Here is a 70,932-nt window from a genome sequence, read left to right on the forward strand (position 1 = left end):
AAATGCTGGGATCACAGACATGCACGCCACAGCTGGCTGGATTTTGAGTATTTTCTCTACTGGTGTTTCCCCGGGTTGATCTGGAACTCTCGAGGCTTGCTGTAAGTCAGCCCTAACCCTTTTTTTTGCCTTTTGAAGTCAAAAGATTATCATAAACTGCCCAGCTGGCCCCGGGTGGAGTGCTCTTGCTAAGGACAAATTGCTCCCCTTTTCGGAAGGAATCAAAAATCTTTGTTCTGATGACAGGGAGCGCTATCACCATGGTGCAGGACTAACTGAAAAGTGAAAGGTGGGGAATTGCACATTTTATGCAAATGAGTTTGATAGATGTGTGTATAGTTTGTACATCACATAAGCTGTTTTTATGATCCTACATAAGACAGTCTGTGTAAAGAGTCAGGAAACATCTCAAAGAAAATAGAGTTGTTAACAGGAACAAGGAGGTTGTTAGGTCTTAAACTCAGGACAAATGGCTAGCTGGGATGCCTCTTTAACATATCAAAGTCCTCAGGCGCCAGTCTCTCACCAATACCTGTTAGAGGCCCTGCTCTTCTAAGCACTTACCCCGCCCCCACCCTCAACCTCTCCAGCCCCGAGCTTCATTTCTTTCCCAGCTTCTCCTTCCTGTAAAACCCAGCCCTTTGGGCTCCTGGTTTCTCTCTCGGCCCCCTCCCTTCTCTCTCTACCCCCCAACTCCTCCTCTGATGCTCTGGTTCAGTCTGGAGTCTTCCAGATTCCTCTGGCTGTGTTCTCCCACATGTCAACAATAAACCTTCTCCTCAACCAAACCTGGAGCAGTCACGTGCTCAAATTTTTTTTTTTTTTTCCATTCAGAGATGCCTAAGGTGAGGAGGTGGCCTTTAAGAGAGTAACCTGAATGATCATAATGGGACACAGCTGTAACTCCAAAACTTGGGAGGCAGAGGCAGGAGGACCACAAGTTTGAGGTTAGCCTGGGTTATGCAGCGAGACTCTCCTTAAAAATGGGGCATGGCAAGATGGTTCAATGGGTAAAGACGCTTGCTGCACAAGCCTGCTTACCCGAGATCAACCCTGGAGCCCACATAAGTGAAAGGAGAGACCCAGCTCCACAGAGTTGCCCTCTAACCTGCAGGCACACACCCTGGCACACACGCCCTCACCAACACGTAGCAGCCATTTTTAAAAGGAAGAGCTGAGGAAGATCACTCAGTGGGTGAAATCATGTGCTGCACAAACACAGCTTCCCAGGACCTACATAAAACTACCATGGCTGGAATCTCAATGCTCCTCAGGTGACATGGCAGCCAGAGACAGGAGAAGCCTGGCATGGGCAGCAGATAAATAACAGAGACCCTGTGTCAGGGTGGGAAGCCAGGACCAACCTTTGAGGTTGCCTTCTGGTGATAGCATGTACACACACACACACACACACACACACACAAGAAGAGTAGAAGCTTGTTTTATTCTGCATGTTTCTCCAGCTGAACGGGCCCACACACAACTTACACTGTGTTTTTCATCCTTACATTTACTGTAGGGTCCCATGACTAGGACCAGTGCCTGCATGAAGCAGGACCTAAGGAACACTTATGAAAGAAATAAGTCACTTGTATTTTTGTGACCGTGACAGACAAAGGAGGGAAGGAATAACTTGATTGGTTTCTACAAGGCTGACTCAAACCTTCCTCTCGGTTTGAAAATCCATTTCGAGGAGAGCGTACAGATAGCGTAAGGAAGTGATACTTTCCAGCAATTTGAGAACTATTCTTGGAACACTCTGAATGGATCCTGGCTTTCAAGATGCAAGCTCCGAATCTGATTTTTGGCTGCAGAATTTGGCTATAAAAGGAGTTTCCACAGTCTATCTTCTAATCAGTATGTTATAAAGCGTGGACAGTGGCGCCTTTTTCTTATACGTGAAAATGAGGTATTGGAACTGACACCGTGTTCAGTAACAGCTCGGCTTATGTTTATCACCTGGTTTATGTTAAATTACCTGGCTGAAATTCTTCCTAGCCAGTGATGGAGGTCGGTGTATTGGCGGTTTGCAACCCTAGTTAAAAATCTGTGTTTGAACATCCCACTGCCCAGTACCTTTTGCCTGTTACTGTTGTGTGCCCATGAAGGTAAATATGTGTTGATCCATGTCTGAAGTGCTTATTAGTGTTGCTCATATTAATGGTTGAATCTGGTCACTAAACATGTGATTATTATTTATATCTGACATTTTATATATATGTGTGTGTGTGTGAGTGGAAATTATTTACTATTATTATTTAATACACTTATAAATTTATAAAGCATTTTTTTCAAAACTTTTATTTTATTTAGTGTTATTGTGTCTGTGTGTGATATGTGTGCCTGTGCCACATACATGGAGGTCAGAGGTCATGCCGTGGAATCCAGGGATCCAACTCACGTCTGCACAGCAAGTGCTTTCACAAGCTGAACCATCTTTACCAGCCCTAAAACATCTTGATGTTAATCTTGCCTTCCTTCTAAGGCAAGGGTTCACAAAAACCTTTGGGAGACCATGATGAGCCCTTGAATGATCTGATGTTGGCAGATGGTTCCAGCCCTAGGTTGGAAACTTCAAAGCCATGCAAACGAATGGAATACCAAAATACCTCTGAGTTCAAGTTTCCATACATGTATTTCACTTCAAGTATGTAATGAGGCCAAGGCTCTTTAGTTTGGGTATTGATGATGGTTTTCCCGCTTAGCCTGTGGTCGTCCAGCTGTCCATTCCTTTATTAGAATACCCTCCTCAACTCGTGTCTCAATGAAATACTCAAGAGCATTTAAGATGATTGGCAGGTGAGTTTTAAATTTGCTTTAACCAAGTCACTGTGGCTGAGGACACAGTTTACTCTGTTGTTGTTGTTGATCTTTGTGTTTATCTCAGTGAACTCAGCAACACAGCTTTCAGAACTATGCAGAGCAGGTCATTGCAAAATTATTTGAGACAATCGTCATACATAACTTCAGTTGTCAACTTGATACAAACCCTGAGTCTCCTGGGGAAGAGGAAACCTCAACTGAAGAATTGCCCAGAGCAGACTGGCCTATGGGCTTGACCTGTCTGTGCAGCGTTTTCTTGATAGCTAATTGATGGAGGAAGGCCCAGTCCACTATGGGCGGTGCCATCCACTTGGTAGGGGACCTGGGATAAGAAAGCTAGCTTGGGAGCAAGCCAGTCCTCATCGCCCCTCCACGGTCTGTGCTTAACTTCCTGTTTGAGCCCTGGTTCTCGGGTCAAATAAAGCCTGTCCTCCCACCTTCCTTGTGGTCACGGTGTTAATCAGAACAACAGAAAAGCAAAGGACACGAATGTAACCAATGGACTGACCTTCCGAGGTTTCCTTTTGGTCTCACCGTGCTAAGAAACCCAAATGTGGCTGCTCTGGTTTTTGTGGAGCAATCAGTGAAGGGTTGTCTCTCACACTTGGTGTCTCTGTGAGAACAGCGCAGTTTGGGCAATGGTCATGGTCTCGGAAAGGTCAGCACTGAGTCAGATTTTGAGGCTGCCTGCAAGATGGGGACACTGAGGAACTCAGTGTGAAACAAGCAAAGGAGAAATGGAAAGGATGAGTGAGAGGTGAGACTGTTGGCCGGGTGGCCGGGTCACTTCCCATGCTGAGTGGCTCAGTCTGGACATCAGAGGTCCAGCAGGCCCATGTCAGACCTATGCACCCTGTCATTCAGGTACAGTTAGTGGCCACTGTGGTGATTTCAGACCCCACTTCCTGGGCGGGTGAGGCATTTGCTGAGCCCTTCCTTGATTTGTGGGATTTGGGTGAGAATCCTCACACCCTCCTTGTTAATCAGCTTTCCGTTGCTACACCAAATGCCCAAAGCTGTTAACTTAATGGAGAGAAAAGGTTTCTTTGGTCCCAGGGTTCCACAGGTGCATAAGCAGCTGTTCCTTGCTGTCCGGCTAGTGACAAGGTAGGCCCCACCTCGCGTCAGGAGGAGCAGGTGGGACCACCAACGGAAGCATGTGGGCAGGAAGCAAGAGACAGGAGCTCAGCAGAATGCCACAGCCCCCTTCGAGGCGCGCGCGCGCGCACACACACACACACACATGACCTCACAGTCTCCATCTAGGCTCCCCCTCCGAATAACATCATCCCAGGGAGCAAGCTTATACTACATGGATGTTGGTGGGATGCTGAAGAACCAAACAATAGCATACTCCATAACTAGACGTCGGCAGAGTAAATGGCGACATTGTGGAGGGAAGCTAGCCAGGGCTCTCCAAACCCTCAGCAGCGCTCACTTCCTACAGTTCCACCCACTCTTCCCAGATTCCAGCAGGAACAAGAAAGGGTATGGGAGTCTGGGCCGGTGAGACGGCTCAGCAGACAGAGACACTTTCTGTACAAGCCTGGCAACCCGAGTTCAATACCTGCAGCTTGTGTAAAGGCGGAGGGAGAGAACCGACCCCCAAAGTTGTCCTCTGACCCCCGTATTGCCCCATGGTACAAGCTCACACACACACACACACACACACACACACACACACACACACACACACACGATAGATAGATAGATAGATAGATAGATAGATAGATAGACAGACAGACAGATATGTTTAAGCGACTATGTGGGGGTTGGAAAGACAGCCCAGTAGTTAAGTCCCTGTACTGCTCCTGCAGAAGACCTAAATTCAGTTCCCCACACCCACCTTGGGTGTCTCACAACCAATCACCTGTAACTCCAGCCCCAGGGGATCCACCACCCTTGTCTGGACTCCAAGGATACCCACGCTGACAAACACATATACACATAATTAAAAAGAAATCCTTTTTTTTTTTTTTCAAGACAGGCTTTCTTGGGAGGCTGTCCTGGACTAGCTCTGTAGACCAGGCTGGTCTCGAACTCACAGAGATCCGCCTGCCTCTGCCTCCCAGTGCTGCCTTTTTTTTTTTTTTTTTTTTTTTTTTAAAGCACCTAAGGACAACTTGTAAAGACTATCAGATTTGCCCAACAAAATCCCAAATTGGCCTTACAAGAATATATATTGGCTTTTTTTTTTTTTCATTTTAATGAAAATAAAGACCCTGACATGTGGTACCTGCCCATAATCTAAGCACTTCAAAGGCTGAGGCAGGGGGATAGCACGTTTGAGGTTACCTGGGGCTACCTAGCAAGACCCTGTCTCAAAAGAGGGTGCTGAGCAGATGGTTCAGCCGAAGCACTGTGCTGGATCTGGGCCACAGGGTGTTTACATACATGTGTTCTCTGGATGTGTGGTCTCTGGCCACTGCCAAGACTTTCTGCTTGTAATCGCCAGCTAAGTGCCCCCAGGTGTCAGAGGTAGAGGTAACAGTGCGGGGAGGTGGTCCAGTGTCACACTCTGAGTCCCTGATGCTAAGCCTGGTACTTCTTTAGAATTAGAGCCTTCAGGGAGCAGCTGATAGGAAAGCCTGAGGGGAGGCATGGTGTGTGTGGCAAGACCCTCCTGGCAGGAGTGAGAGGCACTGAACCGCAGGTGGCACACCACTGAAGAACATAGCTGTTTAGCTTCCGGCCTTCTTGGAACACTCCTTCAGGTGCCCGATGGTGGCATAAGAATTTAAAGAGTGAAGTAGATGTCAGAGTTAACTTCCAGGTCAGCGCGAGTGTGCTTTGAAGCTAGGGAGGCCTATCAGGCAGTTGTAGAGCAACTGAGCCAAGAGGCAGCAGGTCCCTCGTGCCTTGAGATGGGAGGATGGCCAGTGGCACCTATCTACTCGAGGGACACCAGATGAGAAGGTGTGAAGGTCACCCTCAGGAATGTAGTGGGCTGCCTGTCACATGCGTGAGGGGAGTGTTTGTATTTGCTCCAGAGACCAGACCCCAGACCAGTGGGGGCAAATGACCAGCAGCCATCTAAGATGAGGAACATCCCACTCAGAGTAGCATGGGAGAAGGACCAGAGCACGAAGCGGCATTTGAAGCTTGCTCCTATGTTAGGTTGAAACTGTACACAGAGGTCTTTGCACCCTGGGCAGGGTGGAGGGGGAGCAGATTGTCGCTTTGGGGAAAGGATGCCGACAGTATACTAGAAGGTATCTGAGAGAAAACCACGCCAGCCAGTTAATATCGTCCACAGAAATGATCCAGGCGTGGGCGGGATGGAGTTCAGAGCCTAGCGCACATGTGGCCCTGGGTTTTAATCTTCACGACTATAGGAGCAACAAAAAATCCAGGCAAGAGGAAATGGGGACCCGAACCTGGGTCTTGGGGTGGGGTGGAGGTGTTCAGTTATAGAGTGCTCCCCTGGATGCACATACCCCTGTGTTAGAGCCCCACTGCCACAGTAAACTGAGTGTGACGGCATACACCTGTGATACCAGCACCAGGCAGGTGAAGACGGGAGATCAGGAGTTCAAGGTCATCCTTGGCTACATAGCAAGTAGAAGACTAGCCTGGGCTAGGGAACTTGCCTCAAAAAGAGAGGCCAGCTTGGTCTACAAAATGAGTTCCAGGACAGCCAGGGCTGTTATATAGAGAAACCCTGTCTCGAACCTCCTGCCCCATCCCCCACCCCACCCTCAAAAAAAAAGAGAGAGAGAAGGAGGAGAAGAGGAGAAAAGTAGGGAAGGGCTGAACCAGGCTAGAATCAAAACAAGGAATTAGCCAGCATAAGTTAATGATCATCCATAGGTATATAAATGGGTATATTTAGCTAATTTTCTCATTTCTGTGTCAAATACCTAACATTTAAAGAAGAAGTAAGCACCAGAGTCCAGTGTGGCAGGAATCCGCAGCAGGCACGGGATACCTGACCACAGTCAGGACACCCCCCCGTAATGAAGCCGCTGCTCAGCACACTTGCGATAGTCAGCCCAGGACCCGAGCCCATGGAATGGTGCCGCTCAGGGTAAGGCTTCCCACCTCAGGTAACCTCATCCAGGGAGCCCCTCACACCTGCCGTAGGTTCGTTCCCATGGTGATTCTATGTCCTGTCATGTCAACGTTGACCAGCACAGTGGGTAAACAGAACTTGTACTTAAAGAGGAAGTATTCAGCCATAAAAGCATAAAAGGAATGTGATTCTGAGGGGTGATACAACAGGGGTGAACACTGCAGACTGCTTATTACAATCGGACAAGGACTGTGCAGTTTCTTTTATGAGAAATCTGTGTGAAATGCAATCTTTACTTTTTTTGTTTGTTTGTTTGTCTTTTCTATCTTTTCTGAGACAGGGTTTTTCTGTGTAGCTCAGCTTTCCTGGAACTCACCTTGTAGACCAGGCTTGAACTCAGAGATCCTCTTGCCTCTGTCTCCCCAGTGCTGAGATTAAAGGTGTGCGCCATCACCGGCGCCCAGTCCAGAGAGAGGTGTGCTCCTTCACTCAAGCCTACTCACCGCCGTCAAGTTTGGACACCAGATCTTTCTGGGAAAATGTGTGGGGAGGTGGGGGGGGGATAGTGTGTGTGAAATGTATATGTGTGAGAGATGTATGTATGTGTGTGATAGGTGTGTGTAAAGGGTATGTGGTGTGTGTGTGTGTGTGATATGGATGTATGTGTGAGTGTGGTATATGTGCATGTGTGATGGGTATGTGTGTGACAGATGTGTGTGTGTGTGTGTGTGTGTGTGTGTGATGGGTGTGTATATCTGTGTTATGCCCACATGTTCATGTGGGTTGTACCTGTGTATACTTGCTTATGGGGGCCAGAGGTTGTTATCAAATGCCTTCCTCCATCAATCCACCTATGTTTTTTGTTTGTTTCTTTCTTTGTTTGTTTTTCGAGACAGGGTTTCTCTGTGTAGCCCTGGCTGTCCTGGAACTCACTCAGTAGCCCAGGCTGGCCTCAAACTCAAAGAGATCCACCTGCCTCTGCCTCCCGAGTGCTGGGATTACAGGAGTGCGCCACCACCGCCCGGCCCCACCTATGTTTTGAGACAGGTTCTCTCACTATACCTGGCTCAGTGATCCAGGCAGCCTGTGAACAGCAAGCTCAGAGAGCTTCCTGTATCCACCTCTCCAGCGCTGATTGCAGACATTTGCCGCATGCCCAGGTCTTCCATGCATGCTGGGGATCTGAACTCAGTTGGTGAAGTACTGAGCCATCTCCCTGGACCCTCTGTTTTGGGGCTAATTAGTGAGACTCTGTGTAGGGACCCTCCCAAAAAGGGAAGAGAGAAGCAAATGACTTTTTCCTTCCACACCCCCCTTTCCTTTCAAAAAGCTGCTCTGTTGACTGTATTGATAAAGAGGTTTTGTGGCATTTGGTACTCACCAAAGCGGAAATAGAAACAATTATTTAAAAATAAAGGAAAAGTGTTTTTTGCTCAGAAAATGAGACAAACAAACTCTTAAGAATGGGAAAACGCTAGCTACCGTGGCGAGGGGGAGGTATTTTGCCAAATTTAGAACCCACTTGAAAATCACGGGTTCTAAGTTTAGAGATGATCTGAAAAACTTGAGCTCACATTGCATTTGGCATTGGCTTTTTTTTTTTTTTTTTAAATCCAAGCTACTAATTAAAGGGGAAAAAAATTATACTCTCTGGAGTTCTAGAAGCCATGAATTATTTTCAAACAAATTCATTATTGACTCAATGGAGGGGCCTCACTTAGAAAAGAAACACTTTTTTTCCCCTAATCAAATTTGCCTACAAAACAATAATTTAAAATCAAACAAAGAATGTTTTTTGCCAAAGTCTTGCTTCATAACCTTCTTTGGACCCAACCACAGATACTGTTTGTCTCCATGAATGTATAAACCAGGTTTACATACCAAATGATGTGCAAGATGGACACTATTCATTATATCTGACTGATAAAATATCAAAGCAATAAAATATAAAACACTTAAAAAGGTTTATTAGCATTATTTTCTACTTTCTATGGATATTATTTATTCCAGCATCAACACGTAGACCAGAATTGCCATGGTGATAACAAAACAGCAGCAAAAATGAGGACCAAATGATCCAAAACAGTGAACAGTAAACACCAGCACTGCTAGTGAGCTGGGGTACGAGGACAGACTGTAGTCCACACTCGGGAGGCCAGCCTGGGCTACAGAGCTGCATAGTGAGATTCTGTCTCTTTAAAAAAGGAAGAAGGGTTGGGGATTTAGCACAGTGGTAGAGCGCTTGCCTAGCAAGTGCAAGGCCCTGGGTTGGATTCCCAGCTCAAAAAAATAAAATAAAAAAAGGAAGGAAATAGGGAGGGAGGGAGGGAAGAAATGGAGAGATGCCTAGAGGTTAAGAGCACTGACTGTTCTTTCAGGGAGATGACCCAGGTTTGATTCCCACATGGTACACAGATATACATGCAGGTAAAAATACCCACAGATATTTTTTAAAAGAACCATTAATGTATAACAATGTTTGAAATGCACCCACTTTTCTAATGATGAAAAAGTTACCGATTCCCCCCCACTACCCCCCACATTCCCCATGTGCACAGCTGCACACATATGCACATGAGCCTAAGTTAATAGCTTAAGGAATCTGAATAGCCTGAAGGAGCCACACAAAAGATTGAACCTTCTTTGAAAACATTGTCTTCAGCAAGTGTCTACCAATAAATGATAGCAGAAAAACATAAAAAACATAATCTTTCTTTCCTGTTGACTGCCTTGTAGTTTAAGACTGTTACATAGAGAAACCTTGTCTCCAGCCGAGAGGTGATGATCCACGCCTTTAATCCCAGAACTCGGGAAGCAGAGCCAGGCGGATCTTTGTGAGTTCGAGGCCAGCCTGGTCTACAGAGCAAGATCCAAGCAAGGCGCAAAGCTACACAGAGAAACCCAAAAAACCTTGTCTTGAGACACACACACACACACACACACCAGAGCGCAGGCTCAGCATTTGACAATTCAGCATTATTCCTCCAGAAAGATCTTCAGCACAGCAGATAAAACCTCTCCAACTAAAGACAAGTGTGGTGACACACAACTGAAACCCCAGAACTAAGGTGTGGGGCGGGCTGAGGCAGGAGGATGAGGAAATTTGAGATCAGGTCAGGGAAATTTGAGACCAGGTCAGGGCCCTCTCACAGAAACAAACAGCAAAGAGTGAATGGCCCATAATTTCCTGACATTAACAACTCCACCAAGGGATATAATCGCTTCAGTTATACAGTAAAAAGAGGTGGACAATTAAAGTTGTTAAAGTAACAAACATTGACACTCAGAGAGCTGAGGCAGGGGGATGGCAAAATCCTGTTTAAAAACCCAAAAGTACAAAACACTCGCATGAAGAACAGGGTGAGCAGAGGTTACCTTCTTCAGAAAACACTAGTATCCCCTTCCTCAGCAAAGGCACTAAAGAAACTTCCTTTTCTTCTAGTAACTGTGTTCGTTTGCTTGCTTGGAGACAGGGCCTCCCTGTGTAGCCCTTGCTAGCCTCAAACTCTCTACCTAGACCAGGCTGGCCTCGAACTCACAGAGATCTGCCTGCGTCTGCCTCCAGCGTTCTGGGATCAAAAGTGTGTGCCACCACTGCCAGTATAACTGTGCTCTTTAAAGCTTACAGTGCATCCCCTCCCCCTCCCTTACCTCCAGCTGCATTCCAAGAACACCAAAGCTCAAGTTTGCCCTCACTGCTGGAAGTCCTGTCCGATAAGCATCCTGTCTTGACTGTTGTCTGGGGCTGCCCTCCTCTCCGTGGGGAAAGAGGGTCCAAGCTGCCTCCCCTCCTCCAGGCTGCGGGAGGCCTCCAACAAGCTGGCTGCCCGCTGCCAGCCGTCCAATGGTTAGGGGAACCTCGGCTGGTTTCTAGCAGGCCTCAAGGGTATGCTTGAGGGAGTTCCCACACCTCGCCTTCCTGGGCATTTCACAGCTTGAGGAAGACAATGGGAGAGTGTCCTGGTATTTCCCAGGGCCCACACCACTTCCACAGGCAGCTGCTTTCTTTGTCCAAGTGCCGGAGAATTCCATGGCCCTCAGCATTCCTCAAGTGACTGGAATTGGCCTGGATAGTCAGTGCGGAAAGAATGCCGCAAGTGAGGCTGGCCATGAGTCACTTGAGTTCCAAGGGACTGGACGCTCTGAGGAAGAAACCCAAGTGAGTTTGGGTGAGCAGGTCTTCAGCCCAACGCCTCGCCTCTCACAGGCCATTCAGTGCCAGAACATGGCTGCCTTACACGGTCAGTCTCAAGCTTTCTGAGTTATACCACACAATGTCACTGGCTTACCTTGATAATACCTTTAGGGCCTGGAGAAATTCAAAGTGTCAGCTGCTATTGCAGAGAACCGGAGTTCAGAGCCCAACACACACACACACACACACACACACATACGTCAGGCACCCGACAACCGCCTCCAGCTCCAGCTCCAGGGCAGCTGTACAGAAGTTTGCTGTTCTCAAGTTCCACAGTGTTCTTAAACTACTTCCTGGTCATTGCCTGTTGATGCCCCCAGGCTAGTGACAGCAGCAGCCTGGATTGCTGTGCCCGGCATATCCCAGGATGCCTCCGGTGCTTCCAAAGTAGGAGTTCAAACCCTCCCTCTTATAGGTGTGTTTACATGGTTTCCCCAGGCGGTCCACTCTTCTACATGGAGCTGGTCTCTCGTTTGTCTCACAGTAAACTCCCTTGAGGCAGGGGCCTGAGACACGGGGGACCTGGGCCAGGGCTCCACAGCACTGAACAGTGTCGCATCCCCAACACTGACAGCAGTGTGAAGAGATCTTTTGGCTACTAACCACTCTGTTTCCCGGAAGAAGAATCAGCTACAGAACTGAGGACTGAACTATGTATTTCCATCTTTATGTTTGTTTTTAACATGTTAAAAAAAATACCCATAAGCACATACAATTTTAACATGTTAAACACAATCAGGACTGGGGCTATAGCTCAGAGGTAAGGTGCTCACCGGGCATGCTGCACACCCTGGGTTTGACCTCAGCTCAGCAAACAAACAAAGGCCACACTTTTAACTACATCCTGGTCCCCTGGAGAGAGTGGCAGCTGCTGGGGACATGGAGAAGACAACGTAAGGGACCAGAACTCAGAGTCCCGCTTTGCTGTGAGCTTGGTTCCCCTGTCTTCTTTCATTTATTCATTTGGTTTTTCCAGACAGGGTTTCTCTGTGTAGTTTTGGTGCCTGTCCTGGATCTCACTCTGTAGCCCAGGCTGGCCTCGAACTCACAGAGGTCGGCCTGGCTCTGCCTCCTGAATGCTGGGATTAAAGGCGTGCACCACCGTCCCCCGGCAACTGTACATATTGATGGGGTCCCGTGTGGTGTCTCGGCACAGGCTCAGAGCAAGTGTTGATGGAGGAGCGGAGCATGCAGTAGTCGGGCGCAAGGTCAGGGTTAGACTCACCTCTTCATTACTTTCTCTACTTATCGTGTTTAAACATTTACTCGTGGATCAAGCGGCTCCTGCGGGCCAGGTGGTAGACTGGGTGCAAAATGGTTAGCGGTCACAGTCACGGGCAGTGGGTCAGAGTGCTGGGCACAGAGGAAAAGACTGTCCCCAGAGCCTGCCTCTGAGAAGGGATGTCGGGAGAAAAAGGAGGAGGGCTGGGAGGAGGGTTATCTTCAGGGACTGGGGGAGGGAAGGGTAAGATGTTGCCCCCACACCCCAGCTGACTTCCCGGTGGCTGCCAGGAGCTGAGCAGCAGGCCTGTGCAAACAGGGCCTGGGAGCTGTGCTAAGTAAGGAGTCTGAACTCTTAGGAGGGTGCAGGGAGCCGTGTTGAGATCCTTGAAGAAGGAGAACATGCTCGATAGTAACTGCCCCCTGGATATGGAAAGTCACTTGGCGTTTTCTAAGGCAGAGGCCCAGGAATATTAATTAGGTAATTAGAAGTCAATGGAGTCGATGAAACAGGAGATAGGGACCCTAGAGTGGAGGGGAGTGACAGACAGTGAAAGGGAGAGAAGCCACAGACTGAATCTGCTGACTGAAGGGAGGTGGGAGGGGACGATCAGCAATGACAACTCAGTCCCTGGTCAGGCACGTGGGTCGGGCGGGAAAGGTCAAAGAGAGGTGAGCAAAGCCTGATGCCCTGTGGAGGTCTGCGTGAGAACGGCCTCCGTAGACTCATACATTGAAATGCTTAGTCCAGAGTTGGTGGGCTTAGTTTAGGAAGTACTAGGAGGTGTGGCCTTGTTAGAGGAGGTGTGTCAGTGAGGGTGGGCTTTGAGGTTCCAAAAGCCCAGGCCGGGCCCAATCTCTGCCTCCAGCTTGCGGATCAGAGGTAAATTCTCAGCTACTGCTCCGCGCACCATGGTTCCCAGGGCAATGATCGGGGACTCATCCTCTGAGACCGCAAGCAAGGCCCCAGTTAGATGCATCTGTAAGCGGCCTTGCTCACAGTGTCCTCGAAGCGATAGAACACGAACTAAAGCATGCCCTCGTGCCCAGCGGGCCGCAGGTCCAGGTCGGGGGCTCCACGGGGAGAGAGAGGAAGGCCGTCTGGGGTGCTACCACTCAGCTGAACTGTCAGATCTACCCTTTCCCCAGGATGGCAGCTTCACCACGTGCCCTCGTCTCCCAGGCGGACCCTTGCAGGAACCACTGCAGTCTTTGCCCTACTTATTAATATGCTGCCCCGCCCCCTCGAAGCCCCGCCCCCGTCCCCGCCCTGCGCCCTGACCGGAAAGCCTCATTTTAAGGAAAAACTCCTCCTCTTCCTCTCTCTCTTCCGCTCCCCCCCCCACTTCCCCACCATGAGGTGCTCACACCTCTGCTTTCCCTCTCTTTCTCTTTCTCTCCCACTATAATAAACTCATTTCCCTGCGATGCAGCGCCGGGGTTGTGAACGAATGCCTACCGTAAGGCGTGTCTCGCCCACCACCCGCCACTGCATCTGCCCGACTTGCCAGCACGTTTCCCTGCACGAGTGGGTACCCTGGGGGTCATAACACTACTGCCGCTTGCCTTCCTGTGAGGCTGTGTAAGCGTGTCTTCGTTTTTGTTTTCGTTGTTTTTAGTACTGAAGCCAAGAGCAGGAGTTCCACCACTGACTTGTAACCCCAGTTCTCTTTCTGCTTTTTCTTCTGAAATGGGACTGGAGAGATGGTTCAGTGGTTAAAAGCATGGCTGCTCTTGCAGAGGACCCAGGTTGGGTTCCCAGCACCTATGTAGAGGTGCATGACCATCTATAACCCCATATCGGAAGAATCCGATGCCCTCTTCTGGCTGCCTTCGAAGGCACCAGGCATGCATGTGGCATGATGCACAGACATATACATAGAACAAATTTTTTTTAAAAATGTTTAAGGGTTGGGGATTTAGCTCAGTGGTAGAGCGCTTGCCTAGCAAGCGCAAGGCCCTGGGTTCGATCCTCAGCTTCCAAGAAAAAAAAAAAAAAGTTTTGAGACAGGATCTCACTAAATTGCCCAGGTTGGCTTTGAATTCATTCTGTAGCACAGGCAAGCCTTACATTTATGATTCTCCTGCCTCAGTTCCAGAAAAGATAGGCATTCCAGGGTGGGGTGGGGGGGAATCATCAAGGCAGGCTTGCACCATGAAGCCTAGCAAAAAGAAAGGTTTGTTTGTTTGTTTCCTGGAAGAATATCGCCCTGTGTCTAGCCTCAGCTTTCTCATCTGCAGATGGTAACCAGTGTGACTATCAGTTATGACATGGGTGGCACACTCTGAACCCAAACAAAACTCTTGGTATAATCATTGAAGAAGACACATGTTCCTTGACGCCTCTAATTGTATAAATCCACCTATTGTGGTGAAGATGATTTGTGACCATATAATATTTATAGGTCAGAACATTTTTCTTTTTGGGTTTTTTTATTTTATGTGTATGAGTGTCTGCATGTCTGTCTGTCCATCACATAGATGCAGTGTCTACAAAAGTCAGAAGAGCGCAGCAGATCCCCGGAGTTATAGAGGGTTGTGAGATGCCATGCTGGGAACCAAACCCAGGTCCTCTGGAAGAGCAGCCACTGAGCCATCATCTCTTGCCCCTGGAACTTACTGTCTACCTGTGAAAGTTTTTACATCCCTTCCCTTCCTTCTTAAGTCCCTCCTTTTTACAGACAGAGTGTCGCTGTGTGGTCCAGTTTGCCCCAGAATTACGAGCGCGATCCTGCCTTAGCGCTGAAATTATGGTTATACCATCACGCCTAACTTTTGTTTCTTAATAAAGTTGAAAGAAAAAGATATAAGGTTGATTTGGCCACTCTTTTTAAAAGACAGGTAGGGGTTTGTAGAGAAAACCTCTCCCAAACCCGATCTGCTTGGGTTAGGACTATTGATTTTTTTGGTTACTATTTTCTCTCTGGAGTGTTAAAGAAATGCCTTTAGATGCTGACCTTGAGAGGGAGAAAAATTGTTCCTAAAACCATTGCTGCCTATAAATCCCAAGAACCAGATGCTTTGGGCACCAAGTATTGACATGGTCTTATAAAGAAGAAATCAGTGCTGGGGGCTGAGGGGAAAAGCTGCAGCCTGGACACGCAACTATTTTAACCTCCAAAGCATCTTTGTTGCTACACATGTGACATCATTTAGAGAGCCATTGTGGGACATGCTATTATGCCAGAATTTGGGGATTCTAGGCCAACCTAGGCTACATATAAGCCTCAGAACCAGCCTAGGCTATACAATGAGGCCTTGTTTCAAAACACCAAGGGCTGAAAGACTGGAGAGGTGGCTCAGCCATTAAGAGCACTTGCTACTCTTGCAGAGGACCTGGGTTCAATTTCCAGCACCATATGGTGGCTCATGGCCACCTGTAACTTCAGTTCCAAGGGATCCAATGCCTTCCTCTGGCTTCATTAAGTACCAGACAGGCATGTGATATGTAGACAGACAGACATGTCAGCAAATGCTCATGTACATAATAATAAATAAAGCTGTTTAAAAAAAAAAAAAATTGGGCCGGGCGCTGGTGGCACATACCTGTAATCCCAGCACTCAGGAGGCAGAGGCAGGTAGATCTCTGTGAGTTAGAAGCCAGCCTGGTCTACAGAGCTAGTCCAGGACAGGCTCCAAAGCTACAGAGAAACCCTGTCTCGGGAAAACAAAACAAAACAAACAAACAAACAAAAATTTAGGCCTGGAGAGATGGCTCAGAGGTTAAGAGCACTGGCTGCTTCTTCCAGAGGTCCTGAGTTCAATTCCCAGTAACCACATAGTGGTTCAAACCATCTGTAGTGGGATCTGATGCCCTCTTCTGGCATAAATGCACACATGCAGATAAAGCATAAATAATCTTTAAAAAAAAAATTTAAGGGATGGAGAGTTGGCTCATTAGTTAAGAGCACCTGTTGCTCTTGCAGAGGACCTGGGTTCCACTCCCAGAAACCACATGGTGGCTCACAACTATCTGTAACTCCAATCACAGTAGATCTGATGCCCTCTTCTGACCTCGATGGGCATCAGGCATGCACATGGTGCACATATATGCATTCAGGCAAAATGCTCATGCACATAAAAGTATTTCTAAATTTTTTTTATTATTATTTTTAACTAAAAGACAACCCCCAGAGTTCAGTAGCAACATTGGCCCAGCACATGTAAGGCCTTGGGTTCACTCCCCAGCTCTGAAAAAGAAGCCTAACGTTGCTGTCTGTAAAGATTTCTAATGAGATACATGAAATGACCCATAAGTGTTTTACAAGCTTGTAAACAACAGCATTCCACACAACAAAAAGCCAACTAGAAAAGCAACTAAAGCAACTGCTTTTGACCCGCAAAAGCGACAATGTGAGGGTATGTTTTGCTTCGTGCCCCTAAGGCCAGTGTGGGAGAGCGTAGATAGACCATGGAGAGAAGGGAATTCTAGACATATTTATTTATTTTTACTTGTTTGCTGGTTTTCATTTTGGTTTTTGTTTATGTTAACTCAATGTCTTGTCTTTTTATAGACCCATTTTTTAAAAAAAATTTTGTTCCTATGTGGATATGTGTGCCAGAAGGGGGTATCAGATACATTGGAACTGGAGTTACAGGCAACTATGAGCCACCATGTGGGTGCTGGGATGGAACCCAGATCCTTTAAAAATCGTTGGGTGATCTTAACCTGGGAGCCATCTTTCTAGCTCCTAGAAATACGTTATTTTATTTATTTATTTATTTATTTATTTGTTTGTTTGTTTTGGTTTTTTTCGAGACAGGGTTTCTCTGTGTAGCTTTGCACCTTTCCTGGAACTTGCTTTGTAGACCAAGCAACATACATTTTTAAATTGAATATCCAACAGCCAGCGCACGGTGGCACCCGCCTTTAATCCCAATGCTCAGGAGGCAGAGGCAGGTGGATCTCTGAGTTCAAGGCCAGCCTGGTCTACAGAGTGAGTTCTAGTACAGTCAGGACTACACAGAGAAGAAACCCTGTCTTGAAAAAAAATAATTAAATATCATACAGTGCAATAGGTGTGTCACCAAAAGGTTAAAAATCACCTTTGCATTCGTTCACAGCCACAGTCAACGAAGAGGGCCAGGCTTGGTGGCCTAGAAGTGCCTTTGATCTCAGCATGTGCAAGACAGGGGCAGGTCGAGCTCTGAATTCAAGGCCAACCTGACCCCACACACTAAATTACAGGGCTTCACGATGGGAAGAAAGAATGCTAGAGAAATGAAGAAGGGCAGACTAAACCATGTAAGATATTAATATAGGTGATAACATGTACAATGAGGAACTGTGAGCACCAGTCCCAAGAGCCCTTAGAAAAGTGCAACCAGCTGGGCAGTGGCGGCGCACGCCTTTAATCCCAGCACTTGAGAAGCAGAGGCAGGAGGATCGTTGTGAGTTTGTGGCCAGCCTGGTCTACAGAGTGAGATCCAGGAAAGGCACAAAGCTACCTGTCTCGAAAAAAAAAAAAAAAAAAAAAAAAAGAAAAGAAAAGAAAAGAAAAGAAACAAACAAACAGTACAACCAAAGTGATGGGACATTCCAAACTAAAAGAAAGCTCTCTGAGCTGACAATGATAAAGGTCGGGGAGGGTCAAAGGGCAGATTGGACGTTAGCAGCTCCGAGAGGGAAAGGTTGTTGTAATCCAAAGAAACAGCTTGTCCAGGACTCAAAGGCAGGAAAGGACAAGGTCCAGTGGGGGGGAGGGGAGGCAAGAGAGGAAGTCCACTGCACTAGAGAGTTCTGAGGACTTGGGGAGGTTTTGTAGTCAATTTGGAAGTCAGTGTTGTGATAAAGCGAGAGGTTTGAAAGCAGTGGAGTTGGGTTGGGGATTTAGCTCAGTGATAAAGCACTTGCCTAGCAAGCATAAGGCCCTGGGTTTGATCCTCAGCTCAAAAAACAAAAAAAAGGAGCTACACTGGAAAATTTATATTCATTTAAAAAATTTAGTTTGCTTCCTCTTGGTTTGTTTATTAGACACAGTCTCACGCATGTTATATCCCGAACTCACTGTATGTGGTGCAGGCTGACCTCTAACTTTGGAAATCCTCCTGTCTCAGTCTCCTGAGTGCAGGAGTTAGAGAAGTGCTGGGGGATGATGAACCCAAGACTTCCTCTATGTTGCCAGGGGCAACAGACCAGGAAACGTCAGGACCAGGATTCTAAGCTGGGAGTTTCTGGTTCCAAGGCCCCTCTCTGCTCCTGACCACAGGGTACCCCACAAGTTAGACACTCTGCTAAGGGAACTTACCTTTCTGGAGGAGGGTATGGGAGGGGAAGGTGGGGGGAGGAGGCATGAATGAGAGGGGGATCTGTGGTTGGTGTGTAAAATGAATAAAAAAAAAAGATTTACAGCTGGCCTGACCTGAGGATTTTTCCTTTAAATACTAATAAAAATGTCTTTTCTTCTTCTTTGGTTTTTCGAGACAGGGTTTCTCTGTAGGTTTGGAGCCTGTCCTGGACTAGCTCTGTAGACCAGGCTGGCCTCGACCTCACATAGATCTGCCTGTCTCTGCCTCTTGAGTGCTGGGATTACAGGCGTGTGCCACCACCACCTGGGCAGTTACCTCTTTTTTAATCCCCTCAGAGCTGAGGACCAAACCCAGGGCCTTGAGCTTGCTAGGCAAGCGCTCTACCACTGACCCCAAAATTGTCAAACTTTAAAAATAAATAAATTAATTAATAAATAAGGGGGCTGGAGAGATGGTTCGGCAGTTAAGAGCACTATTTACTCTTCCAGAGGACCTGGGTTCAATTCCCAGCACCCACATGGCAGCTTACAACTGTCTATAACTCTAGTTCCAGGGGACCGATGCACATCAAATCAAATCAAATAAATTAAATAAAAAAGGGCCAGAGGGCTAGGAGTATGGTTAAGTGGTAGAGAACTTGCTTGAGGCCCTGAGTTCAAGTCTTAGTACAAAAAAAAAAAAAAAAAAAAAAAAAGGTGCTGGCATCAAAGGTGTGCACCACCACCACCACCACCACCACCACCACCACCACCACCACAGCTCCGCTCAGCTGGGCCTTTCTATGAGACAAGGTCACATTCAGCCTAGGCTGGCCTCAAACTTGCTATGTTAATAGAGGATATCCTTGAACGCCTGATCCTCCTGGCCCTCATCCGTAAGTGCCAGAATTACCTCTGGTGAGGGGCTTTTATTGCTAATATAAATTGATTATAGAAAACTTGGGAATTCTAAAGAGAAAATAAAGATTGTCTCTTGCCAAAAATAAATACTATTAACACTTTGTAATATATTCATTCAGCCTTTTTTTTGGGGGGGGTTCACACAACACATGCACTTTTCTTCAAATTAGGATTCCTTCTAAAAATAGTTTTTCTTGTGACAAGATATTATGTATATTTTTGTATGACGGTAAATCTAGTGTCTATAACAATTTGTTAGCGATGTAACACTAATATGCATAAAGATAGATCAAGGTTATGAATATGGGGCTCAGGGGTCGGGGCTCACTTACCATCCAGGAGGCACTGGGTTTCATCCTGAGTGCCACATTAACCCAGTAGTACACTCCTGTAATCCCGGTACTTAGGAGGGAAAGATGGGAAGATCACAAGTTCAAAGTCATCCTGGGCTACACAGTGAGTTCAGTGCCAGCCTGGGAGGCATGAGACCTTGTTTCAAATAAAGAAAGGCTGTGGTGGCGCACGCCTTCAATCCCAGCACTCGGAGGCAGAGGCAGGCGGATCTCTGTGAGTTCGAGGCCAGCCTGGTCTACAGAGCAAGTTCCAGGACAGCCAGGGCTGTTACAGAGAAACCCTGTCTCGAAAACAAAAGCAAATAAATAAATAAATAGATAGATAGATAGATAAATAAATAGATAAATAGATAGATAGATAGATAGATAGATAGAGAAACCCTGTCTCGAAAACAAAAGCAAATAAATAAATAAATAGATAGATAGATAGATAAATAAATAAATAGATAAATAGATAAACAAACAAACAAACAAACAAATAAATAAATAAACCAAAAAAAACAAAACCAGAAAGAAAAGAAAAAGTAAGGCAGGGGGATGACTCATCATATAAAAGCTACGCAATCCCGATGACCTAAATTCGGTGTGGTGGTGGACGTCTGTAATCCCGGCATTCCAAGGGTGAACTGGAATACCAGAGAATCCTCCAGAAAACCCTCAGCCAGCTAATCCGAGGTACAGAGCACAGCAGCAGAAACAAGAGAAACCCAGCCTTGAAAAAGCTCTCGCCCCTGGAGGGCCTGGCGGCTCGCACCGCCCTCCCAGAAAGCAGAAGCCTGCAAGAGCCTCTGAGTCGCCGGGCGGTGGTGGCACACGCCTGTAATCCCAGCACTCGGGAGGCAGAGCCAGGCGGATCTCTGTGAGTTCGAGGCCAGCCTGGGCTACAGAGTGAGTTCCAGGAAAGGTTCCAAAGCCGCACAGAGAAACCCTGTCTTAAAGGAAGAAAAAAAAAAAAAAAAAGAACCAGAGTCTCCCTCCGTGTTGGATACCAGACTAGGCAGCATAGCAACAGGATGACATCTTTTTAAAAAAGGACCAAAATTACCGACTGTTCTCCGAACATTTCCTGGACGCAAATCGCGGTGCAGTGCCATGGGTGTGTGCAGGCAGCGTCTCCATAGGTGGCTGCCCGTTTCGGGAGCACGCCCGTCAGAAGGCACTAAGCCACGCTGTCTTCCTACTTCCTCTTTTCCGTTCTTGGAAGTCAAAGAGAAACCTCAGAATGGGATCCACAGCAGTCTTCTACAAAAGGCAGGCGAGCTTTGTAGCGGATTTTTTTTTCCCTCCGTTATGAACCACCAGGACCCGTTGCCGGTCTCCTCCCCGCCTCTCCCGGAGCCACCTTGGGCCCTGCCTGAGTGGTTTGCTGTTGACTTTTGACTTTGTTGTTTTCTTTCTGTAGTGTGGGCCAGTACCAGACAGGCCAGTGGTCTATACCTGAGCCGTGCCCCGAGGCTTTTAGTCTGTCTGGTTGTTTGTATATGTGTACTCAGTGGGAGTTTTGGTTGGTTGGTTGTTCGGGGCGTGTATTTTGTTTGTATTTTGTGACCATCTAACTGGATAGCCTAGGCTGACCTTGCACACTGCCTCTCCTTGCCTCCATGTACCTAGTCCCGGGAATGCCCAATTTACTAAGCATTTTGTAACGAAAAGCCTGGTTGCTACCTTGAATTGTGAGGCCATTGTCCTACCAGCAGAGACCCCTGTGCTGCTGGACCCATGACTTTGACTCTCTGCAAATACAAGCTGGGGAATGTGTCCCTTGAGCGGGATGGTAACTGTTGGTTCCTTAAGGGGTTCTCTCAGCAGCTGGGATGACAGCTCTTCACACTCCTGAAGGCCTGGAAGGCCTGTGTGGCCGGCCTCCTGATGGGCTGAGGTGGTTCCCCTCTGACCTGAGTTTTCCCTAGCCTCAGTTAGTGAGCTGTGGTGCTTGGTCACTGGCCCTGGGTGTGGAGCATCTCCTGTTCTCTCCTTGTCGGGTTCCACAGGCCTCAGCACCTACACTTGTCAGGGCTGATGGTACCTGGGGCAGGAAGCAAGGATTCACCACTACTGTGCACCTTTGGCAAAGAGCACAGCTCTTTTATGGGTCAGAAAGCAAATCTAAATATTAGGGGGAAATATTGGGGTTGAAGAGATGGCTCAGCGTTTAAGAGCACCGGCTGCTCTTGCAGAGGGCCCTCAGCACCTACAGGGCAGCTCACAAACACCTGTGACTCCAGTTCCAGGGGAGCTGATGCCCTCTCCTGGCCTCTGCCTGCACCAGGCACATAAGTGGTGCACAGACAGACATGCAGACAGAACGGTCTTACACATAAAACGATAAACAATTGATTCTGTAGAACTAATAGTCAATAGTGCTCTATGGTCGTTTCTGCAAACTAAATGGGTCCTATTCAAAAACCATGAAGCCCAAAGCTGTGTATCTCGTACTTACATCCATGCATCCTATGGAAATAATGAGGTATATTTGGGTAGTAAAATGCAGTACATTGTTTTATTAGTGAGGCTGTTGTGAGGTCATGTGGCCTAGCAGAGAAAACATGGAAACATTAGCTTTGAAGTCAGTACTGGGTAGCTCTCATAGCTATGTGATCTGTGATCTCAGCTGACACAATATGTCTCTCTGCACATTATCTCTTTTTTTTTTTTTTTTTTTTTTTTTTAGCTGAGGATTGAACCCCCGGGCCTTGTGCTTGCTAGTCAAGCGCTCTACCACTGAGCTAAATCCTCAACCCATATCTCAGATGATGATCTGTAAAGGAAAATTAATATCCTGGATAGCGTACAGATTAAATGACCTTGCCCCTGCCCCTTCAAACAGGGGATTGTATTTAGGGCCTCACATATGCTAGGGAAGCATTCTACTGCTGAGCTGTATCAAATGATGTAATCCATGTACAGTGCCTGCCACATGGGAGACACATGCTACGTGAAGCTTAGCTTGCAGTCTTGTCTGGCGCTCTGTAGACTAGCCAGACTGCACTCATCTTGAGAGTACATTCTGGGACTGGAGAGCTGGCTCCATGGTTAGCAGTGTGTGCTGCTCCCACAGAGGCCCTGGGTTCAGTTCCCGGCACCAACCACATCAGGCAGCTGTTTGTTACTCCAGTGCCAGGAGATCTAACACCCTCTTCTAGCCTCTTCCAGGACACACACATCCCCAAACACACACACAGAGCAAACATGCATGCACAAGGACTTGCAGATGGATAAAAATCTTTAAAAATATTTTTTAATAAAAAAAAAACACTTGCCACAAGTGGTTTTTCACATAAAGGACCTTTTAAACTCCATTTGATGACAATATATGTTCCAGGTTTTTGTTTGTTTTAGAGTTGGGGTCTTCTTTTTTGTTGTTGTTTTTTTGTTGTTGTTTTGGTTCTTACTTTTTTTTTTTTTTTTTTTTTGGTTTGTTTTTTTGTTTTTGTTTTTTTTGAGACAGGGTTTCTCTGCGTAGCTTTGTGCCTTTCCTGGATCTCGCTTGGTAGCCCAGGCTGGCCTCGAACTCACAGAGATCCGCCTGCCTCTGCCTCCCGAGTGCTGGGATTAAAGGCGTGCACCACCACCACCAGGTTCTTACTTTTTTGAGACAGGGTCTCTCTGTGTAACCCTGACTGGTCTGGAATTCATTATATAGACCAAGGTAGCCTCAATTCATAGACATCTGCCTGCCTTTGCCTCTCAAATGCTGGGGTTAAAGGTGTGTCCCCCTAATAGTAAGGGTCTTCTTGTGTAGCTCAGGCTTGCCTTAAACTTGAAATCCCCCAGCCTCAGCTTCCTTAGTGTTCAAATTACCGATAAGGGTCACCACACCTCTTTAAAAGGAATTCTCAGATTAAGATTATCTCGTGACTCACCTGGATGGCTCAAACCTGCCACCCCACCTACTGGAAGTGGGTGGGGCACTGAAACAAGAGGCTTTCAAATTCAAGGGCAGCCTGGGCTACTTACAGAGAGTCTGTCTCAAAATAACTATTTCCACGGGAAGAGTTAGGATTCTTCTCCAAGTAGTGGAGTCCTTGCCTAGCAGGTAAAAAGCCCTGGGGTCCTTGATATCACCAATGGGGGCAGAGAGAGGGAGAAAATAAAGACAGAGTATACCTCAGCGGGGGAGGTCTTCCTTACCACCACAAGGCCCTTGGTGTGATTCCCAGAGCTACCATAGAAAAGAGAACACTCCAGAGTCATCTTCATGGTCATATGAAACACAAAGTCCCAAGGCACGAACTGCCAAGTCAGGTGTCTACAGGGGCTAGGCAGGTGGCATGATGGGTTAGAGTCAGGGGGAGCCCTTAGAACCATAGGGATGGTGGTAAAGTGGAGAACAGAGCTGTGGAGAGAGGCACCTGCTGGCCACTCTGTAAGGACCTTGCCCCACCAAAATGTTGGGCTACCTTATGGAAACTCTGAATTTTTCTTTTTTGTTTTGGTTTGGTGTTTTTTTGTTTTTGTTTTTGTTTTTTGTTTTTGTTTTTTTTTTTTTTTTGGCGCGGGGGGGTGGGGGGGGGGATGTTTGTTTGCTTTTCATTTTCGGTTTTTCCAGACAGCCTTTCTCTGATTAGTCCTGGCTGTCCTGAAACACTGTGTAGCCTTGCCTGACCTTGAACTCACAGAGATCGGCCTGTCTCTGCTTCCTGAGTGCTGAGATTAAAGGTGTGTGCCAGCTGGGACCTCTGATTTTTCAAAAGAAGCCAACCATTTAGATTTTTGTTTAATTGTGAAAAAAATCCAGCTTTAAGATTTTTGAAAGAAAAAAATGTATGTTTATGTGTGTGTGCCTGTATGAGTTTATGTACATCACATGCATCAGGTGCCCTCAAGGTCAGAAGAGGGCACCATTGGGGGACTGAGAACCAAACTCAGGTCCTCTGCCTGGGCAGCGTGTCGCTGAACCACAGAGCCGGCCCTCCAGCTCCAAACTCCAACTTTCAAAACCACCTTTAACCAAATGGAGCCCGTTGATCGGAGGAGGCCAGGGTGCATGTTTGGACCGTCTCACCTGACCCTGTGTCACTTAACTTTCTTCTTGGGGTAACCCTGGGCTCTCATGAAAAACCTACCAAGTATCCCTCAGAAAGGGCTCTCTGAGCCAGGCCGTAGAGGCTGGTTAAAACCCCAGCGCTCAGAGGCAGAAGCAGGCGGTAGACACAGATCTAGCACTGAGCTACAATCCCATCCTTTTCTTCACTTTCTAGAAAATTTGAGACAAATGAGTGTAGAGGTGCACACCTTTAATCCCAGCACTCAGGAAACAGAGGCAGGAGGATCTCTGTGAGTTCGAGGTCAGCCTGGTCTACAGAGCGAGTTCCAGGACAGCCAATGGTACACAGAGACCCTGTCTCAAAACACAAACAAAAACAACCCCCCCCCAAAAAAAAAAACCCAAAAAATAAAAATCCACAAAGGGCTCTCTGAAAATTAATATTTTGTAGCAAATATATGGATTAAGCAGAGAGCTCTGTACTCCAGCAGGAGGTGAGTGAAATTTGCTCCTCATCAAGATGAGGGCCATTGCTTTTCACACAGTGTCAAATACCAGGCCAGCGAGAGGACTTTGGGAACACTGGCAAGTCAGGACCTTGGCGGTCCCTGGCTCTGACTGCTTGCTTAAACAGAACCACTCAGGAGCCCTTGATTCCTTTTTAAGAAACAGCTTCCTCAAGATGTAATTCACACGCCATACAATTTACCCACTTAGAGTGCACAACTCTGTGGTCTGGGGCAGTCATGGGCTGTGCAGCCATCACTACAACCTAATTTTAGAACTCTTTAGGAAGTTGCCTTGAAGAGAGCCTCAAACCCAGTAGCAGGCACTCCCCTTCCCCGAAAGCCTTGGCAACCGCTGGTCTCCGGCTCTGGTTATCTCATAATCATGTGGGCTGTGTACTTTCTGTGTCTGCCTTCATTCATACAATGAAACATTTTATCTTCATAGCTTGTATTAGTCTCCACTCCTCTGTGTATGTGTGCATGCAAGTATGAACGTGTGTGTGTGTGTGTGTGTGTGTGTGTGTGTGTGTGTGTGTTCACGTATGGATCTACATACACATGTGCATAGAGGCCCGAGGTCCACCTGGTGTGTTCATCACAAGTGTCCTTGCTTGCTGAGACAGGGCCTCTCACTAGCTGGGGGCTTGCTTGCTGATTGGGCTCAGCTAGCTGGCCATCTGGCAGTGACCCTCTGGCCTCACTTCCCCAGCACTGGGACTACAAACACACTCTACCAGGCCTGCTTTTTACATGAACTCTGGCCCTCGAGGTTCCGGGCCAAGATTTCACCGTCTCCCCAGCCCTCACTCGCCATGACTGCCGGGTAATCCTTAACTGTGGCAAGCCTGGTGGCGGGCCTATAAACCCAAGTACTTGGAAGGGTGAGCTAAGAGGTTCACAAAAATTCCAGGCCAGCCTCAATAGCTTTGTGAGTGAGACCTTGTCTCAAAAAGACTAATTTTTACAGGGAGAGAAGGGGCAGTTGAGACAGGGTCTGTCTCTATGTAACCCTGGTTGTCCTGAAACTCACTCTGTAGACCAGGCTGGTCTTGAACTCACAAAGATCCTCCTGCTGCTGTTTCCTGAGTGCTGGGATTAAAGGTGTGCACCACTACACCCATTTGTCTCAAAATTTTTTAGGAAGTGAAGAAAAGAATGGATTCTAGCTCGTCAGTGCTAGATCTGTGTCTACTGAGTGGAAGGCCCTTGGCTCAATCCCCAGTGAAAAAACAACCAAAAACCTCACAGGCATGGTAGCTCGTCTTTAATCTCAGCATTCCATAGGCAGAGGCAGGTGGATCTCTGTGAGTTTGAGGCCAGTCTGGTCTACATAGTCAGCTAGAAGCCAACCAGGCCTCCCTGAAGACCCTGTCTCAAAAATAATAACAAAAGGGGGGGGGGCTGGGGTGGTTAAGAGCACTTGGCATCCCCATGACAGCTCAAAACCATCTGTAACTCTAATTCCAGGGGATCCATCGCCCTCTTCCAGCCTCTGAGGGCACCAGGTACACATGTGATGCACCGGTGTACATGCAGGTAAAACGCCTAGACCCATACAAATAAAAAATGGGGGTTGGGGATTCAGCTCAGTGGGAGAGCTTGCCTAGCAAGCGCAAGACCCTGGGTTCCATCCTCAGATTCCCCCCCCCCCCAAAAAAAGAAGAAGGGACACACAAATCAAATCAGCTGAAAAAAGATCCAACTGTATGGATATATCACATTTTATTGTTTATCAGCTCTTTAGCTGATGGACAGGGGAATTGTGTTCACCTTGGAATGTATTACAAAAAATACTGCAGTGAGCCGGGCGGTGGTGGCGCATGTCTTTAATCCCAGCACTCGGGAGGCAGAGGCAGGTGGATCTCTGTGAGTTGGAGGCCAGCCTGGTCTCCAAGGCGAGTTCCAGGAAACCCTGTCTCGAAAAACCAAAAAAAAAAAAAAAAAAAAAAAAAACCCAACCAACAACAACAACAACAACAAAAACCACTGCAGTGAACACTGATGTGCAAGTTTTTGTGTGAACGTGTTTATTGCTCCCTGGAGAGGAGTTGCCAGGTCCAGGCTAACTCTGTGTGTCCAGCCTTCTGAGAAACAGCTTTGACTCTTCGCCGAAGCCCCTCCATCATTTGTCTACCCATCAGCAGTCTGTAAGGATTCTAGTTCCTCGGCATGCTCGCCCAAACTTGCTGGTGCCTCTTTTTTTTTTATTATGGCGACCTTTGTGTGGAAGCAGACATTTATACTCAGAAATGTATGGCCCTCGGTTTGCGACCTTGGGACTGAAACTCCTGACAGAAAGGGGGGAAGAAAGACTCGCTGTGACTTACTTGCAGTTGAACCCTTCCTTCTGTCCATCTGAGACGGGGAGGCCTGGCAGAGCTCCTGAGCTCCCGGCTGGAGAAACTGAGCAAAGAGTTGTTCATATCTGAGAACATGCTAGGGTCAGGAGACAGGCCAGACCCTTCAAAGGCTGGCCCCCAGAAACCTGGTTCCACCATCTATACCCCACTTCCGAAAGCTCCCGGCCTCCCAACAAGGTGCCCCCAGCTAGCGAACAGAAGCCTGTGGGTCCTTGTGCAATCAAACCCTAATGGGCACGTTTGATAGGGAAGCTAGGTTGGTATGTTGATGTGATTTCTCAGGTCAAACCCTGCAAAGAATGAGCTTTCCTGAATGTATTGTTTTATGTCTTATTAAAATAAAATAAAATTTAAGTTTGTCCCATGTGTGCATGCATGTGCATGCACAAGTATGCCGGTACAACAGTAATAGCGCACATATATGCGCAGGTCAGAGGACAACTTTGCTTCCTTCCACTATGGGTTCTGGGGATTGAACTCAGTCAGGCTTATGCAGTGAGTGTTGTACTTGCTGAGTCTTCTCGTAAGCCCTTTCCTGAGCCTGAATTACTGTTTTGTTGGGATTTTTGCTGAGGTCCTCCCCCAACCATCGTGACCACTGGTCTTAGACTAACCCTATATCAATAATCTCAAGAAAGACCTGGGCCAGCAAGATGGCTTGTGGGTAAGGGTGCTTGCTGATGGTGGGAGCTGGGACCCACCTCATGAAAGGACTGACTCATGAAAGAAGAAGGGACACACAAATCAAATCAGCTGAAAAAAGATCCAACTGTATGGATATATCACATTTTATTGTTTATCAGCTCATTAGCTGATGGACAGGGGAATTGTGTTCACCTTGGAATGTATTACAAAAAATACTGCAGTGAGCGAGGCGGTGGTGGCGCATGTCTTTAATCCCAGCACTCGGGTGGCAGAGGCAGGCGGATCTCTGTGAGTTCGAGGCCATCCTGGTCTACAGGACAGGCTCCAAAGCTACAGAGAAACCTTGTCTTGAAAAAACAAACATGCAAAAAAACCCAACATTTTTTAAATTTAAGGCCTGGTCTTCTCTCCCTTACTAACCAGTGAAATATTCTACCTTAGGGAAAGTCACCGTATGAATAGCTTCGGTGCTGCCCACAGCTGATGCCCCAGAAAGGCACACCTGCAAAGCACATGCCCATTGAAGCGCTGGAGCAGCTCAGGAGGGCTCCAGGTCCCCCCACAGCTGACCCTGGGCCAGGTCCCTCTCTCCTCTTGTTTCAAGTCTGTCTCTGTGCATCCACTTAATGAAACATCCTTTCCTGATAGAGGTGGTAGCAGTACCCTAAAAATGAGAGATTGCAAAGGCCTCGGTAGCTACCAGAGGCCTGTGTGTGAGAAGTTGTGGTGTAGGTGGGGATGGAAGGCAGGGTGCTTTCTTCTAAACAGCATTCCACAAAGGACTGTTTTAATCTTTTCCTTCCACCTCTGGTGTAAGCACTTGAATATGTCTAAGCGCAAAGTAAATGTTAAAACTGGGCATGGTAGCATGCACCTCTAATCCCAATGCTAAAAGGGTAGAGACAGGAGATTGCAAGTGTGAGCTAGTCTAGGCTACATAATTCTGTCCCACAGAAATGAGGATGAAGGGAGTTCACAAATAATATGGTAACATACTATGACTGAGAGATGCTAATCATATGTAGTATTTTTAAAAATAATTTATTTTTTATTTTATGTGCATTGGTGTTTTGCTTGCATGTATGTTTACGTAAGGGTGTAGAATCCCCTGGAACTGGAGTTACAGGCAGTTGCTGGGAATTGAACCCAGGTCCTCTGGAAGAGCAGTCAGTCAGTGCTCTTCACTGTTGAGCCGCCTCTCCAGCCCCTCTAGTGTTTTTAACTTAACAAGTTTCAGGGTTAGAGAGCTGGCCCAGTGGTTAAGAGTACTTGTTGCTCTTGCAGTGGACCACTGAAGCAGGACTTCAGCTCCAGCATCATATTGGCTCAAAATCATCTGTGATCTCAGTTCTAGGAGATCCAGCATCCTCTTCTGGCCCCCTGAGGGCACCAGGCATACACATGGTGCACAGACATATGTGCATTCAAACATTCATGCACATAAAAATAAAACTAAATAGAACTTTCTTAAAAAGAGAGTATAAAAGGGCTGTAGAGATGGCTCCAGGGTTGAAAGCACTGACTGCTTTTTCCAGAGGACCCTGGTTCAAATCTCCACTCCCACACTGCAGCACACAACCATCTGAAACTCCAGTCCCAGGGCACCCATCCGGCATCAGACACCAAGCACACATGTAGTACATAGGCACACATTCAGGCACAACACTCACATACATTAAAAAACAAACAAACAAACAAACAAAAAAAACCACTTTTTTTTTTTTTAAAGAAAATACTTTTTTTTTTTTTTTTTAAAGAGAGAGAGAGTATAAAAATCTTCACTTGGCTCCGGGTAGTGGTGGTGCATTCTTTAATCCCAGCACTCAGGAGGCAGAGGTAGGCAGATCTCTGTGAGTTTGAAGCCAGCCTGGTTTACAGAGTGAGATCCAGAACAGCCAGGATTGTTACACAGAGAAAAACCCTGCCTAAAAAAAAAAAAAAAAAAAATTAAATTAAAAAAGAACCAAACAAAGAAACAATCAAACAAAAATCTTCACTTGGCCAGGCAAGGTATGGAACACGTACAATCCCAACACTTGGGAGGTGGAGGCAGAGGGACCAGCAGGAGTTCAAGGCTAGTACAAACACAAAACAACCCCCTCCCCAAACAAATCTCCACATGCAAGAATTTTGTTTGCTTTTTCAAGACAGGGTTTTTCTCTGCAGTCCTGACTGTTCTGGATCTTGTTCTGTAGCCCAGGCTGGCCTCGAACTCACAGAGATCCGCCTGGCTCTGCCTCCCTAGGGCTGGGATTAAAGGTGTGTGCCACCCCTGCCCGGCTGCACCCTGACTCTTCCTTTTGTCTTTTCAATGATGCAGAGCCAAGGAGCAAACAAGAAAACAGCTAAGTCCCCTCCACCTCTCCGCTCAACCGTGGAGTCTCACCCTTTCCCTCCGTCCTTTCTCCTCTACTTTCTGTCTTTCTCTTTCGGTTTTTGTTTTTTTTTGGTTTTTTTTTTATTTGTTTGTTTGGTTTAGTTTTAGCGTTTTGTTTTTTGTTTGTTTTGTTTTGTTTGTTTGTTTCTAGACAGGGTTTCTGTGTGGCCTTGGCTGCCCTGGAACTCACTCAGTAGCCCAGGCTGGCCTTGAACTCAGAGATCCACCTGTCTGCCCCGAGTGCTGAGATTAAAGGTGTGCGCCACCACGCCCCCTGGACGACTTCCTTTTTTCAGCTTCATCTCGGGCTCAGCCGGTGGGATTTACGTTGTCAAGGTTGGGCTACAAGCACTTTTACCACAGCGGAGTGCGCCAGGCCAAATAGGCATTTATCACAGAAAACTGAAAGTGCGTGCTTACAGGTACTTTTCAAGGGGTTGGGGGTGTAGCTCAGTGGTAGAGCGCTTGCCTAGCAAGCACAAGGCCCTGGGTTCGATCCTCAGCTCCAACAAAACAAAAGAAAAAAAAAAGTACTTTTCAAGCAGGCTGTGATGGCCCATTCCTTTAATCCCATATCTCTGGAGGCCGAGGCAGGAGAAGCTCTTGAGTTCCGGGCCAGCCTGGTCTATATAATGAGTTCCTGGGCAGCTGGGGCTGTTAGAGAGATGATCCTGTCTCAAAAAAAGAAATACAAACAGCTCCCAACAGGCTTTGGAAACTTAATCTTCATGAGGGAGGAAACAAGGCAAAATTCGGACAAACTTGGGTGACTCCTCCATTAGCCGAAGGGTAGATTGTCTCTGAAGGAAAGCGTCCTGAAGCAGGTCGGTGGACTCTTGTTTTCTTTACCCATTTCTGAAAAGCGAATGAAGAGTGAGCCAGAGCACATCATGAGAGCAACTGTACTGAGATCTCAGGTGGCTCGGGGAGACACAACTCCAGCCCCACTCTGGGGCAGTTGAGGCAAGAGGATCCCTGTTCGAGGCCAGCCTGGTCTAAAGAGCTAGCTCCAGGATATCCAGGGCTCCACAGAGAAACCCTGTCTCCAAAAACAGGAAAGAAGAAAGGAATGTAGGAGAAAATAAGGGAGGGAGGGAACAGCTGCCACCTAGCCTCCACATATAGGCTGGTGCACATGCACTCACATACCCAATAATAATAATAAATTAAAAATAAAAGCCAGGCAGTGGTGGCGCACGCCTTTAATCCCAGCACTTGGGAGGCAGAGGTAGCTGGATCTCTGTGAGTTCGAGGTCAGCCTGGTCTACAGAGCAAGTTCCAGGACAGCCAGATACATAGAGAAATTCTGTCTCGAAACAACAAACATATATATAAAATTATATATGTCTATATTAGAGAAACACTCATACATAAATACACACATACACATCTTTCTTTGTCTTCATTATTATTATTATTTAATATTTTATTTTATGTGTATGCCACACATACTGGTGTTTTGCCAGTTTGTATGTCTGTGTCTCACATGCATACCTGGTACCCTCACAGGCCAGAGGAAGATATTGTGACCCTGGAACCGGACTTCTAGGTGATTGTAAGCTGCTGTGTGGAAGCTACGAGAATAGCCTGTGTCCTCTGGAAGAGCAGCCATTGGTCTTAACCACCGAGCGATAGCCCTGCCTCTTCATTTTTGTTATTCTATCTGTCTGTCTGTTTTTGAGAGAGAGAGAGAGAGAGAGAGAGAGAGAGAGAGAGAGAGAGAGAGAGAGAGTGTCTCACTGTGTGGCCTTGGCTGGCCTAGAGCTTCTTTAAGCAGGCTGGTATCAAATACATAGAGACCAGCCTGCCTCTACCTCCTGAGTGCTGGGATTAAAGATCCAGGCCTCATTTTTAAATTACAGGAATGGGGTTCACTTAGTATCTATGCTCTGTCTGAGTATAACAACATATTATTTATTATATTCTCCTGTCTTCTGATTTAAAAAGACATGACACTTAGACACAAAGATGGAAAAGAAAAATTAAAATAATGCACCATAAGTACTCACCCCACGACTAATTCATTTGTGTCCAACACACCTAATTTGAGCATGCACTACCTGCCAGGCACTGTACTAGGTGCCTGGCATCTAAACAGAAGGTGAGTCCCAGCCCAGAAGAGAGAGGCACAGTGTGGGTGGGTCAGGCAGAGCTGCAGTAACTGCCAATCACAGTGAGTTCAGTAATTCATGAGCAGAATATTATGGGATTGTAAAGAAGGAGAGGCACTACATCTGTCCTAGGGATATCAAAGAAGGGAACAGAACGCAGACTCATGAAGGATGCCTGTAATCCCATCCTGATGGAGGCAGAGGCAGAGGTAGAAGGATGGACATCTTTAGATCAGCTTGGGCAGTGCAGTGAGACCTGGTCTCAAAAACAAACAAACAAACAAAAAACAAAACAAAACCAGAAAGGGCTATAACTCTTGGCTAAACATGGTGTTCAGACTTTTCCAGTTAGATAAACTGCCAGTTAGACTTTTCCAGTTAGATAAAAATGATGTGTTCATTTGTGGCTCGTGTGCCACATGGAAGGCAAGAGTGGGCTTCAGCTTTCGAGATCAGGGCTAAGAAGTCTAGTGTAGACTGAACTGTTCTGGGGTTTTGTGTGTTTGCTTGCTTTTTGTTTTGTTTGTTTTGTTTTGTTTTTTGAGCTGAGGCCCGAACCCAGGGCCTTGTGCTTGCTAGGCAAGCGCTCTACCACTGAGCTAAATTTCCAACCCGTCTTGTTTTGTTTTGTTTTGTTTTTTTGGAGACAGGGTTTCTTTGTGTAATCCTGTATCTTGGCTGTCCTGGAACTTACTCTGTAGACCACGTTGGCCTTGAACTCTCAAAAATCCACCTGCCTCTGCCTCCTGAGTCCTGAGATTGAAAGTGTGTGCCACCATGCCCAGCAGATTGTGCATTTTAAAAATATTTATTTTTCATCTTTAATCCCAACACTAGGGAGGCAGAGGCAGGAGGATCTCTGTAAGGCTAGCCTGGTCTACAGAGTGAGTTTCAGGACAGCCAGAGCTACACAGAGAAACTCTGTCTCAAAAAACGAAAATAAATAAATAAATAAAATTTATTTTTAAAACTTCAGTGTGTGTGTGTGTGTGTGTGTGTGTGTGTGTGTGTTGAGCATGTGGGAGGGATTGAACTCAGGGCCTTGGGAAACTGCCACTGACCTAAATCTCCTCTCAAATACAGAAATCAAATCCCTGCTAGTAGAACCCTGCAGATCTCTCCAGTGTGGGATCTTAAAGAAGTGCAGCCCCGACCAGGCAAAGGTCAGTGCTGTTTGCAGCGAAAAACAAAACAAAAAAGAGACAAACAGTGTAACTAGAATTGTGACCTTTCACCTTCACATGAAATTAAAACAGGAAGAAAGCCTCAAGATTAGACGGGAGGCTTCTTAAATTATGGGATGGAAGGGGTCTGCAGGATGCAATTTTAAACTTTAAATAAAAAGTTCTGGTTTGGCCAAGTGGTAGTGGTACACACCTTTAATCCCAGAATGTAGGAGGCAGAGGATTCCATAAGTTCAAGGCCAGCCTGGTCTACAGAGTGAGTTCCAGGACAGCCACAGCTACACAGAAAAACCCTGCATCTAAAAAAACCACAAAAAGAAGAAGAAGAAGAAGGAGAAGAAGAAGAAGAAGAAGAAGAAGAAGAAGAAGAAGAAGAAAGAACAAAAAGAAAAAAAAAACAAAGAAAGAAAGTTCAGGTCAGGCACCACCTTTGGTGGCACATGCCTGGAATCCTAGCTTTCAGAGGCTCATGAGTTAGAGGACAACCTGGGCTACACAGAAGACCCTGTCTCAAAGGCGGGGAGGGTGTCATCCTATGGTTGGAGGTACCACACACACAAATGTTATTAAATGTAATTAAAATAAGAAAACCATCAAACCCTGAGAGGACAAAGAGGCCCGCTTGGGCTACACAGCAAAACCCTGTATCCAAAATGTAAAATGTAATCCTCACAATAAGCCTTGGTGTCTGTTTCAAGGATGAGAAACCTGCTGCACAGGGATGGTAGATTTGAACCTCTGGCTGTTCAACTCCGAAGCCCATTACTTCCTTCCCTTCCTGAACTGGAAACCTCAGGTTTCCTTTCTTGTTGCTCTGTCAACCATTAATTTACCTCCAAGAGTAAACCTCCCACTGTCTACATAACTAGTAGAGTGCGCAGCTGGCCCAGGAACAATGCTGGAGAATATTGACAGTGCTGCATTAGTGGGGATGCTATTGAAAATATTTTAATTATTCTAATACAATCTATATATTTATGTGCATGTTTATACGTATGTAAGCTGCCATGTAAGTGCTGGGAACTGAGCCCAGGTCTCCTGCAGGAGCAGGAGGTGCTTTGAACCAAGAACCATCTCTCCACCCCTCTATTGAGTATTTTATAAGGAACTAAGATGATGCAACAGGACTGAAATTATGTAGAGGTATCTAAAGTACAAAACTTGGTTTGGGCCAGGTGGTGGTGATGGCGCATGCCTTTAATCCCAGCACTTGGGAGGCAAAGGCAGGTGAATCTCGAGGTCTACGGTGAGATCCAGGACAGGCTCCAAAACTACACAGAGAAACCCTGTCTGGAAAAACAAAACAAAAACAAAAAGAAAAGAAAACACACACACACAACTCGGTTTGTAGCAGGAAGGGTAAATATATGAGAGAATAACAATTTAAAAGTTAAGGTATTTTAAATATTGATAGTGCACAATGCCTGTTCATATAGTTCTTAATACCAGATAGGTTTTTTTGGTTGTTTGCTTTTTGAGGCAGGGTTTCACTATGTAGCCCTGGGCAGGCCTGGAACTCACTGGTAGACCAGGCTGGTCTGGGACTCATGGAGATCCTCCTACCTCTGCCTCCTGAATGCTGGGACTAAAGGCATTTGCCATCCCACCCAGCAATACAGGGTGTGTGTGTGTGTGTGTGTGTGTGTGTGTGTGTGTGTGTGTGTTTCTTCAGTGTACTGTCCGTTCACACCGATGATATTCCCTGAGACTAAGAGCATATTTTCTTTTAAAAAAGACAGTGGACATTAAAAACCACTGAAAAGATTATCTAAACCTATTCTCAATAAGCGTAATAAATTCGAGCAAACCCATTAGATAACAGGGCCTTGGAAGTGGTATAGAAATCTAACCCACTGTGCTCTGTTTTGACGTGGATCGATTGCATTTGGGAGGAATTCTTTGTTGGGTAGAGAAGCGTATAAGATGTCAGAGAGTTTTAAAAAAACTGGGGATGTCTGTTGTAACTGAAGAGAGGTGTGGTCTGCCCCCCTGAAAGCGGGGGATAGTAGATCCATCAAGACTAATGTACGCCTGTGGCCTTTGGACGGGCCTGACTGTTTTCTCCGGAGACCTAAGCGTGACTACAGCCAGCCTGGAGAGTGGGAGCGCGCAGCAGCCGTGGGTCTGGGCCCCAGCGCTCTCCGCCCGCCTGATCCGTCAGGTAACAGTAGCCCCAAACGTCTGGTAATCCTAGAGCAGGCACATGTATGCACTAAGTGGTGTGATCGAAGGGGAGATAGCGATCACAAAGATTCGTTTGATTCTAACAGTAATCCACACCCAGTCGCAGAAACAGCCAGTGTGTGTGGACGGGGGCGGGGCGGGGCGGTCTTTAATGAACTCGCTAATTCTAGCTGGGCCCTGGCAAACGTGTCCTGGGAGCAGCCGGTCTGCAAACCCAGTGGCCGTGCATTAACTCCCCGGAATAAAGCTTTGGTGTCCGGGAAGTCCAAAACGGTGCTTTGTGTTTGATCGCAGGGAAAAAAAAAAAGTTGCAGAAGCGGGGGTGCAACCACCGGGCGCCTGCCTGCTCGTGGGTGCAGAGCAGGCCTCCGGGCAGGCTGGGCCCGACGCCGTGCGGCCCCGGGGCGGGGAGTCCCGCGGTGGGCTGCAGCAGCACGGCCGTCCCGAGGCCCGCAGAGTCCCCCGCGTCCGGGCCGCAGGCCTCCCCGAGCCGTCGGCCCACTGCGGGGGAGGCCTCGGTGGGCACGGGCCGCGCGGCTCAACGGCCCGGGGCGGGAGCGTGGGGCGGGCGGGGGGACGGGCCTGCGGGAGCCGCCGGGGCCTGCGGACGCGGCGGTGGCTGTGGCGGAGCCGGGCCCCGGGCGCGCGCGCCGCGGCTCGGGCGTGGGGCCGGCTCGGGGCAGACGCAGGCACACAGACACCATGGAGCTCGGCTTTCCCGTAGCAGCTGCTGCGGCTGCCGCTGCCTCTCCCGCCTCAGCCTCTCGGCCCGGCACACACACACACATTCAGATTTGCGCGCTGTTTCAATCCTCGGTGACGTGTCCCCCGGGCCAGCCAATGGCGCGCGGGCTCTGGTCAGGACAATGGGAGGGAACGGGCCAATGAGCGAGCCCCGTGAGTTGGCGGTAGCCAATAGGAGGCGCGCTGGCTGGAGAGTAATGTTACAGAGCGGAGAGAGTGAGGAGGCTGCGTCTGGCTCCCGCTCTCACAGCCATTGCAGTACATTGAGCTCCATAGAGACAGCGCCGGGGCAAGCGAGAGCCGGACGGGCACTGGGCGACTCTGTGCCTCGCGGAGGGTGAGTGCGGGACGGCGAGCGGCGGGGAGAGCGCCTCGGGCAGCCGGGGAGCCCGCGCGGCGGCCGGATCCCCGCGGCCCGGAGCCGGCGGGTCAGGCTCCACACAAAGGCAAATGAGGGGGGACCGTGGGGGGAACTGCGCACGGAGCGAGGCTCCGCCGGGCGCCGCGAACGCTGCCCCGCGCCGAGCCGAGCCGCGGGGCCTCGGGCAGCCGCCACTTCACACCCGCCGCGGCGGCGGCGGCGGCGGCGGCCCGTGCTTCCCTGGCGCAAAAAAAAAAAAATTAAAAAAAAATTTTTTTTTGTTTCAGACGATGACTATTTTTTATTAATTTTTAAAAACGTGTTTGTGTGGCCCCCGGGGCCGAGCGTTTCGGGCGAGCGGCGTGCGCGGAGCGGGCGGCCGCGGCGGCGGCGGCGGCGGCGGCGCTTCCCGGCTGCATGGGCGGCCGCGGCGGGGAGCGCGGGGCGGCGGGCGGGGCGCCGCTGCGGGCGAGGGCGGCGCGGGTGGGCCGGGGGCGGCCGTGCGGGGCGGCTCGGGCCGGGCGCGGCGGCGGGCGAGCGGGCGGCGAGGGGGGGAGCGGCGCCGCTGCGCTCGCTGGAACATGGCTGACTCGGCCCGGCGCTGCTGGCTGGAGAGAAAACAAGGCGGGCGGGCGGGCGTGCGGGCGGGGGAAGCTGGGCGCAGCAGTTCTGAGGCAACTTTTTTTTTTCCCTCCCGCCCCCCCTCTTCCCCTCTCGCCCCTCTCTCTCCCTCCTCGCTCGGCACAGCCCCGCGTCCTCCGTGCGGGGGCGGCGGGGCGCGCGGAGGGAGACGGGCGGCGCGGGGGCCGCGGGCGGGCGGGCGGACGAGCGGGCGGGCGGGCGGGCGGGGGAGGGGAGCCGCGCGCCCCCGCCCCTCCCCCGCCGCCATGGCGAGTGCGCCAGCGCCCCGCCCGCCCGCCGCGCGCCTCAGTCTCCTCGCACACACTCACACGCGCGCACACGCACACGCACACACACACGCGCGCGCGCACACAAAGGGAAGGAGCCATGTTCTCGCTGCCTCGCGCTCGCCCTCGCGGCGGCGGCGGCGGCGGCGGCGGCGCAGGCGGGGAAGACGCGCAGCGGCCATTCCGTGCGCCGGCCCCGGCGGCCGCGGGCGGAGCCAGCCCCCATTTCGAGCGGGGCTTCTCTCTCTCCCTCCTCTCCCTCCCTGCGCCGCGGCCGACAAAATGGGGGTGGCGGCTCGGCGGCGGCGGCGGCGCGAGCCTGCGGCCTTCCGGGCGCACGTGGCGGCCCCGGGCCAAGTTGGGCGGGCGGGGAGGGAGGGAGGGAGGGAGGGAGCGGGGCCCGCGCGCCCGGGCACCCCAACTTTCCCCGGGCCCGGGTTAAGGACAGGCCGGGGGCGGGGGAAGCCCGGCCGAGACACCCCCGCGGCGGCGGCGGCGGCGGCGGCAGGAGTGGCTTTTGTCCCCCATCCTTGTTTACGCGGAGAAACTTCAGACCGGACGTGTGTAGTCAGAGCAGCGCCGCGGCCCGGGCCAGAGCCATAGGAAGCGGCGGCGGCCGCCTCGCCCGGCCCGCCCGCCCTCCCGAGCGAAGTTGGACGCGAAGCCGGGGTGTTGTTAGAGCTGGGCAAACTTGAGGGGCCCGGCGGGGACGTGTTGTTTTGGTTGGGGTCCCCCCCGCCCCCTTTCCGCTGTTCTAGGCCTGTAATTCTCTAAGGTCTGCGGGATCATTTCCTTGTCCACTGCAAAGTCCACTAATGGACAGGGTGCGTTTTCCTTTTTAAGCGTTTGTGTCTGGTTGGTTGAAGAAAAGAAATTTTTAGATTTTAAGATGGTTTTTAATGGTTGCGCAGTCATTTAGAAGAGGCGGACAGCGAACGCTTGAGTGTGTCCATCTGCACTTTATGTATGATCACACTGGGGGACCGGTTTTTTCCTGTGTCCTGTCTTCTCAGTCTGTGGCTTCGCCACTTCTAGGAATTGGTTAACGTTTGCAATGTTCTGTCTGGCTTTTATGGGAGATTGTCGTCACCGCTCTGTTAAACGACACAAGTTTTGGTTTGCCTTGCCACCCAATCTCATCTCAGTGTCGTTACTAACATCAAATGCTCTCTTTTAGAAAATCAACTAAACATGGGCAAAGGAGATCCTAAGAAGCCGAGAGGCAAAATGTCCTCATATGCATTCTTTGTGCAAACTTGCCGGGAGGAACACAAGAAGAAGCACCCGGATGCTTCTGTCAACTTCTCAGAGTTCTCCAAGAAGTGCTCAGAAAGGTGGAAGACCATGTCTGCTAAAGAAAAGGGGAAATTTGAAGACATGGCAAAGGCTGACAAGGCTCGTTATGAAAGAGAAATGAAAACCTACATCCCCCCCAAAGGGGAGACCAAAAAGAAGTTCAAGGACCCCAATGCACCCAAGAGGCCTCCGTAAGTACAGCTTTTATTTTGAGGTGTTTCACAAGTAGATATAAATTGATTGAGTTACTTTGAGTGTCCAGTGTTTGGTTTCTGGTCATGTATGTAAGGTCTCAAAATTATAGCTCATGCATTAGCCAAGGCATTTGAATTCAGATACTTGGTTCCTTTACACAGTCTGTCACTTACTATAGTTTTTGACCCCTTTGTATCTTTAGAAATTGTTCAAAACTAATTCAGAATGTCCTATATCAGCGTATGAGATTGGTAGGTCCTTATATTGCAAAACAGTACAGGTTTGACAATGTTTGGTTTTGTTCAAATTTTAAAATAAATTTCTGGTTTTAGTTCGGCCTTCTTCTTGTTCTGTTCTGAGTATCGCCCCAAAATCAAAGGAGAGCACCCCGGCTTGTCCATCGGGGACGTTGCGAAGAAGCTGGGGGAGATGTGGAACAACACCGCTGCGGATGACAAGCAGCCCTACGAGAAGAAGGCTGCCAAGCTGAAGGAGAAGTATGAGAAGGTAAGGAGTGTGGGAAAGAAATACTAGGTGGTGGGTGAATTCCACTTGATGACTTAGCTTCCTTTGTGCTTGCAGAGTCCATTTTATTTGTTTTAATTTTATTTCTTGATATCTCCAACGTTTGAGGAAATTGGGTGTTATTTTGGGGAGAATGATTTTTAAATGGTTAGGCGTATAGTACAAAAATAGATTAGGCAAAATAACTACGTAACTGTACTGTCTATATACATTATGTTCACTTTGGATTTAAAAAAGTTAAATTTCAAGCCTGCCAAAGTAACTATAAATAGGATGAAGAAAAGTTGTGATTCCTATACCTAAACTGAAATGCTTAAAAACTTAAACTAATTTTTAAGTTCATTTATTCTGAAAAGAATCCATTTTTAGCTGTTAATGCGTGCTTACTAACATATCCATATCACACATACACCCGTGTTCTACTATGAATAATTAGGGTCTGGACATAAACCTGTGGAATGCTGTTTTGTGTTCAGAAGGTGGCAGTGTTACCCTTTGATCAGTCTCTGCCTTCTAGTTCTCATAAACGAGAATTAGGATGTGGTACATAATTGCACCTCAGTGAGGCATAACAGTACAGATAGTGGACTGGCATCTCTGAGTTGTAGATTGCTAATTGTTCATTTTTATGGGCCTTTCCCAATGCTCTAAGCATTTGGGGGGTTCAGTGGGCCGACGTGTGTTGTGGAGACTGAAATTCTGTCACACGTGTGTGTGTCTGTGTGTCTGTGTGTGTGTCTTCTGCTATTTTCTCCTCCTTTTGTTTTGGAAGGATATTGCTGCCTACAGAGCTAAAGGAAAACCCGATGCGGCCAAGAAGGGGGTCGTCAAGGCTGAAAAGAGCAAGAAAAAGAAGGAAGAGGAAGATGAGGAGGAGGACGAAGAGGATGAGGAAGAGGAGGAAGAAGAGGAAGACGAGGATGAAGAAGAAGATGATGATGATGAATAAGTTGGTTCTAGCGCAGTTTTTTTTTCTTGTCTATAAAGCATTTAACCCCCCTGTACACAACTCACTCCTTTTAAAGAAAAAAATTGAAATGTAAGGCTGTGTAAGATTTGTTTTTAAACTGTACAGTGTCTTTTTTTGTATAGTTAACACACTACCGAATGTGTCTTTAGCTAGCCCTGTCCTGGTGGTATTTTCAATAGCCACTAACCTTGCCTGGTACAGTCTGGGGGTTGTAAATTGGCATGGAAATTTAAAGCAGGTTCTTGTTGGTGCACAGCACAAATTAGTTATATATGGGGACGGTAGGTTTTTTTTGTTTCGTTTTTTTATTTTTTTTTTTGTTTGTTTTATTTTTTTTCCATCTTCAGTTGTCTCTGATGCAGCTTATACGAAGATAATTGTTGTTCTGTTAACTGAATACCACTCTGTAATTGCAAAAAAAATTGCAGCTGTTTTGTTGACATTCTGAATGCTTCTAAGTAAATACAATTTTTTTTATTAGTATTGTTGTCCTTTTCATAGGTCTGAAATTTTTCTTCTCAAGGGGAAGCTAGTCTTTTGCTTTTGCCCATTTTGGGTCACATGAATTATTGCAGTGTTTTCTTTTCATATAGTTAGCTGGATAAAAAAAGCTTTTATCTACACGCCCTGCATATTGTGATGGGGGTAACATTTTCATCCATAGTTGAAACTCCAAAGTCGTGATCAGTTGGATAAAGAGATAGTACATAACCTACATGCAAAGCTGAGAATGATTAGTGATCGACTCTATCACACGGTGTGGGATTATTAGAATCAAACCATCTGAAAGTCTGTCCTTGAAGGACTAATAGAAAAGTATGTTCTATTCTAATTACAAGGACTCTTAACTTCCATTACTGTGTAATGGCAGTGACATTCTGCAGTTCCCTGTTAAAGACCTGAGAATGTGTCCCCAAAAGCGTGAGCTTCAAATACAAGACTGCCAGATTAAACCTGTTGACCTCAGTCCTAGCAGAGGCTGTGGTAAGAACGCTGGCTGAAATGCCTTTGCCCATCTAGCTATAGGATTATTGCTCAGGAAACTTGACTGTTTGAAAAGTATTTTTAATTAGTTGAGCCAGCTTTTCTTAAAACTATGCCACATTTAAAATTAAAGTGAGGGTATATTTTCCTATATTGTGATTTATCCCTGGATAAATCAGATACAAGAGAAGACGATAAACTTTGCACATTAGTACCAGTTGTCCAATCCATTTGGTTTTTCTTTATAAAACCCAAACTCATTCATTAGTCATTTTTAATCTGCTTAATAGTTAGGGAACAATTTGGCAATTTTGTGGTTTTTTGAGATTATCATTCTCTTAAAGTGCCAGTGTTTTAAAATAGCGTTCTTGTACTTTTATGCGCTTTTGTGATGGAGTGCTGTTTGTTACATAATTTTGATTTGGGTTCTTTACATTTGCGTTTGTTTATGTAATTTGAGGAGGAATACTGAACATGAGTCCTGGATGATACTAATAAACTAATAATTGCAGAGGTTTTAAATATTAGTTAAATGACTTTCACTTAAGAACTTTAAGCTTTTTGTCACGCTGTTAGTGCCTGGTAGTAAATAACTTCAAGGCATTTTCCCATTAAAAACACTTAGACCATGCTAGTGAGACTGCAACAGCTGTACGGAGGACCTGACCAGCAGAGGAAGGAGGGAACCAGCCTCCAAAAAGTTCTGACTACATGCTCACCACCTGCACTCATGGACACAACAATAATAAAATTTAAAATGATATGAATAAGATAAAAGTTTATCAAACGTCCCAAATATGGATAGATAGAGACCATAATCTTTCAAGATGTTAAAATGTTGAGTTAATTAAGATTAATTTAAAACTGTAGTGTGGACCTCAGGCTGTAGAGATCTTGATTACTAATTTAGGAACAAGTCACTGACTTGGATGAAAGTTTGCTCTCTGCTTTAGAACCACCATTGTGGACATCTGTTGTTAGTAAGCGATTTAAAAGTGAACTCTGCCTCAAGGAACTTCTTTGTAACTTTAGTGGGTGTGTCGTGACAGCTGTTAAGAATGGGAACAGTTTGCCTTGCTTAACCAGCTTCAGATCTTAACATCAAGAAATGGAACAAAATCTCTTAAGTTTGAGAATTAATGAGTTCTGTTCAGTGTTGAAGCAAGTATCCCCTGGAACTGTGTTTTGGCTCTTAAGTTTTAAGCTGATGAAAGTGAGTGGAAATTACTTAAGTAATGCAATATAAAACTTGTATAAACATTTTTGGAAAGGTAGGGGAATTACTTTCAAGCTTGAGACGGTTACAGCACAATGGAATCAAGACTATAAAGTATATATGTTTTGGTATTGTGTTTAAAGGAGTGTTCTTGTAGCCCAAGCTTGCCTGGAGCTTGCTATATAGCAGAAGACTGGATCCCACCTCTGAGTGCCAAATCCTGGGATTACTGATAGGTGTCACCACACCTAGTGAATTTTCTGTAACGTAAAAATGACACTTGTCACACTTTGATAATTTTAAATTTGATCTCCAGGACCCACCACTCCTGCAAGTCATCACTGACCTAGATGTGAGAGAATCGCTGGCATGCTGAATTTCGTTTCCTAGCTTCTGGGTTGAATTTGGCCGGCATCAAACTGTCTTTTCTAGCTTTCAGCTTCCCAACTACCAGAATGTGCATCCTACATTTGTATGCTTTGTTTAGAGTGAAATTTGGCTGGGCGAAGTGGAGCACACCTTTAATTCTATCACTGGGAGGCAGAGGGATCGCTTGAGTTTGAGGCCAGCCAGGTCTGCATACTGAGTTCCAGGACAACCAGGGATGCACAGAAACCCTGTCTCACCATCACCCACCTTCCAAGAAAGTAAAAATTGGAAGAGGAATCTGGTACATAACACTACAGGGCAAAAGGTAAGTGATGAAGAAGAAAACACATTTTAGACATCGGCTATTCAACAGTTGCCTTGGTGCTTAGGAAATCAAGTATAGCCCAGATGGTATAGTGTGTTGAACCACACAGGAGCAAATACCAGTCTTTGGCTTGCAGAATGTGGCCAATCCCAAATCCAGGTTTGAGCCAATGTACCTGAGAAGAGCCTCATGTCATGGCTTTTTGTCCTCAAACATGCCTGTATTAACATCACTGCAAATCTGGACACAGCACAGCTTAAGTCTAAGTCCTAAGTGAACCATTGCCCACTGATTAGGTTCATAGATAAGGGGCTGTGAAGTTCCTTAAAGCTTGTTTTTCCATTTACATCAGTTTCTGTGATCCTTGAAATACCTCAATACTAGGTTAAAACAGGTTAGCCATGTGAAGAGGTGAGCTGCTTGGTTTACATATCCCTAAGCAAAGCAGTGCTAATAATTTTAGGAAATTCCCTGGGGTTCAGCCAAGTTACTTCCTTGAGTAAGGAGCAGAATGTTGCTGTACTCTAGAAATGCAATTCCATGATACATTATAGCATAGAAATCCAAACCACACAACACTCACACTTAACCTATCTGCCAGGGAGAAACTGTCCCATTCAACGTGGTCACTGGGTTGGGCCCTAACTAGTGGAGTTTATTGACAAATTTATCAACAGGAAAGGATGTAATACAGCTATGGAATCTCAGGGATGTGAGCTTGGTGTGCAGAAATTGGAATCCAGGGCTAGAGCAGCAGGGAAGGGTTGGAGCCGTAACAGAATGTGTGTGTGTAGAGTTCAGATCTCCAGCTCCAAAAGAAAAACGGAAAGGCATGGTACATTTTTTTCCTTTTTTAAAAAAATGTTATTTGAGACTGGGTTTCACTATGTCAACCAGGCTGACTTCAAACGGAGATCCACATACTTCTGCCTCCCCAGTGCTGAGATTAAAGATGCACACCACCACACGTGCCTATTGAAAAAAATTTGTGTGTATGCATGTTTTGCTGCATGTATATAAGCACCACACACATGCAGTGTCCATGGAAGCCAGAAGAGGACATCAGATCCCCTGGAACTGGAAATACATACCTATGGTTGTCAGCTGCCATGTGGGTGCTGGGAACTAAAATCAGGTACTGTGAAGGAACAGTTCACAACCGAGCTGGTCCCACCCATTTGTTTTTTTGTTCATCTGTTTGAGACAGGGTCCTGTGTGGCCCAAGCTGGCTTTGGACTCACTGCAGCTAAAGGTGCCCCTGAACTATTTGTGCCTCAAATAAGGGATTCAGGAGCATAGATCCACCCTGGGTTCTTTTCCTCTTTAGTTGCATAACTAGATATATAATGGGGCTGGAGGAATGGCTGCTCTTCCAGAGGACGGGTGTATCCCAGCATCTGTATGGCCACCCACAACTCTAACTCTAGATGGGGGTATCTGACACCCTCTTCTGGCCTTCACAGGTGAGCATGTGGTGCGCAGACTTACATGCAGGTCAAACACTCATACGCATAAAATTTAGAAAAAAGATTTGTTTTTTTTCTCTCTTGAGATAGGGTTTCTCTGTGGTAGTGTGAAAATATTTGGTCCCCATAAACATAGGGAGTGGCACTATTAGGAGATGTGGCCCTCTTGGAGAATGTGGTCTTGTTGGGAGGAGGCTGGATGACACACTTTCCTTGAGGCTGGAGGGCACTCGTTTAATCTGGATCTCACTTTCTGTTGGAAAAGTTGCCTGGTCAAGCCAGGCAGTGGTGGCACATGGCTTTAATCCCAGCACTTCGAGGCAGAGGCAGGAGGATCTCTGTGAGTTCGAGGCCAGACTGATGTACAGAGTGAGTTCCAGGACAGGCACCAAAGCTACAGAGAAACCCTGTCTCAAAAAACAAGCTGCCTTGGTCATGGTGTCTCATAGGAATAGTAAACACTAAGACACTGTACCCCTGGCTGTCCTGGGACTCTGTATAGCCTTGCCTGGCCTTGAACACACATATCTCTGCCTGCCATTGCCTCCTGCGTGCTGATATTAAAGGCACATGCCACTACACTGGGCAGAAACCTTTATTTTAAAAATAAAAGATAAAATGTTAAAATATGGTTATCTGTCCAGAATTTCCCAAAGACATAATCAGAAACAGGCAAAATCCGAACTGAAGGACCATTGGCATGGCTCTGGCTGAATTGCCAGAAGATTCCACATAACTAGGTGTTCAATCAGCGTGGAACTGAGGAACTTCCCATTTTGACACCTTTTATTTTGAAGTTTCTAGTTTTTCTGAGGAGAGTGGTGGTTCAGTCTTACAAAAGCTGCCCCAAACAGTTTTGGAAAAGGGGGTTAGGTCTGAAATGTGGGTGGGTTTCTAGCCATCGGCAGATGGGCTGTTTGTGGAGGTGGAACAGACCAGGAGCGTGGCCTTGACAGGAGAAAGTTCTTTGCTGGGATTGGCACTTTATGACAGCAGACAGCCTTCCAGACCATTACAAACACAGTCCTAGCAGAAGTGTGTAATTAGGCTTAGTTGCTTAGATTTACATACAGTCACTACTTAGGAGCTTTTTACATCTTTTGGTTATTGGTTTCAATTACAGGTCATCTTTTTTTTTTTTATAATATTTATTTATTATGTATACAGTGTTCTGTCTGCACATATCCCTGCACACCAGAATAGTGCACCAGATCTCATTACAGATGGTTGTGAGCCACCATGTGGTTGCTGGGAATTGAACTCAGGACCTTTGGAAGAGCAGGCAGTTCTCTTAACCTCTGAGCCATCTCTCTGGCCCCACAGGTCATCTTTTTAAAAATCTCTTGCGTGTGTATGCCATGACACACAGGCAGGTCAGAGGTCAACTTGTGGGAGTCTGTTCTCTCTTGCCATGTGGGTCCTAGGGATCGAACTTAGGTCTTCAGGCTTTGCAGCAAGTGCCTTTATTCACTCAGCCATCTTACTGGCTCAAGGTCCTTGTTTATAAGCAGTCGAATCATAAAGTTAGAGCGTACAAAAACCAAGTTATGTACTAATACCTGGAGAGGCTGGAAGGGGAAGACTTGGAGCAGTGGTTCTCAACCTTCCTAACACTGACCCTGTAATACTTCTCATGCTGTGCTGACCCCAACCATAAGATTCTTTTCACTGCTACATCATAACTGTAATTTTGCTACTGTTTTGAATCATAATACAAATATTTTGGAGATAGAGGTTTGTCAAAGGGGTCTCAACCCCCAGGTTGAGAACAGCTGACCTGGAGACAAAATTTTAAGGGCAGACACAGCTGTGGTCCATCCAGTCTCTGTTTCCCACCTGGCCTGGCTCTGCCATATGTCATATGGACTCGCTGCCTGGGGGTTTGGGAAGAGGCTAGGCATGTGAGCGCTCAGAGGCAGGAGAACCATCTCTGTTGGAGGCCATCCAGCCCAGGGCGTGGTACAGCACAGGATTAGTGTCAGGTCATAGCACTCAAGTTAGAGGCGAAGAGGTTGGTTGTAGAGTGACAGGAGTCTAGCCTGTACCACTTTACACAGTAGACAGCGGCCCCTGTAGATCCAGGGGACAACTGCCATGCCTCTCTCTAGCACACAGGAACTATGTAAGGCACCCTGACCCCTGTCCCCCCTCCCCTCCGGGGCTGCCTCCTTGCCCTCACTGCCTGGACTCTCTTCTCCCCACAGCCAGCCCGGGGGATGCTGTTGCAGCAGACCCTTCCAGAAGGGAGAATGGCCACACACACTGCAGAAACTTCTGAAAAGCTTTGTTAGGCATGGTGGCGCAGCCTTTAGTCCCAGCACTCTGGAGGCAGAGGCAGGGGGATCTCTGAGTTCAAGTCCATCTGGTTTACACAGTGAGACTCTGTCACAAAAAACAAAACATACGGGCTGAGCGGTTAGGAGCACTGGTTGTTCTTCCAGAGGTCCTGAGTTCAATTCCCAGCACCCACATGGTGGCTCACAGCCATCTGTAGTGGGAGCTGGTGCCCTCTTCTAAAATAAAGGTGTACATGCAGATAGAGTACTCATAAAATAAATAAATATATCTTAAAAAACCATACAAAAAACACAGTTGCCCTTACTTTGATATTTAAATTTATTGATACACACATACATACACACACTAACAGTATGATTCTACCAATCAGAAAGGCTAACCATATGTCCTCCACATATATATGTGTATATATATGTGTGTGTGTGTGTGTGTGTGTGTGTGTGTATACATATATACACATATATGCATATGTATGTATGTTGATAGCTGAAGTGACATATTGAATGAACCTCTTTTTACTTTCTCTGTTAATTGAACTCAGGACCATCTTCCTGCTAAGTAAGTGCTGTACCACTGAGCTACACCCTCAACCATTGTATTTATTTTATATGTATGAAATGTTTTCACTTGCACGTAGATATGTGCACTTAAAAAAAAAAAAGGTAATATGTTTACATGCTATTTGCAAGCTCCATTGTGAGCTTACCAACCTGTCTTGTTGGTTTTGTAGTATCTACAATTGAGCCCTGACCCAGTATTCATTGTCTATAATGGCATCATAGCTAATGCCTTTGTGACAGTCCACTGAAGGAATTGAAAAGACACAGCTCTCCTCTCAAAGAGCATAACTAAGATCAAGGGCCTAGGACAAAACTTACGTTTCCAAGTTCCCTGCTGCACTCAGGTAGCAGTTTCCTGATTTTTTTAAATAGACAGTTGGAAATCAAGACACTTTTTTTTTCTTCCCTGAGACAGGGTCTCACTGTGTATCCACAGCTGGCCTGGAACTCACAGATTCACCTGCCTGTCTCTGCTTCCTGAGTGCCGAGACTTTTAAAATACATTAATGGAAATATTTGCAGGTCACAGCAGAGTGGAGGACACTATTAGTTTTGGGGTTGGTGGAAGCTAATGATACACAGAGCCCAAGATAAGTTGTAATAGGGCTCCTGATCTGCAGCATTCCAACCTCTCCAGAATTATTGAAGTTCTAATCAACTAATTAGCCTTGTAGAAGGTTCAGGGAAAGCTGCATATTTTTTCTAGGAACTTTCATTCACAGATTTGCTCTGCTCTGTATTAAATATTTAGATAGTTTGTGATTTTTTTTTTTTTTTGACAGAGGCTCCAGTGACTATCTGTTCCTTATACTCACATCACTATGATTATTTTATTTTGACATAAATAGATTTCAAACAGTGAAATTGCTGAATCAGAGGATGTGATGGGAGCTTTGAAATCACCTAGGAGACACACCTCTGGGAGTGTCTATGAAGGAATTTCCAGAGACATTTAGCTAAGGGGGAATACCCCTCCTGAATGTGGGTGGCACCATCCCATGGTCTGGGACTGAGGACTGAATAAAAGGAGAAAGGAGGCAGCCACCACGGCACAGGCATTCATAGTTCCTTACTTCCCACACTTCCTGGAGCTCCTGCCTCCACAGCTGGAACCTTATCCACCATGCTGGACCGGACCCTCAGATCAGGAACCATGATAAACCTTCATTAGGTCAGATAGCTTTTGTAGTGTATTTTGTCAAATCAACACCAAATAACAACTAAAGCAACAGATGAGCCACATTGGGTGGATTTTACCAAAACTCCCTTCAAAAAGTTAACTCAAGTGAAACTTTAAAAGGCTATTCAGATAATTTTGCATACAAGGAATAGGGAAGGTCTTACTCTTTGGGACTCAATAAAGGTTCAAACCCATAGTGGAGGAAAGCATGAAAATAAATAAAATGGAAGCAGATAACATGTGAAAAACCAAGCAAACCCACTGGTTGAGATATTAATTCCTCTTTATCCTTTGTTATTTTACGACCTTTCAGGTTGGAGATGAACAAAGGCTTCTTTTATCTTCAGGACACTGCAGAGTTGTAGACGCCAATCAGTTGAGTCTGTCAGGTGGAATGGGCAGGAAAACAAATTTTGCAAAGGCATTAACACTTTTTTTGCTTTTGGTTTGTTTGTGTTATCATTCTTTATAACCTTCAGAATATCAAAAATTTATTAGTTGGTAATTATGTCAGAGTTGTTTTCTTTAAAATATGTGCCTTAGGGACTGGAGAGCTCAGCAGTTAAGACCACTGGCTGCTCCTGCAGAGGAGCTGGGTTTGATTCCCAGCACTACGTATCAGTTCACAACCATCTGTAACTTCCTCTTCAGGGGATCTGATGCCCTCTCCTGGCCACTTCAGGCATTGCACCCACATGATGCACAGACACATATGCAGGCAAACTCATACACATAAAATATTTTTAAAGCCTAAAAATAAACAAAACATGTGCTCCAAATAACAGTAAATAATATTTCATTTACTTTTATTGTTACTTTATGTGTATAGGTGTTTTGCTTCCTTATATGTATGTGCACCATGTTAGTGCCTGTTGGTAAGGAAGACCAGAAGACAGCATCAGATTCCCCAGAACTGGTGCTACAGGCATAGCATATGTGAGCCTCCATGTGCATGCTGGGAATTCACCTTGGGCCCTTTGCAATAGCAACAAGCACTTTAATTGCTGAACCATCTCTCCAGTCTTAGCCAGGAATATTTTTAAAGGGGTGGGGTGGGGGAATAACAAGACAAGTGCAAATTTCCTCCCTCCTCTCTCCCTCCCTCCCTCCCTCCCTTTCTTCCTAATGGTTTTTGCTATGTCTTCATTTTTCTGCCAGATGTATTTTTCTTAACTTTAGCACCAAGTGGTTGCCAACTGTTATTGACAAAAATGCTTAAAACTGGGCTGGAGAGATGGCTCAGGGGTTAAGAGCACTTGTTGCTCTTGCAGAGGACCTGGTTTCAATTCCCAGCACCCACCTGGTGACCCACCACCGTTTTATAACTCCAGTTCCAGGGAACCCAATGCTCTCTTCTGACCTCTGTAAGTACCAGGCAAGTAAGTTGTGCGCTATACAAAAACCGAGGCTGGAAAGATGGCTCCGTAGTTAAGAGTACTGTCTATGGGCTGGAGAGATGGCTCAGAGGTTAACAACACTGGCTGTTCTTCCAGAGGTCCTGAGTTCAATTCCCAGCACCCACATGGTGGCTCACTACCATCTGTAATGAGATCTGGCTCCCTCTCCTGGCCTGCAAGGATACATGAAAACAGAACATTGTATACATAATAAATAAATAAATTAAAAAAAAACAAAAAAAAAGTACTGTCTGCTCTCCTCTCCAGAGGACCCAGATTCTGTTCCTAGTTCACAACTGTCTGTAACTCCAGTCCAGGAGATCCAGCAACCTCTTCTGACCTAAGGTACCAGGCACACACGTGGTGAGCATACATACATGTAGGTAAACATTCATACATAGAAAATAAAAAGAAAGTATTAAAGAAAAAAAGTGTGGTAGCACATGGCTTCAATCCCAGCAGCTCTCTTGCAGTTCAAAGCCAGCCTGGTTTACATGGGAGTTCTAGACAGGCTAGAGCTACATTGGACAAACAAACAAACAAACAAAAAAAACTCACTTAAAAAAAAATCATTAAAGAGCCAAGCATTGGTGGCGCATGGCTTTAATCCCAGCACTGGGGAGGCAGAGACAGGTGGATCTCTGAGTTTGAGGCCAGCCTGGTCTACAGAGCGACTTCCAGTATAGGCTCCAGAGCTACACAGAGAAACCCTGTCTCAAAAGAAAAAAAAACCATAAAAGTATTTCTATTTTGCAATATTTTAAGCACCCCACTTTGAAAGGAGATAATTACAAACCAAAGGAGCAAAAAGAAAGGATACCTTTATTGGCTTCCACACCTCCACTGTGCAAGTGTTTGTGGAAATGATGTCTGAAAGAGGAAGAAGGAATGAATGGATTTCAATCCTGCTCCTGTCAGAGCCTCATGGTTAGCTCACATCTTTGCCCCTCACCCACCTCCTTTCCCTTTCACTCTAGCGAGGCATTCAGCAGGCACATGTGGCTGGCCAGGGTGAGAGCCTGGCCATGCTCTCCAGTTGCATTTGGCAAGTTAAGGGGTGGAACTTTGGCCAGGGATAGAGGCTAGGACGGTCACCAGGGAGACAGGCCCAGCTCCAGGCCACTCTCCCATGGAACTGTGCAGAGTGCTTGTTCTGGAGGAATTTTTATCACTTAGCATTTCCTCAATTGCTGGGAGGGGCCTACTCAAAGCTCCTTCTTTGAAAGCCCCATTTTGATGAAAGAAAATCTGAATCTATGGTGTTTTGTTTTGTTTTTGAGATTTCACTGCCATAGACTAATAAAGGAGTAGCTTGTACTAATTTTCAGAAAGCCAAAGAATTTCTTCAAGACAGATTTTTCCACCCAGGGCCTCTGGAATGAGGAGGGCGCCATAGCGTGCCTTCCCCGCCTGTGGCGGTCCACGAAAGCAGTTAGGTGAGCAACGGGAATGGCCATCTTAACATTCTTTTTTTTTTTTTTTTTTGAGCTGAGAATCGAACCCAGGGCCTTGTGTTTGCTAGGCACGTGCTCTACCACTGAGCTAAATCCCCAACCCCATCTTAACATTCTTAAATGATCATCTTAACATCCTCTGCAGACTCTTTCCTGGGCTCTGGTCTTATTGCCACACAAAATAAAACTCATCTGGGGGCGGGGCGGTGGTGGTGCACGCCTTTAATCCCAGCACTCAGGAGGCAGACGCAGGCGGATCGTTGTGAGTTCCAAGCCAGCCTGGTCTACAGATGGAGATCCGGGAAAGGCACAAAGCTACACAGAGAAACCCTGTCTCAAAAAAATAAAATAAAATAAAAAATAAAAAATAACATGTTTTAAAAACAAACAAACAAACAAAAAACTCATCTGGCATCACGTCAGAGGGAAGAAAGTCTGAGAAAAATGCTTAAAGAGTAAACTAAGCAAGATGTACTCTCAGCAAAGCTAGTCAAAACCACTCCATCCAAGGTGATATAAGAAACTTTCTGCTTTGAAGATCTCTCTCTCTCTCTCTCTCTCTCTCTCTCTCTGACAGGATCTCACTATGTAGCCCTGGAAGACACTGTAGACCAAATTGGCTGAGATCCACCTGCCTCTGCCCTGCCCCAGGCTGCTGGGATCAAAGGTGTGCACCATCACATTTGGCTTTTTGTAATGTTAAAAAATAATTTTGTGGGGTGGCAGTGGCGCATGCCTTTAATCTCAGCACTCAGGAGGCAGAACCATGCAGATCTCTATGAGTTTGAGGCTAGCCTGGTCTACAGAGTTCCAGGATAGGCACCAAAACTATACAGAGAAATGTTGTCTCGAAAAACAAATATTTTTATGTGTGTGAGTATTTTGCCTGCATGTAAGTGCACCATGGGCATGTAGCGTACATAGAGGCCAGAAGAGGGAGTCAGATCCCCCAGAACAGATGGTTGTGAGCTGCCCTGTGGGTGCTGGGAACTGCACCCGGGTCCTCTGCAAGAGCTGCCAGTGCTCTAAACCACTGAGCCATCTCTTCCTTCCCTCCCTTTCCTCTCGGGTCCCGTGTGGTTTCTTTCTTTCTTTCTTTCTTTCTTTCTTTCTTTCTTTCTTTCTTTCTTTCTTTCTTTCTTTCTTTTCTTTCTTTCTTTCTTTCTTTCTTTTTTACAAATCTTTTAAAATTTATTTTATGTGCCTTGGTGTTTTGCCATGGGTGTTCCCTACCATGGAACTGAAGTTACAGACAGGTGTGTGTGGTCAGAAGTTTTCCTGTGTCCCACCCGGTCCCACAGTTGTTCAGACTCAAATAAACACACAGAGGCTTGTATTAATTACGAACTGTATGGCCATGGCCAATGGCTCAAGCTTGCTAGCTAGCTCTTATAACTAAACTTAGCCCATTTCTATTAATCTATATGTTGCCACATGTTCTGTTGGCTTTATTTGTGTGCCATTACATGCTGCTCCTTGGACGGAAAGATGGCGTCTCCTCTCTGTCTTTCTTCTTCCTGTCTCTTCAATTTCCCGCCTAGCTGTAACCTGACTTGCTATAGACAAACGGCTTTATTTATCAACCAAATAGAGCAACACATACTCACAGCAGACAGAAAGACATCCCACAGCAGTTGTGGGCTGCCATGTGGGTGTTGGGAATTGAACCCGTGTCCTCTGGAAGGGCATCCAGTGCTCTTAACCACTGAGCCATCCCTGTTTTTTGTTTTTCAAGCAGTCCTGGCTGTCCTGGTACTCACTCTGTAGTCCAGGCTGGCCTTGAACTCACAGAGATCCACTTGTCCGTGTCTCCTGAGTGCTGGGATTAAAGGCGTGCACCACCACCTGTCTTAACTTTCCACTTTCTGTTAAATCAGCAGGGGAGGTCTGCTGGTTAGTGTTCTCTACTTGACACGGACTGAGGAGAGGGAACGCTCCACTGAGGAGCTTCCTCCGGACTGGGCTGTAGGCAGGTCTGTGGGGGTATTTTCTTGATTGATTGATTGATTGATTGATGTGGGAGGACTCAGATCACTGTGACAGGTGCCACTCCTGGACAGATGGTCCTGGGTTATGTAAGGAAGGTAGCTGACCCTGAGCTGGGAGCAAGCCAGCAAGCAGTGTTCCTCCATGGTTCTGCTTCAGTTCCTGACTGCAGGTCCTGCCTTGAACTCTTACCCTAACTTCCCTCAATGAGAGACTGTGATCTTTGAGGTAAAATCAACTCTTTCCTCTCCATGTTTGTTTTAGGCAGTGTTTGATCACAGTAACCGAAAGCAAACTGTGGCAGAGTCCCAGCACAATTCACTTGGCTTGAGCGATGGCTAAACATCTTTCTAGGTCTGTCTGTCCCAGAAGCATCAGGAATCCCAGCTGTTGGCAGCTGGACCTCCTCCATTAGGGCATGCCTGGAATGCCAGCACTTGGGATGCTGAGGCAGGAGGATGGTGAGTTTGAGGCAGACTGTGCCATGGAAAGGGAGGAGAGGAAGGAGGCAGGGAGACAAAACTGAGATCTCCATGAACAAATTTGCTTTTCTACTCAGAAACAAACTGTATATCCTAACAGTTGGCCTAATGCTGAATAGCGGGCACACACCATTCCTACAAGCTTGGATTCTCATTCTCTGTGACCCAGATACCCAGAAAGATTGGATATGCCACCAAGGAATATGGACATAGCATTATAATTCTAGAGGTAATAGGACCTGGCTTTGTTCACTGATACCACTTTGTCTCAAGATAATATATTCACATGATACCGATTTCAGAAATCATGGTTACTTTGGAAAGTTCTCTTTTTGGATGACTTTTTTTTTTGAAACTTAAGTATAAAATGCTTAATGTTCAGAGAATTTTTCCCTTTTGGTGGTGGTTCTAAGAATCAAACCCAGGGCCACAGACACGCTAGCTAGGCAAGCACTCTACTGCTGAGCTGCCTTGGAATGGGTGCATTCACAGAGTTAATGTCCCCAGTCCAGTGTGGTGGCACATGCCGCCGCCTGTCATTCCAGCACCTGGGAGGCTGAGCTAGAAGAACCACTAATTGAGGGCAGATGGGGCGGTAGGGGGGTGGGGGGAGGGAGGGAGGGAAAGAAGAAGAAGAAGAAGAGGCAGAGGAAAGAAAAGGAAGCTTTTCCTGGCCTTTGAGACAGGCCAGAGGGTAAAGACCTGTAACCCGACTCGATGAAGGTAGAGAAATGACTCCTGAAGCTGACCTCTGACCTCCACACACGTGATACAGCGTGCACACAGGCGCCTGTGCATGTGTTTGTGCACACACATAGACACGCACCCCACATGTGTTAAATAAAGAAATGCAATAGAATTTAAAAAAAAAAAAAGAAAGAAAGAAAGAAACCCCTCACTCCCGCGAACACATAAGGAAATCCATTCATTCTCCTTCATCAAAGGCGGAGCTTCCCCAAATACACCAATCAGTGAACCAGTCAGTAGGCTGGATCCGCTGCATCAAACCGGGTCTCGAGTCTTATTCCAACCAGGTTCTAAGTAAAGGTCTTCTAAATGATTACGTTCAAGGTTACGTTAAGTATCAATCACTCCACCTACTCTATAATTTTACCTTCTCTTAACGACATGCAAGCTCATTAAGTTGTGGCAAGTGACATACGCCATCAAAAGATACTGTGACCCAATTCGATGCTGCAGGATGGGAAGAGACTGTGGCCAGGAAGCCCCTCCCCCGTGTGGGGACACAAGGCTGTCATTGCAGCACTCAGTTCAGAGGTGGGCAGAGCTATGAGTTCAGGGCCAGCCAGCCTGGTCTCTAAAGTAAATTCCAGGCCAGTCAGGGCTACACAGTAAGGCCCTGTCCCCAAAAGGCATAATAATAATAATAATAATAGTAATAATAATAAATTAAAAATAAAGCTGTAAAGGATACATTATTTTTTACTTTCTTCTAATGTGGGTATGTACATGTGCATGTGGAAGAAAGCATCAGATCCTGTGGAGCTGGGGCTCTGGGCAGCTGTGAGTAGCCAGATGTGAGTAGCCAGATGTGAGCTAGGTTCTAGAAACTGAGTGTGGGTCCTTTGGAAGAAAAACAAGTTCTCCTAACTGCTGTGTTCCAAGGATGCATTTCTTCTCTCATCTCAATATTTAATTATCTTACGGGTGTGGGCTTCTTACGTGTATTTGTGTATGTGCACCATGGATGTGCCTCATACCCTCAGTGGCCAGAAGAGGGCAACTGGTCCCCTGGGACTGTAGTTACAGGAGGTGGCAGGTCACAGTATGGGAACTGGAACTGAACCTGGGCTCACTGAGGCATCTCTCCAGAGCCAAAGATACATTTCTTTACACCCCATTGTAACCAGTTCCTTTCCATAGGTACATGAGACCACCCTGTCCAAATAGAAGGTTGAAAAACCCAAAGACCTGGTGGATTGGTAGGCAATTGGCTGGTTTGTCCCTTTAACAGATGGACCAGACACTGGGCTCGGCCCTGGAGCAAAACAGACCAACTGCCTCCTTCACAAGAAGGGTCTATGACCCACCTGACAATTCCACACACAGTTAACAAGGAAACACATATGTAAAGAGAATTTTAGATGCCGCAAAAGTTGTGGAAATAATAAAGCAAGTGGCTGTGACAACATCACTCACTCTGAAGAGTTCTTTCCATGAGGATACAAGGAAGTTGGTTCGTTTTCAGACTTTACTGGCAGTCCCCAGTGCTCACTGTTTCAGTGCCTTGGGACAACACCTGGTCATTGGCTGATGCTCAGGACCCCAGGCCACTGTCCCCTCAAGACCCTACAGGTCCAAGTCCCTTGCTGGGCCAGGAAGGGGCAGACTGTGCCCCCTTTCCCTAGGCCTCTCCCGTGTCGTGTTCACTCTCTCTAAGGGGCAGGCCTCAGGAGCCTGCTCGGGATGTGGAGGGTTGCAAATAGCAGCTGCAGCTGGAGGTGGCTGCCCGGGCAGCCTGCCAGCTGCTGCCACCGCAGGAGCCAAGGCCTCTCCGGCCTCTGGCATGTGCGCAGCCACAGCGACAGAGACCAGCACACTAGTGCAAAGGGTCGCTTTCTTTTCCCATCGTGCACAGTGCTGCCGGAGGGCAGGGGAAGAGGAGACAGGCCGACTCCAGGGCCAGCCAGCGCCAGCAGCCTCCCTTACGGACACCGAGGGAGGTAACGTGAGCACCGAGGGGGCTGGCGGAACCAGGAACACCGCACAGCCAGCCTGTGTGCCAGGTGCCCGGCCCTTTCTTGTTCTGGATTGTAGGATCTCTCTAGCCACACCCTCCAGTTCTGCCAGTGGGACCCAAGGCCTTGCATTCTACCCCTGAGACACACCCCCAGCCTTTTCTACACTTTTTTTTTTTTAATTTCCAGAGTCTTCTTCCAATTACAAGAGTCCTGTTCTTCTCAGACCAGTCTCCCGAAAATGCAAAACTGCAAGGACCCCAAAGTCCTTTGAGGTGTTGATGTCAGAGCCTCCCTGAAGATACAAACACCCACAGGGTTTTCTCAGAACATACAACCTATCCTCCTGAACACTTTTTTTTTTTTTTTCCTGGAGCTGAGGATCGAACCCAGGGCCTTGCGCTTAGCTAGGCAAGCGCTCTACCACTGAGCTAAATCCCCAACCTGTTTTTTTTTTTTTTTTTTTTTTTTTTTTTTTTTTTTTTTTTTTAGGGTTTCTCTGTGTAGCTTTGCGCCTTTCCTGGATCTCACTCTGTAGCCCAGGCTGGCCTCGAACTCACAGAGATCTGCCTTGCTCTGCCTCCCGAGTGCCGGAATTAAAGGCACCACCACCACCCGGCCACTTTTCATCATCTCTAGGTGACCTACAAGGCAGATGCTATGGAAGTAGCTGTTAAGTGATGTTATTTAGTGAACGATGGAGAGAGAAAAGCCACTACATGCTCTGTATAGAAGACTTTTGAAAAATGGTAAGAGCTAGTTTTGATTCCCTAATGAGGAACCTGGAGTATGGGCGTGTCAGACTATATTATTTATAGGGCACAAGTGTAAGCCAGGTGTAGAGTAGAGGCACACCTATAAGCCCAGCATTTAGAAATCTGAGGCAGGAGGATTGCCAGGAGCTCAGGGCCAGCCTGGCTTTGTAGTGAGGTTGGGGCCAGCTTGAACTGTGGAGTAAGACCCTGTCTCAGAAAACAAAAACAGAAAAAGGAAGGTGGCACTTATAACCAGGATTGAGAAGCTGAGGCAGGAGGATTGTCACAAGTTCAAGACCAACCTGAGCTACAGAATGAGTTCCAGGCTGGTCTGACTGTAGAGTGAGAACTTGTCTCAAAACAAATAGGAAGTGGGGGGGGGAGACAGAAGAAATAAGGAAATGTGAGAGTCAGGTGTGGTGGCACACAACTGCAGTCTCTGCACTCAGGAGACGGAGGCAGGAGGATTACTAGTTAGAGGACTGTCTGGAATACAGAGTTCTGAGCCAGTCAGAGCTTCGAAAGTGGTTGGTGGTGATGGAGGAGGCTGGGGCAGCTGCAGACACTAAACCCAGGCCCCTGCTGGAAATGGGGACGGACCCAGCCACATGGAGGCTCTGCTGGGGTAGGGGAGTCAGCTTGAGGGGGTCTCCTAGAGCTGGTGTGCAGGGCCTTGTCCTCTGGAAGGCTTTAGATGCTGCCTCCTGGGTCAGAGGCCAGTGCCTGGTTCTTCCGGGAACACGAGTTCACCTCCTGGGTCCTGCCTAGTGAGGGGTGCAACCCTGGGCTTTCTGCCTGTGTGCCCTAGGTCCAGTCTCCCAAGGAGGAGAGGCCCGGTAAGGTGCAAGATGGAATGAACCCTTCCTTCCTCCTGGCTGGCGAAGGTGCTAGGTGTGAACGCCATTTGAGTGTCAAAAGGCTGTTCTGATGCCCCTGGAAGGTTTAAGATTCTGGGTGACCAGCTGGGCGGTGATGGCGCACGCCTGTAATCCCAGCACTCGGGAGGCAGAGGCGGGTGGATCTCTGTGAGTTCGAGGCCAGCCTGGTCTACAGAGTGAGTTCCAGGAGAGGCTCCAAAGCTACACAGAGAAACTCTGTCTCCAAACCCTTCCCCCACAAAAAAAAAAAAAAAAAAAAAAAAAAAAATTCTGGGTGGCTGGCCAGCTCTGTGAGCCTTGGGCCACGAGCCCGAGGAGTGTCTCTGGTCATTTTTAGCCTCTGTCTCTGCTTTTATGAGAAGAGATGAGAAACAAGCAACTGACTGTCCAACACCCTGTCATGGGAGCGGATTGCATTCTCCTCCTTCCTTCTTAGTTAGAGCTGCTTTGCAATCATGCACACAAACCAAACCATTTTCCATAATCTAGGATTCAGCTGATGAATCGGGAATAGTGGCTCATGGTTGCAAATCTCAGCAGTGGGGAATCTGAGTCAGGAGAACCACAAGGACCTTAAAACAAGGGTCTAGTCCCAGTAGGCAAGAGAATTAAGAGTTCAAGACCATCCTCAGCTATACAGCAGGCCTGAGACCAGATTGGTCTACATAAATCCCTGGCTCAAGAAACACGGTATAGAAAACACCAGCTGGTTTTTGTTTGTTTGCTTGTTTGTTGAGACAGGGTTTCTCTGCAGTCCTGGCTGTTTTGGAATTCACTCTGTAGACCAGGCTGGCCTCGAACTCACAGAGATCCACCTGTCTCTGCCTCCTGATTGCTGGGATTAAAGGCATGTGCCACCACTGCCCTGCCCGGCATTTTTTTTTTTTTTTTTCCTTTGAGACAGGGTTTCTCTGTTGTTGTTGTTTGCTGTGGATGATTGATTGATAAATAAAACACTGGCTGGCCAGTAGCCAGGCAGGAAGTATAGGCGGGACTAAGAGAGAGAAGTCTGGGAGGTGGAAGGCTGAGGGGAGGAGACGCCAGCTTGCCATCCAGGGAGCAGCATGTAAAAACAGCAGGTAAAGCCTGGAATATGTGGCGACATATAGATTAACAGAAAGGGGCTGAGTTTAAGTGTAAGAGCTAGACAGTGGAAGCCCTGAGCTAATGGCCAAACAGTTTAATTAATATGAGCTTCTGGGTGATTATTTTATAAGCGGTTGTGGGGTCCGTGGGGCTGGGCAGGACTGGAGAAAACTTCAGCTACAGTTGTTTCTCTGTGTAACAGCCCTAGATGTCCTGGAACTCACAGAGATCCACCTGCCTTTGTCTCCCCAAATGCTGGGATTAAAGATGCACACCACTATGTCCGGCTTATTATTTTTTTTTTTTAGTATTTCTTTTACATATATGTGCCTGAGTGTGTCTGTGTACACACATTACCCAAAGGGGCCAGAAGCGGGCTCTGTATCACATAGAAGTAGAGTTAAAGGTGTTGTGAGCCTTCATGCGGGTGCTGGAAACAAACCAGTGTCCTCTGTAAGAGCAGTAAGTTTACTTTTTCTTTCAAAGATTTATTTATTTATTATGTACACAGTGTCCTGTCTACACAGGACAGAAGAGGGCACACAATCTCATTATAGATGGTTGTGAGCCACCATGTGATTGCTGGGAATTGAACTCAGGACCTCTGGAAGAGCAGCCAATGCTCTTAACCTCTGTGCCATCTCTCCAGCCCACAGTAAGTCCCCCCCAACCCCCACCCCCGAGACGGGGTTTCTTTGTGTAGCTTTGCGCCTTTCCTGGAACTCACTCTGTAGACCAGGCTGGCCTCGAACTCACAAAGATCTGCCTGCCTCTGCCTCCCGAGTGCTGGGATTAAAGGCGTGTGCCATCACCGCCCGGCAGTAAGTTTTCTTAACTGCAGAGCCATCTCTGTTGTGGAATATTAGTTTAGGATATGTTACACTCGTTTATGCTGTGGAATATTTTTTAATTATGCAAAGATGTGTTACATTCTTTAATGTTGCATTTGTTTAACTCTGTGTTACTTTGCCTGTCTAAGACATCTGATGGTCTCATAAAGAGCTGAATGGCCAATAGTTAAGCAGGAGAGGGATAAGTGGGGCTGCCAAGCAGAGAGAATAAATGAGAAGAAGAAGAGGAGGAGAACTCTTTTTTTTTCTCTTTCCAGAGCTGAGGATTGAACCCAGGGCCTTGCACTTGCTAGGCAAGTGCTCTACCGATGAGCTAAATCCCTAACCCCGAGAAGAACTCTTAAGTGCTGATTAAAATAAAGCTTGATCATCCAGGCAGTGGTGGTGCACACCTTTAATCCCAGCACTCGGGAGGCAGAGGCAGGCGGATCTCTGTTGAGTTCAAGACCAGCCTGGGCTACAGAGTGAGTTCCAGGACAGGCTCCAAAGCTATACAGAGAAACCCTGTCTCAGAAAAAATCAAAAACAAAAAAACAACCCCCCCCCCCAAAAAAAAACCTACACATCTCTCCAGCCCCTTTATTTATTTTGAGATAGGCTCTCACTGGAGTTGTTTTAGGGTTTCTTTTGTTGTGATGAAATACCATGACCAAAAAGCAAGCTGGGGAGCAAAGGGTTTATTTGGTTCCACACTGTGGTCCATCATTAGAGGAAAAAGAGATAGGAACTCACACAGGGCAGGAACCTGGAGGCAGGAGCTGATGCAGAGGCCATGGAGGGGTGCTGCTTACTGGCTTGCTCTCCATGGCTAGCTCAGCCTGCTTTCTTACACAACCCAGGATCACTAACCAGTCCAGGGGTGGCACAACCCACATCAACCACTAATTAGGAAAATGCCCTCCAGCCAGATCTTACTGAGGCTTTTTTTTTTTTCCTTTCTTTTTTGTTTTTTGTTTTTTCCAAGACAGGGTTTCTCTGTGTAGTTTTGCACCTTTCCTGGAACTTACTTGGTAGCGCAGGCTGGCCTCAAACTCACAGAGATCCTCTTGCCTCTGCCTCCTGAGTGCTGGGATTAAAGGCGTGCGCCACCACTGCCCAGCGGCATTTTCTTAATTGAGGTTCCCTCTCCTTAGATGACTTTATGCCAAGTTATTATAAAACTAACCAGCACAGTAGCCCAGGCTGGCCTAGAACTCATAGAGATCCTCCTGCCTCTGAGCGCTGGTATTAAAGGCATTGGGAACTTTGTCAGTGGTTTTCATGCTTGTCTGAGTATTGGAATTATCTGGGGGAAAGGAGGCCTGGGTCTCGTGGAGAGGCCCGGGCCTCAGAAGTGTGAATCTAATAAGAGGCTCTCTGACTCAGGTGGGCTAGTATACCAACAAACCCTTCCTAAATAGAAACTATGGTAAACCAAATGAACTGAGTATCCTAACCTGCCCGATGTGCTAGCGCCGTGGAACACGGGGTCAGCTGTCTCTCCTCAGGACGCAGGCCTGACCGGTCTTCCACTCGCCAGCACCATGAGGGAGGTAGACCAGGAAGAACAACCAAACCAAACCTCCATCTTCCTATTTTCATGAATAGAAAAATCTTGTGTGGATGAATATTTGTACCAAAGACAATCCCCCTCCCCTGCCCGGCCAAAACCCATCTCTAAACTTGGTTGTGCAAATAATCGTTCGTTTAAGATTTGGGTTAAAGGGCACAGTTCAGGTCAAATTATATGTGGTCTGAGCTAATAGCTGTTAGTACCACTTAAATGAGTCAAGTTAGTTTTCATTGAGTTGATAACATTAAAAAAATTGTGTGTGTGTGTGTGTGTGTGTGTGTGTGTGTGTGTGTGTGTGATAGGGTTTCTCTGTATAGTCCTGGCTGTCCTGGAACTCACTCTGTAGACCAGGCTGGCCTTGAACTCACAGAGATCCACCTGCCTCTGCCTCCTGAGTGCTGGGATTAAGGGTATGCGCCACTACAGCTGGCTCAAGATTTTAAATTTGTTTTACTTCTAATGTATGAGTGTTGCTCGCACATATGCGTAGGTACCACATGTGTACAGTACCCGAAGAGTCCAGAAGAAGGTGTAGGAGCCCTTGGAACTGATGTTACAGGCAGTTACGTGCCACCATGTGGGTGCCAGAAACAAACCCAGGACCTCTAGAAGATCAGCCAGTGCTCGTAACCCCTGAGCCACCTCTCCAGCTGCCTGAATTGATAAGCTCTGATTGATTCAACAAAGAGTTTGATTCCTTCAAATCATGTGTCACATCCTCAGGCCAGCTGGGTTTCAGAGGAACCATGTATAATTTTGTCAGTATTTAGACTCTTTGATATAATACATCACCCTGGGAATACACATTACTTAATTCCACCCCCGGCAGTTATTAAGAAACTAGTTATTAAATTTAAATGCTGATAGTTCCACATAGGTTTGATTAATTCATCCTATAAAAATTTGATTCCTCAGATTCATACAGATACAGCCTAAAGGAAGTCAGGGCAGGTTGGGAGAGCCACTCGATTTTAAACATAATTTACAATATACATTTCTACAACTGCACACATCACTTCATTCCACCATGCACATTTGCTGACAAACCTGTTATTAAATCCAAACACCATTGTTAGGATGACATGGATGATGCCTCGTGCCTTTGATTTCCTCCTGGGGCTTTGGCGGTGTGGACCCACTGTGTCTACTAACCTCTGCAAAACACTGATGGATGTTGGGGCCACTTGGTGTGGGGGGTCAGCCCCACCTTTTACAGGATTCCTAGGAGGAGGAGGAGGAGGAGGAGAGAGGAATAAAAGGAACTTGTAGATAGAACCATAGCCCTGCCTAGAGGAAGAAAAAAGACAGAAACACTGGATAGCTTTGGGAACACCTGGGTCAATTCTCAAAATTTTATTCAAAAGGGCTATCCATAACAATGCAGCCGGGCGGTAGTGGCACACACCTGTAATCCTAGCACTCAGGAGGCAGAGGCAGGTGGATCTCTGTGAATTCGAGGCCAGCCTGGTCTACAGAGCTAGAAACCCTGTCTTGAAAAACAAAAATCAAAATAAAACAAAACAAAACAAACAAAAAAAACGATGTCAAGGGACGAGGCAAAAACCTCCCTCTGGTAGATACAGCCAAGTGCAGACCCTTCATACACCTGGTCCCCAGGCCATCCTCTTACACAGCCCTGCTGGTAAAACAGGCTCAGATCTCACTAGGAAACCTCGGTGACCCCCAAAACTTGGCACCCATGCTACACTGCTTGTCAGATGAACTGGCTGTGGGGTGAAGCACTTGGGCTCTTACCAGTTTCCTGTTAACAGTTTCCAACAGTGGCTTGAAATGCTGTTAGGAAAGGTCCCTACGGTCCCTTTAATCCCAGCACTGGGGAGGCAGAGGGAGGAGGAGAATCTCTGTGAGTTCAAGGCCAGTCAGGGCTACATAGTGAGACCCCATCTCAAAGAAAGAAAGAAAAAGAAAAGTCCCTGAGACCCCACCTTCTTAGAAGCTCTGCATCTGGCCATGGGTTTGGGTTCTGGAGCCATTTCCACTATCTGTGATGTATCCACAGTTGGATTTACTGAATTAGGATGGCCTCTAGCCACTGGGATCTGCAATAGTTAGCAAGTTAAAAACTGGGGAAGTTGGGTTGGGGATTTAGCTCAGTGGGAGAGTGCTTGCCTAGCAAGCACAAGGCCCTGGGTTCAATCCTCAGCTCAAAAAAAGAAAAAAAGAAAAAAAAGAAAACCCACAACCCTGGGGAATTCTATGTGTAGGGACTGTTTTGTCCTCTGCAGAATAAACTGTGTATTAGGATCTGTATTAGTCAGGGTTCTCTAGATGAATGGAACTTATGTGTGTGTGTGTGTGTGTGTGTGTGTGTGTGTGTGTGTGTGTGTGTGTATTATTACAGACTATGATCCAGCTAGTCCAACAATGACTGTCTACCAGTGGAAGGTTCAAGAATCCAGTAGTTGTTCAGTTCACAAGGCTGGGTGTCTCAGCTGGTCTTCAGTGTACACTGGAATCCTGAAGAAGTTGTCTCTAAGGCCAGCGAAGGAATGGACTTGTCAGTGAGAACAAGCAGACAGGGAGAGCAAGCTTCCTTCTTCCATGTCCTTTGGACAGGCTGCTGCAGAAGGTGTGGCCCAAACTAAAGGTGGATCTTCCTACCTTAAAAGATCCAGATTAAAAGTGGGTCTTCCCAAATTATTAAATTAAGAAAAAAGAATCCCTCACAGGTGTGTACAGCCACATGGCCTTTAGTTAATTATGGATGTAGTCAAGTTGACAAGCAAGAATGGCCGTCACAGGATCTATAGTTACAAAAAAACAAAAGAAAAAAATGCCCCCAAACGGAGAAATGGCATCAGTGACAATGCATAGTTGAGGAAGCTGGTGTACACTTTAATCCCAGCACCCCAGGGGCCCGGGCAAGAAGGCTGAGACTAGTCTGGGCTGCCTAGAGAGTTCCAGACCAGCCTGGGAACAAATAGAGAGGCCTTGTAAAGAAAGGGGGGAGGGCGGAGGGGGCAGAAGAAGGGAGGAAGGGACAGAAGAAGGGAGGAAGGGAGTGAAGAAAAGTGTTGCTAAAATTCCTTCAGTGGGGGAGGGGTGACCCTAAAGTCCCAGCAACAAACCCAGATGTCACTCCATCAGAGCTTGCTCTGAAGACCAGTGACTTTATGGGCTTTCTTACAGAGCAATGGGCAAGGAATTATGGGCAGAAGAAGGGGTGGGCAGGAGCAGGCAGGGGTGGGCAGGAGCAGGCAGGGGTGGGCAGGAGCAGGCAGGGGTGGGCAGGAGTGGGGGTGGGCAGGAGCAGGCAGGGGTGGGCAGGAGCAGGCAGGGGTGTGCAGGAGCAGGCAGGGGTGGGCAGGAGCAGGCAGGGGTGGGCAGGAGCAGGCAGGGGTGGGCAGGAGCAGGGGTGTGCAGGAGCAGGCAGGGGTGGGCAGGAGCAGGGGCAGGCAGGAGCAGGCTGGGGTGACCTTAAAGCAGCCACACTAGGAAGTCCACCCCCCCCCCCCCCCCGTGCTGCTGATGACCGCCCCAGGACTAGGTGGAGCCCACTCCCTTAACCCTTCCTTACTGATACACTCTAACCACCCCTGAGGCCACCTGGAGTTAGGGCAGAACCGCATATAACTGGTTGGGAGAGGTGGCTGGATGCTCCAGTGAGAATCCCATGACCCTCCCCGCCCCTCCTTCCAGTCCACAAATCTAGTTGTGATCAGCTCTTCTGGCAGGCCCAGACAGACTAAGACGGTGGCCCTGGCGGTGGCTGAGCAGACGTTGGTGCCTGCTGCCCAGCCCGACGACCTGAGTGTAATCTCTGCGACCTACATGGTAGAGGAGAGATTATCCTCTCACCCCCAAATGCCTGTGAGCACATACACATCCCCACACACTGAATAAATAAATGTAACACATTTTTTAAATTTTCATTTTTATTTTATGTGCAGTGGTGTTTTGCCTGCATGTCTGTGGAGACAGTTGTGAGCTGCCATGTAGGTGCTGGGAATTGAAGCTGGGTCCTCTGGAAGAGCAGTCAGTGCTCTTAACTGCTGAGCCATCTCTCCAGTCCCTTATGTAACACATATTAAAGAAAAGAATTCTGTTTGTTGAAGAAGAAGAAGGAGGAGGAGGAGGAGGAGGAGGAGGAGGAGGAGGAGGGGAAGGAGAAGAAAAGAGGGCTGGGTGGTGGTGGTGCACGCCTTTGATCCCAGCACTCAGGGAGGCAGAGGCTGGTGGATCTCTGTGAGTTCGAGGCCAGCCTGGTCTACAGAATGAGTTCCAGGACAGCCAGGGCTACACAGAAAAATCTTGTCTTAAAAAACCAAAAAAGGGGCCTAGAGAGGTAGTTCAGAGGTTAAGAACACTGACTGTTCTTCCAGAGGTCCTGAGTTCAATTCCCAGCACCCACATGGTGGCTCACTACCATCTGTAATGAGATCTAGCACCCTCTTCTGTGTACATAATAAATAAATATTAAAAAAAAAAGGAATGTAGACTTTAGTGTTCTCAGATGACAGAGTAATTGGCATGCAATCAGAAAGGCCTGAACCTGAGTTTGACCCCAGAACCCTCTCAAGAAAGCTGGGCCCAGCTTTTCATTGAGATGGTACCAAAAGTGAAGGAAGACGTGAAGGCTTTGAAAGCACAAGGCAGTGCTGGCTGCAGCCATCAAAAGACCTGCACGCCACCGCCTTCTGGAGACAAATGCTAGGCTCCGAAGCAGTCCAGACACCCTGGGGAAGGTGCCTGGGAGATACGAGCAGGACCACTGCGCTGCCACCAAGTCCCCTGACTGCTGAGCCGACTGAAGAGCCAGAAGACAACACCACGCTTATGTTCCTTGTAGATGTCGAGGCCAACGAGCACCGGATCAAACAGGCTGTGCTGACATGAGTGGACGGGGGCCAAAGTCAACACCCGATGAGGCCCGACGGAAAGAAGAAGGTGTGACGTTCCTCTGATGCTCTGACTGCAGCCAACACAGTTGAGGTCATCTAAACTGAGTCAAACTGGCTAGTTCTAAACACATATTTTTCATTATAACAACAGCAACAAATGTTGGGAGTGGTAGTGTCCCACTCAGAATCCTAGCACTGGGAGGGGAGACAGGAGGATCTCTGGGGCTCATTGTCCAGTCAGTCTGGCTTCATCGGTGGAGATGAGCATCACTGCTGAGGGTGACACCCAGGTAATTTTATGGCCTCCACATGTGTACATATATGTTCAGGCACACAAGTGTACCATGTACACACACTCACACAAGTGACGAAGTAAGAAATGAAAACAGGGAAGAAATTCAGAACATAAGGGAGGTATTTCAAAATGTCCCCTTTGGATAGTGTGTGTGTGTGTGTGTGTGTGTGTGTGTGTGTGTGCACGTGGGGCGCAAAAGTTTTGGGTAAAAAGATTAACTCATGGTGTTCAAAAGGTTAGAAAGGGCTGGGCATGGTAGTGCACGTCTTTAATTAGACCCAGTACTATGGAAGCAGAGGCAGGCAGATCTTTGTGGGTTCAGGGCCAGCCTGGTCTACATAGCCAATGCCGTGTCAGCCAGGGCCACACAATGAGACCTTGTCTAAAAGAAAAAGAAATGAAAACAAACCATTATTGTCAAGTGTGGTGGCACACGCCTTTAGTCCCGGCACTGGGAGGCAGAGGCAGGTGGATCTCTGTGAGTTCCAGAACAGCCAAAGATACAGAGCGAGACCCTGTCTCAAAACAACAAAGCCCCATTCCCTAGCCAAACATCAGAGTCTGGCAAGCCCAGAGGGACCAAAACTCCAATCTGCCTCCAGTTTTGGCAACTAAATTGTTTTAAACAGAACCGTCCTGTATATTTTAAATTCTTAGTGGCAAAGCAAAGTAGCCAAGAGAAACCTGTGGCCGGTAACACATGTCTCTTTAATGTTGACCCTGGTGTCTGAAGATTCCAGATACAGTTACGGTGACAACCAATATTGAGCCATGTTGCTAGAGTTTCCCTCCAGGTCCTACCAAGTCCCAGCAGTCCCACAGCCCACTTATAAAATAATTACGCAGAGACTTATATTACTTAGAAACTGTATGACCATGGCAGGCTTCTTGTTATCTACTTCTTCTATTTTATTTTATTTTATTTTTATTTTTTAAAATATTTATTTATTTATTATGTACACAGTGTTCTGTCTGCGTGTGTCCCTGCAGGCCAGAAGAGGGCACCAGATCTCATTACAGATGGTTGTGAGCCACCATGTGGTTGCTGGGAATTGAACACAGGACCTCTGGAAGAGCAGCCAGTGCTCTTAACCTCTGAGCCATCTCTCCAGCCCCCAACTTCTTCTATTTTAAATTAACCCTTTTCTATTAATCTACACTTTGCCACGTGGCTCGTAACTTACCGGTACCTTACATCTCACTTGTCATGGCGGTGGCTGGAAGTGTCTCTTTGCCTCAGCCTTCCACTTCCCTGAATACTCTTTTTTGTTTGTCCCGTCTATACTTCCTGCCTGGCTACTGGCCAATAAGTGTTTTATTGATTAACCAATCAGAGCAACACATTTGACATACAGAACATCCCACAGCACTTTCCTTTTTTTTTTTTTTTTTAAAGGAGGGTTTTAACTTTTACATAGTAAAATTACAGATAACAAAACAATTATTAAGCAAGAATTACAGTTATAATATCTGGTTTATTTATAATAGCTAGTTTATTTGGCAAAATTAAAGAAGATATCTTATCTATCTTATATTTGTGAGTTTAAGGTTTATATTTAACTTATCTTTTATCATAACTAAGGAAAATTATAACTTGTCTTTAACTACATCAAAGACCTTAGAACAATATAATATTACCTGAGAAATGGGAGAATTATGTTAGCGACTTTCAGGAGTCTTGTAGGGTAGACAGAGACAGCTGGCAGCCTGGACAGTCATCTAAAGTTTTTTTGTAAAGTTGGGGCATCTGTCTTTAGCCCATAGGGCTAGAGTCTCTCAGTCACTTTTCAGTGTCCTGTAGAATGTCTGGCAGTTTCCTCTGTGAAGCAGGAACCTGAAGGACCATTTTGTCAAGCAAAGTTCAGTGGTCACCTTTCTATAGGTCCTGCATGTCCAGTTGATCAAGCAGTCCAGGCAAGAACAGTTTCTTGTCCAAATGACTGTTTTTGTCAAGAAGATAAACTCTATATAGAGTGTCTTTGATGTTCATCCTCCTCTCTGAAGTAAATCAGTGCTTCCAGGAGCAGACATGTCTCACTGTCCAGAAAGTCTAAATTTTTAAAAATATTTTAAATGTCATATTTTGTAGGTCTTTGAAGTATTTGAAGATTACCTGTTTATCTGAAATATATCTATGTATACCTAGAAAACTTAACATGACTATAAGTTTGACTATCTTAGAAGACTAACTGATCTGTATTTCTTAATTATCCATTACACTCTAAATGCGTTACATAAACATAATACCTCAAACGAGAGTAGAAATATATACACAGTATAATAAAATTAAGTTTAAACTTGTATCAATAAACTAAAATCTATACCAATATAAAATATTTCAAACAAGTTCTTGTTCTTTAAAAGTAGGTTCATTAATCTACCCTCTTATCCTATCATACCTAAACTATCCCCTTTTCTTCTTTAGAAAGAGATTGTATTTATTTATTTATTTATTTTTAAAGATTTGTTTATTTATTATGTATACAGCATGTATGACTGCAGGCCAGAACCTCTTCTCATTACAGGTGGTTGTGAGCCACCATGTGGTTGCTGGGAATTGAACTCAGGACCTCTGGAAGAGCAGTCAGTGCTCTTAACCTCTGAGCCATCTCTCCAGCCCGAGATTGTACTTGTAATCAACTTGTTTTAAATATAAATATTGGTTTTTCTCTGTCCCACACCAGAAGGCTCTTCTGATTTGGGACAGAAGAATCTTTTAACCTTTTATTTTAGCAATATGCCTGGGTTTAGAGAAGGAGATACAGTTATACAAAAAATAGTTCTTGAAAATAAAGTCTTGCTCTTCCAGTCTCTTTGACCTCCGTGGCAGAAGCAAGATGTCGAAAGGTACATCATCCTTTGGAAAGTGTCGCAATAAGATGCACATGCTGTGCTGCCACTGTGGCTCTAAGGCCTACTACCTTCAGAAGTCGACCTGTGGCAAGTGTGGCTACCCAGCCAAGCGCAAGAGAAAGTATAACTGGAGTGCCAAGGCTAAGAGACGAAACACTACCGGGACTGGGCGGATGAAGCACCTGAAAATTGTCTATCGAAGATTCAGACATGGATTCCATGAAGGGACAACACCTAAACCCAAGAGGGCAGCTGTTGTAGCATCCAGTTCATCTT

The 70,932-nt window shown here is 46.9% G+C and overlaps 2 protein-coding genes and 1 non-coding gene across 4 annotated transcripts in view; all 3 read left to right on the top strand.

The window, feature by feature from the left end:
• Window positions 1-31,066: 31,066 nt before the first annotated feature.
• On the top strand, window positions 31,067-31,141 carry Trnaa-agc. Its single transcript has one exon. It is a non-coding gene; the product is annotated as a tRNA-Ala (tRNA).
• A 5,903-nt stretch (window positions 31,142-37,044) lies between these two features.
• On the top strand, window positions 37,045-42,614 carry Hmgb1 (high mobility group box 1). 2 transcript variants are annotated; one of them, XM_036172269.1, is made up of 4 exons: window positions 37,045-37,190; window positions 39,300-39,609; window positions 39,946-40,120; window positions 40,911-42,614. In XM_036172269.1, exons 2-4 carry the CDS (start codon window positions 39,314-39,316, stop codon window positions 41,085-41,087), a joined length of 648 nt encoding a protein of 215 aa, XP_036028162.1. In that variant the 5' UTR covers window positions 37,045-37,190; window positions 39,300-39,313; the 3' UTR covers window positions 41,088-42,614. The 2 variants fall into 2 exon arrangements, with proteins under 2 accessions (XP_036028162.1, XP_036028163.1); XM_036172270.1 differs by lacking the exon at window positions 37,045-37,190 and adding an exon at window positions 38,786-38,946.
• A 28,026-nt stretch (window positions 42,615-70,640) lies between these two features.
• LOC118572810 (60S ribosomal protein L37-like) overlaps window positions 70,641-70,932 on the top strand; it is a 294-nt gene continuing 2 nt past the window's right edge. Inside the window, exon 1 of the mRNA XM_036172690.1 lies at window positions 70,641-70,932. This exon is cut by the window's right edge and continues 2 nt beyond it. Coding sequence (XP_036028583.1) covers window positions 70,641-70,932 — 292 coding nt within the window.

The sequence above is a fragment of the Onychomys torridus genome, chromosome 22 (assembly GCF_903995425.1).
Source record: "Onychomys torridus chromosome 22, mOncTor1.1, whole genome shotgun sequence".
Taxonomy (NCBI): Eukaryota; Metazoa; Chordata; class Mammalia; order Rodentia; family Cricetidae; genus Onychomys; species Onychomys torridus.

Excerpts from the sequence above, each read along its gene's own strand:
- Hmgb1 (XM_036172269.1), top strand. The coding sequence starts at position 39,314 with ATGGGCAAAGGAGATCCTAAGAAGCCGAGAGGCAAAATGTCCTCATAT. Across the intron at positions 39,610-39,945 it reads AATGCACCCAAGAGGCCTCC|TTCGGCCTTCTTCTTGTTCT; the intron begins GTAAGTACAGCT and ends TTCTGGTTTTAG. Across the intron at positions 40,121-40,910 it reads TGAAGGAGAAGTATGAGAAG|GATATTGCTGCCTACAGAGC; the intron begins GTAAGGAGTGTG and ends TTGTTTTGGAAG.